This window comes from Triticum aestivum, chromosome 7A (assembly GCF_018294505.1).
Source record: "Triticum aestivum cultivar Chinese Spring chromosome 7A, IWGSC CS RefSeq v2.1, whole genome shotgun sequence".
NCBI classification, from domain to species: Eukaryota; Viridiplantae; Streptophyta; class Magnoliopsida; order Poales; family Poaceae; genus Triticum; species Triticum aestivum.
This window is the reverse complement of record NC_057812.1, coordinates 40252160-40324248: the sequence shown is the minus strand read 5'-3', so window position 1 is coordinate 40324248 and position 72089 is coordinate 40252160. Positions and strand designations below refer to the sequence as shown.

Genomic DNA, 72089 nt, shown 5'->3' with positions numbered 1-72089 from the left:
TTCGTTTGCTGCTTCCGAAGCAGCTATGTACTCCGCTTCACATGTAGGTCCCGCCACGACGCTTTGTTTAGAACTGCACCAACTGACAGCTCCACCGTTTAATGTAAACATGTATCCGGTTTGCGATTTAGAATCGTCCGGATCAGTGTCAAAGCTTGCATCCATGTAACCGTTTACGATGAGCTCTTTATCACCTCCATATACGAGAAACATATCCTTAGTCCTTTTAAGGTACTTCAGGATGTTCTTGACCGCTGTCCAGTGATCCACTCCTGGATTACTTTGGTACCTCCCTGCTAGACTTATAGTAAGGCACACATCAGGTCTGGTACATAGCATTGCATACATGATAGAGCCTATGGCTGAAGCATAGGGAACATCTTTCATTTTCTCTCTATCTTCTGTAGTGGTCGGTCATTGAGTCGGACTCAACTTCACACCTTGTAACACAGGCAAGAACCCTTTCTTTGCTTGATCCATTTTGAACTTCTTCAAAACTTTGTCAAGGTATGTGCTTTGTGAAAGTCCAATTAAGCGTCTTGATCTATCTCTATAGATCTTAATGCCTAATATGTAAGCAGCTTCACCGAGGTCTTTCATTGAAAAACTCTTATTCAAGTATCCCTTTATGCTATCCAGAAATTCTATATCATTTCCAATCAGTAATATGTCATCCGCATATAATATCAGAAATGCTACAGAGCTCCCACTCACTTTCTTGTAAATACAGGCTTCTCCGAAAGTCTGTATAAAACCAAATGCTTTGATCACACTATCAAAGTGTTTATTCCAACTCCGAGAGGCTTGCACCAGTCCATAAATGGATCGCTGGAGCTTGCACACTTTGTTAGCTCCCTTTGGATCGACAAAACCCTCTGGTTGCATCATATACAACTCTTCTTCCAGAAATCCATTCAGGAATGCAGTTTTGACATCCATCTGCCAAATTTCATAATCATAAAATGCGGCAATTGCTAACATGATTCGGACAGACTTAAGCATCGCTACGGGTGAGAAGGTCTGATCGTAGTCAATCCCTTGAACTTGCCGAAACCCTTTTGCGACAAGTCGAGCTTTGTAGACAGTAATATTACCGTCGGTGTCAGTCTTCTTCTTGAAGATCCATTTATTCTCAATTGCTTGCCGATCATTGGGCAAGTCAACCAAAGTCCACACTTTGTTCTCATACATGGATCCCATCTCAGATTTCATGGCTTCAAGCCATTTTGCGGAATCTGGGCTCACCATCGCTTCTTCATAGTTCATAGGTTCATCATGATCTAGTAGCATGACTTCCAGAACAGGATTACCATACCACTCTGGCGTGGATCTCACTCTGGTTGATCTACGAGGTTCAGTAGTGTCTTGTTCTGAAGTTTCATGATCATTATCATTAGCTTCCTCACTAATTGGTGTAGGTGTCACAGAAACAGTTTTCTGTGATGCACTACTTTCCAATAAGGGAGCAGGTACAATTACCTCGTCAAGTTCTACTTTCCTCCCACTCACTTCTTTCGAGAGAAACTCCTTCTCCAGAAAGTTTCCGAACTTAGCAACAAAAGTCTTGCCTTCGGATCTGTGATAGAAGGTGTATCCAATAGTCTCCTTTGGATATCCTATGAAGACACATTTCTCCGATTTGGGTTCGAGCTTATCAGGTTGAAGCTTTTTCACATAAGCATCGCAGCCCCAAACTTTCAGAAACGACAACTTTGGTTTCTTGCCAAACCATAGTTCATAAGGCGTCGTCTCAACGGATTTTGATGGTGCCCTATTTAACGTGAATGCGGCCGTCTCCAAAGCATAACCCCAAAACAATAACAGTAAATCAGTAAGAGACATCATAGATCGCACCATATCTAGTAAAGTACGATTACGACGTTCGGACACACCATTACGCTGTGGTGTTCCGGGTGGCGTGAGTTGCGAAACTATTCCGCATTGTTTCAAATGTACACCAAACTCGTAACTCAAATATTCTCCTCCACGATCAGATCGTAGAAACTTTATTTTCTTGTTACGATGATTTTCAACTTCACTCTGAAATTCTTTGAACTTTTCAAACGTTTCAGACTTATGTTTCATTAAGTAGATATACCCATATCTGCTTAAGTCATCTGTGAAGGTGAGAAAATAACGATATCCGCCACGAGCCTCAATATTCATCGGACCACATACATCTGTATGTATGATTTCCAACAAATCTGTTGCTCTCTCCATAGTACCGGAGAACGGCGTTTTAGTCATCTTGCCCATGAGGCACGGTTCGCAAGTACCAAGTGATTCATAATCAAGTGGTTCCAAAAGTCCATCAGTATGGAGTTTCTTCATGCGCTTTACACCGATATGACCTAAACGGCAGTGCCACAAATAAGTTGCACTATCATTATCAACTCTGCATCTTTTGGCTTCAACATTATGAATATGTGTGTCACTACTATCGAGATTCAATAAGAATAGACCATTCTTCAAGGGTGCATGACCATAAAAGATATTACTTATATAAATAGAACAACCATTATTCTCTGATTTAAATGAATAACCATCTCGCATCAGACAAGATCCAGATATAATGTTCATGCTTAACGCTGGCACCAAATAACAATTATTTAGGTCTAATATTAATTCCGAAGATAAATGTAGAGGTAGCGCGCCGACTGCGATCACATCGACTTTGGAACCGTTTCCCACGCGCATCGTCACCTCGTCCATAGCCAATCTTCGCTTAATTCGTAGTCCCTGTTTCGAGTTGCAAATATTAGCAACAGAACCAGTATCAAATACCCAGGTGCTACTGCGAGCATTAGTAAGGTACACATCAATAACATGTATATCACATATACCTTTGTTCACCTTGCCATCCTTCTTATCCGCCAAATACTTGGGGCAGTTCCGCTTCCAGTGACCAGTCTGCTTGCAGTAGAAGCACTCAGTTTCAGGCTTAGGTCCAGACTTGGGTTTCTTCTTTTGAGCAGCAACTTGCTTGCTATTCTTCTTGAAGTTCCCCTTCTTCTTCCCTTTGCCCTTTTTCTTGAAACTAGTGGTCTTGTTGACCATCAACACTTGATGCTCCTTCTTGATTTCTACCTCCGCAGCTTTCAGCATTGTGAAGAGCTCGGGAATAGTCTTATTCATCCCTTGCATATTATAGTTCATCACGAAGCTCTTGTAGCTTGGTGGAAGTGATTGGAGAATTCTGTCAATGACGCTATCATCCGGAAGATTAACTCCCAGTTGAATCAAGTGATTACAATACCCAGACATCTTGAGTATATGCTCACTGACAGAACTGTTCTCCTCCATCTTGCAGCTATAGAACTTATTGGAGACTTCATATCTCTCAATCCAGGCATTTGCTTGAAATATTAACTTCAACTCCTGGAACATCTCATATGCCCCATGACGTTCAAAACGTCGTTGAAGTCCCGGTTCTAAGCCGTCAAGCATGGCACATTGAACTATCGAGTAGTCATCAGCTTTGCTCTGTCAGACGTTCATAACATCTGGTGTTGCTCCAGCAGCAGGCCTGGCACCCAGCGGTGCTTCCAGGACGTAATTCTTCTGTGCAGCAATGAGGATAATCCTCAAGTTACGGACCCAGTCCGTGTAATTGCTACCATCATCTTTCAACTTTGCTTTCTCAAGGAACGCATTAAAATTCAACGGAACAACAGCACGGGCCATCTATCTACAATCAAACATACATAAGAAAGATACTATCAGGTACTAAGTTCATGATAAATTTAGGTTCAATTAATCATATTACTTAAAGAACTCCCACTTAGATAGACATCCCTCTAATCCTCTAAGTGATTACGTGATCCAAGTCAACTAAACCATATCCGATCATCACGTGAGATGGAGTAGTTTCATTGGTGAACATCACTATGTTGATCATATCTACTATATGATTCACGCTCGACCTTTCGATCTCCGTGTTTCGAGGCCATATCTGTATATGCTTGGCTCGTCAAGTATAACCTGAGTATTCTGCGTGTGCAACTGTTTTGCACCCGTTGTATTTGAACGTAGAGCCTATCACACCCGATCATCACGTGGTGTCTCAGCACGAAGAACTTTCGCAACGGTGCATACTCAGGGAGAACACTTCTTGATAATTAGTGAGAGATCATCTTATAATGCTACCGCCAATCAAAGCAAGATAAGATGCATAAAAGATAAACATCACATGCAATCAATATAAGTGATATGATATGGCCATCATCATCTTGTGCTTGTGATCTCCATCCTCGAAGCACCGTCGTGATCACCATCGTCACCGGCGCGACACCTTGATCTCCATCGTAGCATCGTTGTCGTCTCGCCAATCTCATGCTTCCACGACTATCGCTACCGCTTAGTGATAAAGTAAAGCATTACAGCGCGATTGCATTGCATACAATAAAGCGACAACCATATGGCTCCTGCCAGTTGCCGATAACTCGGTTACAAAACATGATCATCTCATACAATAAAATTTAGCATCATGTCTTGACCATATCACATCACAACATGCCCTGCAAAAACAAGTTAGACGTCCTCTACTTTGTTGTTGCAAGTTTTACGTGGCTGCTACGGGCTTAAGCAAGAACCAATCTTACCTACGCATCAAAACCACAACGATAGTTTGTCAAGTTGGTGCTGTTTTAACCTTCGCAAGGACCGGGCGTAGCCACACTCGGTTCAACTAAAGTTGGAGAAACTGTCACCCGCTAGCCACCTTTGTGCAAAGCACGTCGGGAGAACCGGTCTCGCGTAAGCGTACGCGTAATGTCGGTCCGGGCCGCTTCGTCCAACAATACCGCCGAACCAAAGTATGACATGCTGGTAAGCAGTATGACTTATATCGCCCACAACTCACTTGTGTTCTACTCGTGCATATAACATCAACACATAAAACCTAGGCTCGGATGCCACTGTTGGGTTTCGTAGTAATTTCAAAAAATTTCCTACGCACACGCAAGATCATGGTGATGCATAGCAACGAGAGGGGGAGAGTGTGATCTACGTACCCTTGTAGATCGACAACGGAAGCGTTAACTTGGTTGATGTAGTCGTACGTCTCCACGGCCCGACCGATCAAGCACCGAAACTACGGCACCTCCGAGTTCTAGCACACGTTCAGCTCGATGACGATCCCCGGACTCCGATCCAGCAAAGTGTCGGGGAAGAGTTCCGTCAGCACGACGGCGTGGTGATGATCTTGATGTACTACCGTCGCAGGGCTTCGCCTAAGCACCGCTACAATATTATCGAGGACTATGGTGGAAGGGGGCACCACACACGGCTAAGAATATGATCACGTGGATCAACTTGTGTCTCTAGGGGTGCCCCATGCCTCCGTATATAAAGGCTCAAAGGGGGGGGGCTGGCCGGCCAAGAGGTGGCGCGCCAGGAGGAGTTCTACTCCTTCCGGGAGTAGGACTCCCCCCTTTCCTAGTTGGAATAGGATTCGCGGAGGGGGGAAAAGAGGAGAGAGAGGAGGAAGGGGGGCCGGCCCCCTCTCCTTGTCCTATTCAGACCAAAGGGGGGAGGGGCGCGCGGCCCATCTCTGGCCACCTCTCCTCTCTTCCACTAAGACCCACTAAGGCCCATATACCTCCCGGGGGGTTCTGGTAACCTCCCGGTAATCCGGTAAAATCCCGATTTCACCCGGAATGCTTCCGATATCCAAATATAAGCTTCCAATATATCAGTCTTTATGTCTCGACTATTTCGAGACTCCTCGTCATGTCCGTGATCACATCCGGGACTCCGAACAAACTTCGGTACATCAAAATGCATAAACTCATAATATAATTGTCATCGTAACCTTAAGCGTGCGGACCCTACGGGTTCGAGAACAATGTAGACATGACCGAGACACGTCTCCGGTCAATAACCAATAGCGGAACCTAGATGCTCATATTGGCTCCTACATATTCTACGAAGATCTTTTATCGGTCAGACCGCATAACAACATACGTTGTTCCCTTTGTCATCGGTATGTTACTTGCCCGAGATTCAATCGTCGGTATCCAATACCTAGTTCAATCTCGTTACCGGCAAGTCTCTTTACTCGTTCCGTAATACATCATCCCGCAACTAACTCATTAGTTGCAATGCTTGCAAGGCTTCAGTGATGTGCATTACCGAGAGGGCCCAGAGATACCTCTCCGACAATCGGAGTGACAAATCCTAATCTCGAAATACGCCAACCCAACATGTACCTTTGGAGACACCTGTAGAGCTCCTTTATAATCACCCAGTTACGTTGTGACGTTTGGTAGCACACAAAGTGTTCCTCCGGCAAACGGGAGTTGCATAATCTCATAGTCATAGGAACATGTATAAGTCATGAAGAAAGCAATAGCAACATACTAAACGATCGGGTGCTAAGCTAATGGAATGGGTCATGTCAATCAGATCATTCAACTAATGATGTGATCCCGTTAATCAAATGACAACTCTTTGTCCATGGTTAGGAAACATAACCATCTTTGATTAACGAGCTAGTCAAGTAGAGGCATACTAGTGACACTCTGTTTGTCTATGTATTCACACATGTATTATGTTTCCGGTTAATACAATTCTAGCATGAATAATAAACTTTTATCATGATATAAGGAAATAAATAATAACTTTATTATTGCCTCTAGGGCATATTTCCTTCAAAAGTAACATAGTACTAGTGTCATATGTGGCCTCATTTAATAGCGTGTAGACTCATGTTGTCTTGGAAAGCGCTATGTTACAGTAACATATTATGTTACTACTTCTCATTAACTACTTGCCACATAAGTAAAAAATTCTCGAGGTGCGCTATGTTACTACCTAAGTTACTCCCACTATGACTAGCCTAAAAGAAATTTTATCTCCCACAAACCCACTACCGCAACGCTGCCGGCTCTCTCGCTGCAACCGCCCCCTATACTAGCGTTGCCGCTCTCATCTGACCCGCCGCTGCTCGTGCCTTCACGGCTCGCCTCCCCGCCGAATCTAGCCTCTCCTGTGTTTTTCCTCTCCATCCGGTTAACCCCTCCCCGTCGTTCTCTCGCCGCTCGTTTACCTTGCGCCACCGAGACAAAGAGGAGCACCGTGGGGAAGTCTTGGTCGCCACCCATACCCTCACTGCCTCCATCGTTCTAATCCACCCCCTCCTTTCTCCTGGATCATGCGGCAACGGCAAGGTCCACGGTGCTGGGCCACCTCCGATGTTGGACGGCGTAAGTTCGGGCTCCATCCGCATCACCTCTTAATGGTCTCCGGCCAGCAGCTCTCCTCGTGGCGCACGTCCATTCGCCTCAGGTATCTCCACCTCGCCAATGCCTCCTTGTAGTCGCTTCGCCTATTTCCCGCCGCGGCAGCACCGCCGGCATGGTACGTGCACCTTCAAGGCCGCTGTATGGCTCAACCCACGGTAGTCCAGATGCTTACTCCCCCCGTCGCCCGCTTGTTTGATTGTTTGCTAACAACTTAAACTAATTCACCAATGGATTTTCAACTCACCTTTGTTAACTTTTTTTAGGCTAACTCACCTTTGCTAGCTGCTCCACACTGATATGCATTTTTCCTCTCGTCCATACCTAATCCTCATACTTTTGATAACTTCATGGATCTGCTTAAGTGCCAACTCAATTACTACTAATAGGCATCCCCTGCGGCAGTACGGTCCTCTACTCAAGTTGCAAACTTGCAGTTCACTAACCATTTTATGTGATCTAATCTGCTCTATTCTCCTTCGCAAGGTAAATGAGGTGTGAGATCCATAATGCTAGCTTCATCAAAGGTCATCCAAATTTGGCCAGAGGAACCGCTCAGGATATTTTACAGATTACTATTGCAGTTCCACTCCGGTGAGATGGCTGAATTCTTGTACTCTCAGGATACTCACCAGGTACTAATAAGTAGTAGTACTTCTCCACAAGTATATGTTGTAGTCTATAGCTAGTCTGTCTGATTGATTTCTGCGCGTCAAATCCTATCTAGGGATAAGGTGCATGCATATCTGATTAATTTCGCAATGGCAAATGCAAGTGTCGAAATATATATTATTCTCCCAACTATGCTACCCAACCCACAAGGGAATCCCCAACTAATCTGGTTGATTTCTAAATGTATACATGTCCACTTTAGCATATTTTCAAGTAGTAGCTTTGGATCACCATTCAGATCTAACAGGTTACGAACTGATTTTTTTGCAGGAAGGTTACGAACTGATTAGTTACTATAGTAGCAACACTGCATTATACATGACAAAGGCGCCATTGATACAATTGCAGATTATGGAGCATGAGTTGTTATCTCCAGAGACAGCAAAAAAAAACCTTGTGACAAGATCACGTAATAAATCACACAATATTGAGTGTGCAAGGACAAGGGAAGAGTCAATTACAGCGAAAACTACGACGATGGCAGAATTCATTGTAGAACTCAATCAACAATTATCACCTCATTTGTAACAATAATGAATTTGTTGTCTTCACTATATATGTGTGTATTAGAGTTCGGACAAAACATAGACTGCCTTTTTGTCACGATGACCATATTCTGAACATATACAAGTTCATAAATCTTTTGGTTGGTCTTTGGGGGGGGGGGGGGGGGGGGGGCAAGCTATGGTTATCGAGGCAGAGTGATGCTTGCTTTTGAACAAATGGGTGTTAAAAAATTGGTGACAAGCAGATCCCTGATGGTAATGATCTTGGTGGTTTGTCTTAGGAAGATCATGACTTCTTTTGTTCTGATTAGCTGATAAAGTGATATCTCAAGCCACTAGTTTATTTATCATTTTCATTTGGAAATGGTTCCCTTATCAGCATATGTAAAATGTCATCATGAATATTATGAAAAGTAGTGTTTTGTTAGGTAATATTTATATAAGCTACAGTAAGGAAAACATGGTTAATTCTAAACTCAGAATTTTGTTGCAATGGTAGATATATTTTTGTAACTCATGGTTACTGATATGTTAAAATCTTTTTTGCAGATTCTAGCCATATTCTTTTGATGGGATGATATGCAGCTCATCTTTCAAGAAGTTGCGATGGACAAATAAAGACCAAAGCAACCCTAGCCGCCTTCAAGATGCCATGAGAAAGGCCTCCTGCAAATGTAACTTTGAAGAGGAGAGCTATACAATTGTGTTTGAGAGTCAAGAGAACACTCATTTGTTAATATATTTCTTAATGTCTGTTGATGCTACATGTTGTATCAGGTTGATATATAGCTTGTGTTATTTTGGCTTATGGGGAATGTGAACTATGAAACATGATGTGGAATTGGCATTGATATTTATACAGTAATTATTTGTCATGTGATGTGAAAATACCCTTTGTTGGGTAATTGACTTGGTCAATGGAAAAAGTAGCCTCTATGAAATTGAGCCAGCTAATAATTGTAGAGATTTTTTCAACAGAAAATAGCAGAGATGGTAATGGCCTAATAGAAATGTTGACTAATCAACCCATATTGGGCTGGATGGAAATATCATATATATGCCCATTAGAAAAGCCCAACCCATATTGGGCTGGATTGGGTTGGATATCCATTTGAAAAGCCTTTTGTGCACGGTGACCAGCAACGCATATGTAATGTTGTTAGACTCTAACCCTATACGTTGCTAGATAGCAACATTTCTAGACGTCGTTTACCAATGGATGCATATACGTTGTTGTAGACCCTTGCAACGCCACCAACGGCAACACATATTAATCCGTTGGTGTAGACCAGTGCAACACTTATACGGATATACAACAACGCATATATGCGTTGCTGTAGGGGGGTTCCTGTTGTAGTGACTGCAGTGCTTCATGGAAGCGACATGTGTCCTCCAGGAGAGAAATCACCACTTTTAGGAGCTTCCCTGTGGCTCCGCCTTGAGCTCTACTACCCCGTGCGAGAAATTGGTCAGATTCACCCCGAAGTCGTCGCCATCTTCCTCGCTCCTTCCCCAACTTCGACCGCTATCGTTCATCATTGCTACTTCCCGGACCTCCGAACCCCTCCACCGCATTTGTCGTGAGCCACAAGCCACAACCCATTTGCCCTTTGTTGACCCCTCGGATTAGGGCCTGGATCCGTCTCTCGCCAACGCCCTAGACACCACCTAGCCAATTTGCTTAGTCTAGACGGAGCTAAAGGAGTCAAGGAGGGCTGATCCGGTCCACAAAATACTGACCGTGAGACTGGTCGGTCCGGTCCGGCTTGCCGGTGGCTGTCCAAAGGCCGGAGCGGACCGGTCCGTGTCCATCCTTAAAACTAGGTGTTTAACTTTGAGACGGTGTCGTATTTGTAGATTCCCATGTAATGTACTACATGGCCCATTCTCCCCATAGCCACTGCTTACGCAATAAGGTGGTCGCGTACGTCGCCTGTCATTTCCATCGAGACAGAAGGCTCAAACGGGCCTCAAACGCCCGAGCAGGCCGACACCCCTAATATCCAGCCCAAATGTAGGATGGTTACAGGGAGGAACGGACACGACCGGATGGGTCCGCCGGCGGACCCGGCACCCCGACCGCAGCGCAAATTGCACCAAATCCTGTCCTAGATCTACCGATTTTATTTGCTCTCTCCACTCTTCTCCCTCTGCGCCAGACATCTCGTACCTCTGTCGTCTCCCTTGCCTTGTCGCCGTTCCAAGCCACAACGCTGCCAGCACCGACACTGCAGTCCCCCCATCCATGCTTGCCGCCGTGGACATCGTCACCGCTATGGAGGATGAAGGCTACTTGGCATGTGTCAATATGACCAAGTCAAGAGCAAGGATCATGCTACTTGGAGAAAATTTCTTGATATATGTCAATATGACCAAATCAAGAACCATCGCATGGGGAAAAAAAGCTACTTGGCTCATTTCAATGACCAAGCCAAGAACAAAAATTGGGCAACATGGAAAAGAATCATGATCTATGTCAATGTGACCAAATCAAGAATCATCATATGGGGAGAAGCGGATCATGTCAATGTGACCACCAAGAGCAAAGATGGAACAAACATAGAGAAGATCACCAATGAGAGGAGCAAAGGGATTAGGAGAGAACCATGAATCTCACCTTCTTGCTGAACACCTCCAAGTCTCCTTCTCTTCACATGTGTGTATGGAATATTTGCAGCAGTATTTATGTGCAGCCGTGTTTGCGTACAGCAATCTTCCTATGCAGCAGCAGTGGAATGGGCAGTTAAGGCCAACTAACGAGCGGCGGTGATCCAATCCTCCTCCTGTATACTGCAGGGCAGTATTTAAAGGGGTGGACAGCGCCCACCTTGCCAGATCGTGGGAAGTGCTCGTGGGGATTTTGCGAGCGGCTGGCTCCTTTTTTTATTTAGTTTATTTCTTAATCACAAGTTGCCCCATCTTTGAACCGGCCACTTATCTCTAATTAGCGGATAGGGCTTGGCCTATTTTTTAATGAGGAAAGTATCGTTTCCCCCCCGAAATCCTCTCTGATGGATCAATTTCCCCCCAAAGTCTAAAACCGGATCAACCAGCCCCTAAACTCTCCAAAACCGGATCAATTCTCCCCCCATGGTGGTTTTGCACCAGATTTAGGTGGTTTTGACTAGTCTCCTTGCTGACTGGACATTGCTGACTTGGCAGATGCAACTTTCCTCAATTTATAATTGCAAGCCGCTCCCTCGCCGCGAAGCACTCTGTCGCCCCCTCGCCGCCCCATCGTCGTCCCCTCGCCGCCCCATCGCCGTCCCCTCGCCGCCCCATCGCCGCCCCCTCGCCGCCCCCTCGCCGTCCCCTCGCCGCCCCATCGCCGCCCCCTCGCCGCCCCCTCGCCGTCCCCTCGCCGCCCCATCGCCGTCCCCTCGCCGTCCCCTCGCCGCCCCCTCGCCGCCCCATCGCCATCCCCTCGCTCGCCGCAGTCCATGGCGTCTGCTAGCTCGTCAAGCAGTCATCGGTCGCCGCGGTCCATGGCCTTCTCAGGGCAGTCGCCGGTGCCATATCGGTTGCCACCGATGGCGTACTCGCCTGAGAAGGTGTGCCACTGCAAAGTCAAGGCTCCGAGGTGGATTTTGTGGAGCATTGCCAATCCCGGTCGTCGATACTACAACTGCAGCCAGTCTCTGGTAAGCAAAACTGCAGCCACTGCAAAGTCAAGGATCTGTGCCCGCCGTTTCTGTTTGTTGTTTCGTTGAGCAGCAAGTCTTTGCGTGATTCTTTTGACAAAATTGCACAATTTTTTGAATAGGGATATGACTGTGGCTACTTCAAGTGGCATGATGATCCCCTGGATAAGTTTGTCAGTACGCTACTAGGTGACCTGCGAGATGTTGTGAATCGGCTGAAGACAGAGGTTAGGAAGCTCAAGACCGAGAAATCACAGCTGGAGCATGCTCTCATGGATGCCAAGTGCAGCATTGGTGATGCTGATGTTTATGTGCTGGATTTGAAAGCGCAGCATGCTCAACAAATGGATGTTCTTGCCAAGGAATTTCAGAGAAGCAAAAAGATGTACAAATTTGCCATCTTTTTCTGCATTGTGTCTGCTGTTATCATGGCTTTGAAGATGTGATGTAGTATCTTAGTGAACCACCTATGTAAGCTCGAGTGAACAAATGTACTTGAGTTTAAAATTTCAAAAGTCTGAACTTGTGTCTGAAGATAACTGAACTTTTGGTTGTCTGAATTTTTCTGAAGCGTTGTCTGAAGTTAACTGAACCCACCGCTTTGGCAGCCACCCATTTAAGGCCACGCTCGCCCAGACAGCACTAGCCCACCCACTCTCATCCACTCGCCGTTCCCCATTCTCATCCACTCCCTTCGCCTCTCGCCCCCACCCACTCCCATCGCTTCTCGACGCCGGCGATGGCGCCCAAGAAGAAGACTGCAAGAGATGTTCGCCGTGCTCAAGATCGGTGGGAGGAAACTGTGAGCAGGTTCTGCAAGGGGGATTCAGAGAAAAGGGCCGATGTGGAGGAGATCTGCAACAGATTTCCGAGCTTGCAGATGTGCGTGGACCACGCTAGGGGCCTCATCGTTGTGGCAACTGATGATGAGAAGAAGACAATGTTCCCCGACGGCCGTCCCATTCCAGCTATCTCTGTTTTCCTTTGGGCTATGAATGAGGCGGAGAAGTCACCAGATCCGCGTCAGCGTGCCAGGTGGTACGAGTACCGCTCCCGCCGTCGCCCCCCTCCACCTCCAGTTGAAGGTCTCGTCGGCGTCGTGGTCGCTGTACCAGCTGCAGTGAAGCAGGTTATTGTGCACTCTGACAGCGACGGAGAGTGCAGTGAAGATGTGTTGGAGGACAGCGAGCAGGAGCAGGATGTGGAGGACAGCGAGAAGGAGCAGGTGGTGGTGGATGTGGAGGACGACAGCGAGGGGGAGGTGGCGCCTGCCGACGACGACGTGTACGTGGTGGCGCCGGTGATCCCGCAGCTCGGCGACAGGAGCATGCCAATCGAGGCGGAGACTTACATCCGCGTCGGCATTCGCCACTCCGACCGCATCAAGAAGATGAAGGACATGCAGAAGTGAAGATAGAGAAGTTAAGTTTCTAGTTCAGTGTCTAGTTCATTATGCACTGAGAAATGCAGTTAAGTTTCTATGTTAAGTTTGTATGTTAGGTACTGGACAAATGCAGTTATGTATGCACTGTCAGAGTTTCTAGTTAAGTACTGAACAAATGCAGTGATCAAATGTACTGAAGATGTTCAAGCATAAATGTTTTCAACTCTGTTGTCCTCTTTGTTTTAATCCAAAAAATTATAGTAGCAGAAATTGTGCCTCAAATTAACAGAAGCAGAAATTTAGTACAAGTGTGGCACAAATTTAGCACAGTATCACAAATTTTGTAATCAAATGGATGGCCCTTTCTTAGCATTTAGTGCCTCCTTGTATGCAGCAAGGTTGAACACACAATGTTGTGGAACTCTAGGTTGAGAGCTTGGTTGTGAGCTCTGTTGAGAGCTTGGCTGTGAGCTTTGTTGAGATGTAGGTTCATTGATCCTTAGGGTTCCTGGTTTTCTTCTAACTTCCAACTTCTTTGGCCTAGGTTGCACAGCCATTGCCTTGCCTTTTATATCAGCAGCCTGCAAACAAGTTTTTTATTAGTATAAACAAAAAAGCAACCAAGTTTCATTAGTAGAAACAAAAAGCAACCAATTTTTCATTAGTACTAACAAGTGTCATCTTAACCTGCTTTTCAAGCACAGCTTTCTGTGTCTGAAGAGCATCAAAAGCCTCTTTGTCTTGCTTCTTTTGTTTTGCAGCTTCTCTGACCAAATGAGCATTTCCATGATGTTTAGCTCCATCATTGTTCTTACAGCTTGATCTATTATGTCCTTGCCTTTTGCAAGAACTACAAGTGATCTTGCCACCTACTTTGCTCATCTTAGTACCCTTAGGTTTTTCTCCTTCCTCTCTCCTTCTTTCTGTTTTAGGCCTTCCAGGCAAGCTAATGTGACCAGGTGGTTGTGGCTTTGGATTTGTTGAAATAGGCCAACTCTCCTCTCCCTCCAAAGGTTGTAAGCAATGATCATATATCTTGTTGTACACTTCTATGGAGTAGCAAGGAGCAATATAATCATCAATTTTCTGTCCTGTTTTATAGATAGCACTAATGGCATGGCAGCAGGGTAAACCTGACAGCTGCCAATATCTACACGAGCAAGTCCAGAGCTGCAAGTTAACAGTAAATTTGAATTTCTCATGCTCTTGCACTTCAAATCCATCTTTCCCATTCCACAGCACATGGCAGAAACCTGATCTCCTTATGTTTTGCTTCAGTTTTTTGAAAATGTTGGGACATATAGTTCCTTTCCAGTTAACTGACTTCCCTCTATTTTCTTGTACCCTCACCATAATTTTGCACCTGATCCACTCAAGCATTGAGACAATAGCAAGGTACCTAGCTAACAGGATGTAGTTGTTGAAAGATTCACACATGTTGTTATCAACTGAATCACAATTAGACCCCAGCTTCATGTAGGCCCTACTCCAATGTACTGGATCAGTGTTCATCATATCTTTTGCACCCTCAACAGTAAATTGTGCTAGCCTGGCCCTGTTGTAGTTGAAAATCACTTTGTTTGGTGATTTTGCACATCTCCAAAACCTTTTCTGAAGATCATGGTCTGGGTGTTTTTTCTTCCAATTAGCATATATGTGTCTTGCACACATTCTATGCTCAGCTTTAGGAAAAATGTCCTCCATTGCCCCTATAAGTCCCTTTTGTTGATCTGACATAAATACATATCCATCTCCTTGATTGCTTATTTTCAAGTCCTGGTTTATCTTGGCAAGAAACCAGAACCATGACTCATAATTTTCTTTCTCCACAACAGCCCAAGCAATAGGATACATCTGGTTATTTGCATCTCTTCCTATAGCACACAACATCTGTCCATAGCAAGCACCTTTGAAAAAACAACCATCAAGGCCAATAACTTTTCTACAACCTGCCAAGAAACCTTTCTTCAAGGCATCAAAACACATGTAAAACCTTTGAAATACATATGACCCATCCTTTTCATTATGGTCCAACTTCACTGCAACTGTGCTTCCAGGATTAGTTCTCAGCAGCTCTAACTGATAATTAAATAATTTTGAGTACTCTCCTTCAGTGGAATGCAATAGTTTCTGCATGACCATTCTCTTTGCCTTCTTGCACTGTGCAACTGTCACATCAGCAAATAAGTCCTCAAGTACAGTTTTCCTCAAATCTTCTAACTTCCAATTTGGATTTGCTCTTATAAGCCTGCCATATTTTGTAGCAATAACAGTTGATGTGACCAGTTTGTTATCTCTTCTTGGAATGCAATGGTGCTCATCTACAAAGGTAGACACCTGTAGCCACTTATTTCTAGTAGTTTTAGAAGCATAGATCATCCAGTTGCAGCCAGGCCAAGTACACTTTGCACCTACTTTATGATTTTCATCCTTTGTGAAAGCAATATGCACATGTTTCTTAATGCCATATTTTATTAGAGCTTTCTTCATCTGATGTCTTCCTCTAAAAACCATTCCTATCTCAAATGTAGGAATTTCTGATTTGCTGTCATATTTTCTCCATTCACTTTTCCTTCTCACTAGCTGTGTGGCCCCCTCACCATCACTTTCCTCATCAAAAGAGCAGTCATCATCTGATGACACAACATCATCTTCTATGCCATCCAGCTTCTCATCACCAGACAAACCTTCAATCACATTATTATCTTTGATGACAGGCCCCACAGCATCCCCTAATTTCTTTGCTCTCTTCTGCCTCCTAATTTCCCTTGCTAATTTCCTTAATTTCTCTGCCTCTGATTCTTCAGCAGAACTGTGCTCTGACAAAGGCTGGTAGTCAATGTCACTTTCATCATCACCTTCTTCTCCTTCTTTTACATTTTCATGTAATACTTCATTAGCACTTGTTCCATTTTCAACATGATCTGTAGATGTATACTCAAATTCAGAAGTAGCTGCTGGGTTCTGTCCTTGAGTAAATTGTGGCATTATTCCTCTCTGTGGTGTACCTGCTACTGCTTTGGTCTTTGCAGATTTTGCTTTATTTCCTACTGGAGCTGAAGAAGATGCACCTGGACATGAATAAGATGCACCTTGGGCTGCACCTGGAGTTGGAGGAGGAGCACATGCACCTTGAGCTGCACCTGAAGATGTAGTTGCTGAAACTGGAGCTGCAAGAGGTACTTTTCTTCTTTTAACTGCAACTCTACTTGCTCTACTTTTCTTAATCTTCACTGGACTCTCAAATGTAGTAAGAAAGTCATTAGCCTCACTTATTATCCTCAAATTTTCTTCCTCAGCAGCTGTCCTTTTCACACCTACAACAACTTCTGGCTCTGCTCTGTGTTCTGCTGAAGCTGCTACATTTGATAAAAACATCTCATCGACCATGTTTGTCTCCACAGCATCCACATTTACCAATGCAAATCTGCTACCTTTATGCTTGGAATATGTTTCTGAAACTACCACAGGCACATCATCTACCACAGGCACATCATCTACTCTGTTTTGCAACTGCTTTACTGCTTCTTCACACAACTGCACTTCCTCCACATAGATCTCTGCACATGACCCAATAGGTGTTGCATTCCCCATCTTCTCCACACTTGAATCATCAAAAATAAATTGCAAACCCTCACTCAGTTTTTTCCCTGGAACAAGCCAGTGCATCTTGTAACTATAATCCCCCCTACAATGTCCTCTTTCTACATGATACATGTCCTCAGCATAAGACAACAAAAGCTCAAACTTTAGGCTTTTCCTATTGAACGGAAAAGTAATCATCAGACCTCCGTTGTATACAAGCAATCCATCCACTGTCTCAAATTTGCCAAAATAATGTAGTGACACAAAACTTATTTCTTCTTCATCTGCTGCCTCATCGACAAGACCTGCCCAAAAAAACAATCTTTACCTCATTACGTAGCTCAGGACCTACCCATAAAAACAATCTTCCTATGATCTACCCTACACCTCCACCATCTGCCTGCCATGGCAGCAAAATTGGGTGCAGTAGATGACTTCTAAGCGCAGCTCTGATTTCTCCTAAACTAAGATCATGCAGTAGATGACTTCGACGGGAAAGAAAGGGGGCGGTTGACTCACCATCGGGCGGCGTGGAGGCCGGCTGCAGGGTGGACGCCATGGCGGTGTCGGCGGACGCCGCCGGCGTGCTTGACGCCGTCGCCGCAAGGTTGGGCGTGCTTGACGCCGTCGCGACACAGGGAGGTTGGACCGAAATCACCTGAATTGGGGGCTGATTGGTCGACCGGCTCCCCCAATCGATGAAAACACCTGAAATCTGCCAAGTCGGCAATGTCCAGTCAGCAAGGAGACTAGTCAAAACCACCTAAATCTGGTGCAAAACCACCATGGGGGAGAATTGATCCGGTTTTGGAGAGTTTAGGGGCTGATTGATCCGGTTTTAGACTTTGGGGGGAAATCGGTCCATCAGACAGGATTTGAGGGGGAAAACGATACTTTCCTCATTTTTAATCACCATGTGGGCCTTGGATGCTAACCCAGTAGTTTGCATAGGGTGATTAACTCATGGATTAGGCCATGCATGCAACTACTCCAAGCATGCATGCACCGTACGTAGACGTCTTGTACTCCCTCCATTCCTAAATATAAGTTTTTTTAGAGATTTCAAATGGACTATCACATACGGATATGTATAGACATATTTTAAAGTGTACATTCACTCATTTTGCTTCGTATATAGTCACTTGTTGAAATCCCTAGAAAGACCTATATTTAGAAACGTAGAAAGTATAAACTAACTACGCATGACTAATTGAAATAATTCATTAATTCTAATTTCTTTGTAGTGCCATGAAAAGAGACATAGGCAAAAATTATTTCATGGACAATTGTATGATGGCCTAACATACTATTTTTATATATATACCGCCGCGTGGCCTATTTTTTATCAACCACATTGATTTTCACATGATCAATAAAATAAGGCTCGCATTTACACGGTCTAATATTCTAGTGATATTAGTGCCACTTACGACAATTTTATGTTGGCGCTAGAAACTTGTTGTTGTTGGCGGCGTGTATGCATGCAGACTATGTGTCCCGCTAATTGTATTTTTATTGGGATAAATATTTTACAGATATTTTCATTCATTTTACAAATTATGCAAATATTGCCTCTTATTTATTTATTTATTTACTTTTGCGCCTGATATTCTATATTGAGCGGCGAAAATTCATCATGGTCATTTCCACTCAATGGTGTATTTTATCATTTTCACCATTTGAAGTAATTTATTTGTTTTAACCGCACTACATTTCCTTCGGCCAAAATCAGTGTCAACAGACAGACAATATAAAAAAATTCAGGTTCCTGATGAATAACGAAAAAGGCAAAACTATCATATACATAAGAAAAAATCTAGTTAAACTTGAAAACATTAATCAATAGAGATACTAAGCTCCCATGATTTGAAGCGTTCAGCTGCTTCGGGGGCTGTGGGGTCATTGTGGGCCCCGCATGTAAGCGTGTGTGCTGTTAATTTTATTTCTTCTTTTTTTCTCTACATATTTTAATTCATGAGTGCTTATTGAAATTTGTCGAAATTAAAAAGCAAAAATATCGCATTTTTCACAATAATAAATATTTATTTCATCCATGGATATTTTTAAAGTTCATGGTCATTTTTAAGTTTGTGGAAAATTTAATTTTGGAAAAACATTTGATTTGTGACTATTTTTTGAAATCCATAAGCGTATTTAAATTCATGAACATTTTCTAAAACTCATGGTTTCGAAATGCACAATATTTTTTAAATCCTTGAACATCTTTTAATTAAACTAGTATTTTCAAAAAAAAAAGGATAGGCGATTTTTGTAAGCTACCAGTGGGGTGAGCGAAAAAAAGAGCTAAGCGAGCAAGAGGAGCAGGGAGCCATGCTGAGCGAGCAGGAGTTTTGTGTGCCGACCCATATGAGCGTTACAACAGCAATTCCATGGTTTCAGTGTAGAATAGGTCCCAAGAGGCTCGAACGACTGCCACCGGCTGACATCAGGTTCGTATCATGGAAAGAGAACACAACCACGCACCAACCAACTTCATTCTCCACTTGGAAGAAATAATGTCTTCGATAACAAGCCGACACAGCACACAAGGAAACAAATACCGCCATAACATAACTAAAACACAAACCAACACAGATAAAATCCAAAATTAATAATAATATATCATAATAATCTACTAAATACAAAGGAATTAATCGCATGAGTGAAAAAAGGCGCTGCGAAGCACGCTTAGCCTCTAGTGTCTTCCATACACTGGCTATGTGTAAGTTGACTGGTTTTTGTTTTTGGGCAAGTTGCCTGTACAAATTTTAGTGTATGTCACTTTGTTGTTGTTTTTTAGCGGTGTCAGTCACTTTGTTACCACCGCGCTCACGTACACAAGCGGCATGTGTGCATGCCCACGTACACAAGCCCAACACCAGGACCTAGGCTGCATGCATGCTGCACGCCCATGAATGCAAGTTTTGCATGCTGGGTGATTCATCATTATACTGTTTAAGCTTGGTTAGAAATGATTTTGGTTTCAAATACATAATTAAATAGTGTCACATGATCGTACCAAAGGTAAAAAAATTAAAGGATTACAACTATTTTGATAGCACTTGATTTTTTCTAAAAAGTAATGGATTAGGGAGATCGGTATTATCCTTACAAAAGAAAAGAAAATGAAAACTAAAACACAAAAAACAAAATAAAAACTATAAACATATAAAAATGAAGTTTTTTATGGAAGAATGAATTCGAGGCATTGGTATTACCCTTTCAGAAGAAAGAAAATAAAAATAAAACAAAATGAAATAATGGAGTTTTCTAAGAAAGAATGAAACCCTTTATGCAGAAAGAAAGTAAGAAAACATTTCAAAACTTGCACACAACTTGCACTAAAATTGCACTTTTCCATATATTGAAAGAATAAGCATATAATAGTGCAGTATTTACATTCTACTATAATTTACACACATATTATTTAGTACTTGCATTTATACTTACACAAAAAATCTAAAACAAACAATAAAAACGAAAATAGAGTGTTTTCTAAAAAGTAATGGATTAGTGAGATTGGCATTATCTTTACAAAAGAAAAGAAAAATGAAAATTAAAACAAAATAAAACCTAAAAAAATGATGTTTTCTATGGAAGAATGAATTTGTGGAATTGGTATTACCATTTCAGGAAAAGAAATCAAAATAGTTAGTTTTTCTAAGAAAGAATGAAACCCTTTAAGAAGAAAGAAAATGAAAATGAAAAACCTTTCCCAAGTTGCACACAACTTGCTCTGAAATTGCACCTTTTCAAATATGCAAAGAATAAGCATATAGTAGTGCAATTTTCGCATTCGACTATAATTTACACATATATTTTCTACTTGCATTTATAATTACACACAAACATAAATCTAAAACAAACAATAACAAAATTTGCACAAAATATAACACACAAATTGCACTTTTGTCAAATATACAAGAATAAGCATACAGTAGTGAAACTTTCTAAAAAAAAGTTCCATAAGAAGAATGAAGTAGTGACATTTTTATTAACTTAAAGAAGAGTAAGACAATAACTAAAAAATTCAAAATAATGAAGTTCTATAGGGAAGATGGATTAGTGACATTGCTACTACCCTTTAAAAATAAAGAAAAATGAAAAAAAAAACTTGCACAACATTTTGCACTGATATTGCATATTTTGCAGTATGCAAAGAATAATTAGTCATTTTTTTACGGTAGCACATTATCATATAATTGTATAATTCCACACACATTGCATAATATTTATGTGTATACATTTACACTCATCTGACATCCCAAAAATAACCACAAAAGAAAAATAAAACCGAACGAACAAAGAAAAAAAATAGCAAAAACACATAAAAACAGAAATAACATCAAACAAACAAAGGAACAGATGAGGGCCAGATCGCATAGTTGATAGGCTTTGGCCTAGTAGAAAATCGACATACCCAAATATAGGGTCAGTCAAAAAAAAAAAACAAGCCCAGCACAACAAACAACAGAGGACAGAAAAAAAATGCAGCACGAATCTTAGAGTAGAAATCAATGGTCAGAAAATCAACTGTTCCAGATTTAAAATTCAGGAACCTTGCAAGTAGCTAAAGTGGAAAATAAAATAAAAACTAAAACTAAAACTAAATATGATTGCTGAAGTTTTCACACTTTATTGTAATTTACACTCATTTTTATAGTACTTGAGTCTATACATTTACAGTCACCCAACATCCCAAAAATACCCATATAAAATCAAACCGACAAAAAAAAACAAATTCAGAAACACATACAAATGTCAAAGCTTAATGTGAACTATATCTCATATCAGTGGTTCCTCCGTGTCTCACACGGTCACACATTCACGCACAGATTCACGCGCACAAACAACACAGACACACACGTAGGCATAAAAGAAACTAACACGCACAAAAAGGAAAAAGAAAGTGCAGCGTACAGGCATGGATGCATGGCACCGCATGCAGCCATGCATACAGCTACTTCAAGGCAATTCGTGCATGCATGGACTAAAGGAAAATCGACTGAACCAAACCTAGAAAGCACATACCGATGTGCATATAAAGAAAGGTATATAGGTAGGCCTATGCACAAGGACGTACTCCCTCTTCAACATCCTCGCCGACCGGCGTGGCAACGGACGATGTTGACGGTGGGCGGGTTACACCAGTGTGCGTGGCCAAGGCCCAGAGCAAGGTGATGAGCTCGCCACCTAGCACTAGCGCCTCCTCGTGCCGTTTCACGTGCTCGTCACCGCTTGATGGGGCAACACACACAATCAGCTCAACCCAAAGGTCGGCAAGCAGATTCCAAACGGCCCCATAGTCTCCATTGGCCTCTCCCTGTAACACGTTTCCAAGCACTATCCCCTTCTGGACCATAGTCATGGTGTTGTCCCAGCAGTCGGAGCCCAGCTTATCCTGGTTCGTCGCCATCATCTTCATGTACCGCGCGTCCTCTGACCCTAGGTAGTAGTTCCAACGACTCCCGAGCGCCTCCTTGAGACCGGTCTTCATGTCCTCGTACACGCGCTCTGTGCATTCCCGGTCATCCGGTAGCAGCTCCGGGTGGAAGACCACAAGGTAAGAACAATACTTGGACAATTTTGTCTCCACTGTCCTATGGTGGTCCGTCGGCGAGGTCCCTCCTCTGGGAAGTCCTGGATACGTCGCCTCCAAGAGGCTGGTGGCAATGTGCCAGGTGATGATGACCTCTGCGACACTTTTAGTGTCGCAGAACCATGACAAGTGTGAGTACCGTTGCATGGAGCATAGTACGTATTTTCCGTTGCTAAGGGGGGCCGGGAAACCATCGCGGCCGTATGCCGCCGACCGGAAGCGTTCCATTATCGACCTCTTTGCTTGCCTTGGTAGAGACGTGGTGGGCAGAGTCATGGAGAGCCAGCTAACCCTCAGCACGGAGAACTGCTTGAGGGTGACACGGCTAGGGTGGCTCAGCTTGCTACTGATCCAGGCGATGTGGCGGAGAGTGCCACGGTAGGTCTTACTCTCCTGCCAGCGTCGCCTTGCGGTGTAGGTGCAGAGCAGCGACACCATGAACCAGTTGGAGAACACAAACACCATGTACTCCCACACCTCCTCGTAGACGAAAGTGATGAACAGGAGGTAGGTGATGGAGATGTCGATGATGGCGAAGAAGGCCGCCGTTTGTGGAGAAAGTTCTTCCACAGGCACTTGGTCAGCGTGAATATGCCCGACGATATGGCGTAGTTGTCGTCCCCTACGCTGCGCAAGGCCAAGAGCATGTCGCCGTTGCCGGCGAGGGCGATGGTCATGAAGCAGAGGACCAGCACCACCACGGGGAAGGTGATGTAGTTGATCACGAAGAAGTAGGGGCTCGCCAGCACCACCGGGTGGACCGAGTGGTAGTACTCACTCAGGAAGCTGATCTCGTCCTTGAGCACCTGGAACAGTGCCACCCCTGGGTCCACGTCGCCGTCGACTCTGCACAGGCCTTGGAAGATGAGGTCCCGGCAGTGGTCGGTTTCTTGCTTGGTCATGGCCGGCAGGAGCTCGAACCTAGGCCGCAGCAGCTTGAAAAGCGCGAAGGAGAGGCTTAGCCTCTGGAGCCTTTTGAGCCTCGGCTTCTTCTCCTGCTCAACGAGTTCCCATATTTTCCCGACGGTGACGATGTGGTCACCGTCGTCGTAGGTGGTGTTGAGCCTGTCGAGGTCGAGCTCGTAGCCATGCGGCCCGGGCTTCAGCATAAGGTTCTCTTCTCCCATGACGACGTACTTGCACATCTTCATCCTCTGCGACGGAGAGAGGTCCTGGTCTTGGACGGCGGTGCCGCCATGCCGCGGGTCCTTGACCATTTCAGACATGTACGAGGAGAGGAGGCGAGCGTTCTTGCCGTAGGCCAAGGAACGCTTCCCTATCTCGGTGAAGGCCATCCTCCACACGAACTTGGCGGCGCAGAGCAGCCAGAGCGTGCCGAAGACGGCCACCCGGCCGGCGCCGGCCACCTTGAGGTTGAAGAAGACGAGGTAGCCGAGCCAGGCGACGGCGTTGGCGTGGGTGATGATGTTAGAGTAGCCCTGATGCATGCCGGCGGTGACCAGGATGGCCTCCACCTTCTTACGGAGGAGCTCCACGAGAAACATCCACGTGAGGATGAGGCGAGCCCGCACCGGGAGATCGGCGCCGCCGTCGGGGCTGTTTTTGGCCTCGGAGAAGAGGTAGGACATGACGGGGAGGAAGAGGTTGAGGGCGGAGTTGAGGACGGCGCGGGCGGTCTGGTTGAGGACGGCGCTGGTGTTGGAGACGCGGCTGAAGAGGTTGAGGTTGAAGAAGACGGCGGCGAGGACGAGCATGAAGACGGAGGTGGCCACCACGGAGGACTCGTTGCTCTTGTCAGAGTAGGAGGAGGTCAGGTTCTGGACGTAGTGGTCGATGCTGCTGGGGCACGTCGTCAACAGTAAACCATGAGTGACGTTCATGTACCCCATGGTCGGTGGCTTAGCTTATATATGACTAAGCTAGCTACTTGAGGTACATCTGCATGAATGGTTTAGGGTGGTCCATCTGGCTCAGATATATACCTGTTGGAAGGGTATAACAGGTGGTCAAGCTCGACCGAAGAAGAAGAAGAAGAAGAAGAAGAAGAAGAAGAAGAAGAAGAAGAAGAAGAAGAAGAAGAAGAAGAAGAAAAGCATCAGCATGGCGTACGATGGAGGGTTTAATTTTGCACTCATCATCTTCACCTGAATATCATTCGTACATGTTGCTTTACTTATACCATAAACAAGAGCACAAATTGATGTGCTTAGCTGATCTTCTTCCGCATCAATTACTAGGTAATATGCTTTGGATACAGGTGGGGTCACTTGAACGCATTCATGTGCCTCGTGCTTGGATTAAGGATGGCCGCATTGAAAGTATCATAGCTAGTACTCCCTCTGTTCCTTTATATAGGGCGTATTTGGTTTTTCCCAAAATTAGTACGTGCCCTATCAACATCCATTATTCGAGTGTTCTACTGGCTACGAGGTACATCCTACTATTTATATACACGCACAGAGCCTTTTTTAGAAGTTAGAGTAAGGAATTTCACTTCATCAGACTAGAACACTCGAATACATGACCCTATGTGTTTCTGTCTTTTATTTGTATGCAAATTAAGATTGATGGTGCTATTTTTGTGCCCTGAAAGAAAATAGTGCTCTAAAAATCAATTGTTTGAATCTCCAAAATTGTATTATTCTGATTATAAGCGAGATTGATTGGTTCTTTAATATCATGAAAATGTACATTTACACAACGGGCAGCTACAAGTACATGCTTGATTCTTTACGCATGTTCCAAACATTCAAATCCTATATAGATAAATAGTCGGTCGCTTAGTTATAATTCTTCTAACATGCAACTATGCAAACTAAACATGCCCCATGGATAGAAAAAAAACATACATTAAGGGCACCGCTAGGCATCACACTACTGATCCCGGAAATTCGTTGGTGCTCTCGGGAGCGCGACCTCTTGCGCGTGAAAATATTTTTTGAAATGCCAAAAAAGTTTCAACACAAATTCTATGTGTTCTTTGTCACATCCAAATGCTACATACAAATTTGTAGGCAAAAGGATTAAACATTTTAGCCTGTGAAAAAAAATAAAGCCAAATATTACCCCAAATTTGTTTTTTTCACCGGCGAAACACCGCTACTCCGTTGCGCATGAAAACTTTCAAGGATGCTTGCGATACTAACACGAACATCTACAAAAAAACAATCAGAATGTTTCTAAAACATTTACTATATATTTTTATTTACTATTCACATGGGAGTGCGCGCTCCTGGGAGCCAAAACACCATTCTCCTACTGATCCCGACTTCCTATCAGACCAGTCAGATGCCACAGGATCAGAAGCGAGCTGGCTTTTGGATCAGAAGGGAAGGCCCCGCTGGCTGATTTTTTCCCCCTTCGTCAACAAACATTATTTGTCGCAATTAAACCAGCAGTTTGTTACGTCTCCAATTTGTGATGGAAGCATAATTTTTGTACTATGAAAATATTCTTCTTGATGCTAGGAAGAATCATTTTCTAGTGTTAAGGAGCCAATTGTTCGCATGATAGTAATTTGGCATGGAGGTTGTATGTGTTAAGAAATTACAATAGTATTGTGTTAGGTTGCTATAGTAGTATGCTAGGATTTTATGATCCATTTTGTAGGAACACCTACACGAAGTTTGGATCAAGTTTTATTTAAAATGTAATACAATGCAATTAACTCTGCTATAGTAGTGATGCATGTTATATCTCGTTGGCTATTAACTTAGCAATGCATATATATGTATGATATTAAATACAGAAAATAATATGTACTTTATTTATATGAACACAGGAAGCTGTTGTGACCTTTTAGGGTACTGCACAAACCACTCTTTTTTAAGAGAGCTTTGTAGAGTGCATCTAAATGACGATCGACAACATTGTTCCATTACTGGTGCACTACACAAAAGAAGACAGTATTGTGTGAATTCAAGAACAGAAAATGGGAGAAGTTAAGGGTGCTTTTCAGTGAGTTGAGGAATCATCGAAATTTTTGAACTCTAGAACGGAGATGGGAGAAGTTAAGGTTGTTTTCCAGTGAGTAAAAGGTTCTCTCTCGACACCATTGTTGATTCTTCAACGCCAAGACTCTTCTTCCTATAGGATGGACATATGAATAAATTATCTCAGAACTTAGTTGAATATGTTGCCCCCTGGAATTTATGGACATATGACAATGTATGGACAATGAAATGTAATGCAATTTTTCTGGATGTGTATAACTTTGTATTGTAGTGCATCTCAGGGATGCACTGCTAGCTATCCAATTTGCCTAACCAAAAATTGTCATCACTGACCGGCCGTAGACCTAGGTCTCTCAGTTAACTAATACAAAAAAAGGAGTATTGATTCATTGCTTCCCCATCTTGCAATGCTTTCCTTTTGAAGAATTTAAAACATCAAAAGACAAGGAGTTGATTGTGAGTTCTCATGACTTTGTTGAATTTTCTTTGTTCTCTCATGGCTTTCCTTTTCTACTGGTTAGGAGGTACATGCCACTACATGCCTTCACGCAGAGAACCTTTTCTTTTCTCCACAAAGAAGAGCAAAGAATGTCACTTCACCGTGAAGAATATATCAAATGGCATGATGAGTTGTTCCATGGCTTTGCTCTCGTACTGTCTCTAGTTTTCTATACTAGGATGTAGTACATCCATGTATTTCCTACACACATTCCTTCTCCTCTTCCTAAGAAAAGGACTACGAATCCATGTCCTTGGAGTTTATATCTATGGCAAAGCTGCTTCCTTTGGCAACAGAAAAGGGACAAAAAATTACTAAAGTGCAATGGCATGCATGTACTTGATTGCTGGTGAGGATTTGCTAGAATTGCTTTGTGCCAAATGCACGGCAACCAACAACTTTCGTGGTGATCAATGGGAGTGTTATGTTTGTGCCTGAGCCAACCCCAACAAAATTTGAGTACTCCGTCCAGATGCGATTATATTTCGGGCGTGGGTTTTGACGGCCTTAATTGACTAGTGAAACATGTATTATATGCCACAAAAGATATATTTTTGGATCCATCGTCGAATGAAGTTTCCAAACATATAAATTTTTGTGGCCTATTACACATGTTGCTAGTCAATATTTTTTTTTGTAGCATATTACGTATGTTTCGGTAGTCAGACTGAAGACCTAAAAACACATGTGAGACTAATATTCCCTCCGGAGGGTGTAGCCAATATATTGTTGGGATTATTGAGAAAAAGAATGGACCTGAGCTGGCTAGAGCACATGGGTATCCCAAAAAATTGGGAACCATCCAAACAAGAATAGATTTTTTGGCGATCGTTAAAAGTGGTATGGTTAGTTTTATTCACCATCCCAACATACCACAGTTTGTTAGCTGCACGTAATACTGACGAAACCATGGTTGTATTTGGAACTAACTTAACCTTATATATAAGCCATCTGTTTTCGTAAACCCATCATAAACTGCGGTGAGAATATAATTTGTTACGGTACGTTTTGAAATTTACATATAGATGTGAGCTTGGTTTTGGTGGTGAATGGTATGTAATATCTATAAGGGCATCTCCAGCAGTTGGCCCTCCAGGACGCATAAAAACGCCCCCTGGGGGCGAGCCGGCGATACAATCGGCGCTGGGGGCGGTTTTGCGCCCAGTCGTCGCCCCCAGGCGCCGAAATTGGCCCACTTTGCAGCCCAATTTCGGTGAATAAAGGGCCCATATGGGCGAGAATAGGCCCATATTCGGCGTGGTTTCGCCGTGTCTCGGCGTTCAATTATCAACACAATTATTTCTTATCACATATTTCATTATAGAAAAATCAAATACTTCAACAAAATAGTACAACAACAAATAGTTCAATACAAATTATATAGTTCAACAAATAAAAACTTGTATTTCATCACACGGCGTCCCCCTTGAGCCTCCATAGGTGCTCAATCAGATCTTTCTGCAGTTGATGATGCACCTGTGGGTCTCGGATCTCCTGACGCATACTGAGATAGGCAGTCCAAGTTGCCGGTAGATGGTGATCAACTTCGCCTAGAGGACACTGCCTGTAGTATGGTTCAGTGTCAAACACTGGGTCTTCTTGCTCGCTCTCGATGATCATGTTGTGCAAGATGACACAGCAAGTCATAATCTCCCACATTTGATCTTTGGACCAGGTCTGAGCGGGGTACCGAACAACAGCGAATCGAGATTGGAGCACACCAAATGCCCGCTCGACATCCTTCCTGCAAGCCTCCTGAACTTCCGCAAACCAGGCGTTTTTGCCTCCTGCCGCAGGGTTTGAGATCGTCTTCACAAATGTTGACCATCTCTGATAGATGCCATCTCCTAGGTAGTACCCCTTGTTGTATTGGTGCCCATTGATCTCGAAGTTCACCGGAGGAGAATGGCCCTCAACGAGCTTGGCAAAAACAGGAGAGCACTGCAGCACATTGATGTCATTGTGAGTTCCTGGCATACCAAAGAAGGAGTGCCAAATCCAGAGGTCCTGTGTGGCTACCGCCTCAAGCACCACACTGCAACCGCCTTTGGCGCCTTTGTACATCCCCTGCCAACCAAATGGGCAATTCTTCCATTTCCAATGCATGCAGTCGATGCTTCCAAGCATCCCAGGAAATCCTCTTGCTGCATTCTGGGCTAGGATCCGAGCAGTGTCTTCCGCATTGGGTGTTCTCAAGTATTGTGGCCCAAACACTGCCACCACTGCCCGACAGAACTTGTAGAAACACTCTATGTTGGTGGACTCGGCCATGCGCCCATAGTCGTCGAGTGAATCACTGGGAGCTCCATATGCAAGCATCCTCATCGCTGTCGTGCACTTCTGGATGAAGGTGAATCCAAGAGCGCCAGTGCAATCCATCTTGCACTTGAAGTAGTTGTCGAACTCCCGGATGGAATTCACAATCCCGAGGAAGAGCTTTCGGCTCATCCGATAACGACGCCGAAATGTTTTCTCGCCGTGAAGTGGAGCATCGGCGAAGTAGTCAGAGTAGAGCATGCAGTAGCCTTCAAGACGAAGCCGGTTCTTTGCTTTCAACCGCCCCGGCGCCGAGCCACCTCGCCGTGGCTTTTCATGGCTCGCCAGCAGCTGGGCGAGGGCGGCGAGCACCATGAGATGCTCTTCTTCCTGGACGTCGGCCACGGCTTCCTCCTCCAGCAGCGCGGCGAGCTCTTCCTCGTCATTCGAGTCCATCGCCGAGACAGGCAAAACGCCGAACACCCTGCGCTCGGTGGGCGTGTACCCGCCGCTAAACCGCGCCTCCGCGCCCGGAAACGCCCAGCTGCTGTGGGAGGGGCTGCCACGGCGAAGCGCTGCTATTTTCCGGCGGGGAATGGCTATCTAGTGGAGTAGGGCGGCGGCCGTCGCCGGGATATAGCTAGTGGTGGCCGAGGGCGCGGGGGGTGCGAGGCGAGTCGGGGGAAGAAAACCTTGACTTTTCCCCTGTCGGTGTGGGCCAGGCGTGCTTTTCCCTAGCGCTGGAGCCCCCAACCGCTCCCCAGTGCGCCGGGTTCGGCCTGTGACCGCCGGGCGGAAAAAAGGTCCAACCGGCGATTTTCGGCGTCCTGGGGGCGGGACTGGGCCATTTTTTCGGCGCCGGCGCCGGAAAGGTGGCCTGGGGGGGCCTGTTAGGGGCGCGGCTGGAGATGCTCTAATACCCTGGAGTGATTTCGTTGTTATTTACTGGATGCAATGGTTGATTGGAATTGTTATTTGCATAGATCTTGATTTGACTATCATCACGGATTAACTTTTGCAAAAAAAAAAACTTGGACTAAGGAATAGCTATTTCTAAATGGACAAAATTAGTCTGGCCAAACTTGATTTATTCATGTAGGAGCAAGGTTCTTAATCCTTTTGGATGAAAATTCCAATAATTAACCGGTGATCAGTTTTTCTGCTCTGTCGCGGTAATGGGCATACAGTCCGTAATTTCTGTTAGTATTTGGATTTGAAAGCTTCAATAGGGACTAATAAGGTAGCCCACGACCATGTTGAAGGAAAAGAAGAGCACTGACCAGTAACCACTATGCCATTGCCCTCCTTGCATCAGAATCATGTAGTCCCCCCGTCCCATATTAAATGTCGCTCAAATGAATGTATCTAAGTGTCGCTCAACCGGATGTATCTAGCACTGAAATATGTCTAGATACATCTGTTTGAAAAACACTTAATATGAGATGGGGCAGTAGAATTTCTATTAATATTTATAATAAAACATGAAATCAAAATGCATTCAAATAGTTTTGGGTGAAAGAAATATTTCCGATATTTTCCAGAAACTAGTTCTTCCAGGCCCCTCCTAAAAAACCGGTATCCAGAAAAGAAACTGTGTAGATGTACAGAAATAATGCAGTCCGGTATATGCATATACATACACGGCAGTAGTAAAAGCTAAGCAGACGTATCATGATTTATTTATTTTATATGTAGCTACGTATCATGAATTCAAGATACGTGAGTGTCACGTCAAGCAGCACATCTTACAGGAAAGCTAAGATTCTTGGCGCCAAAGTAGTCGACGGGGTCGCACAGCACCCTGACGTCGTACGGCCTCGTGTAAGCCGGCCCGACAGTGAACCTCACCACGGCCAGCACCAGCACGCTGATCTCCGGCGTGCCACCACCTTCCCCGGCTGTCGGCAAGTTATTCAAGGCAAAGCTGGCCGACACGCTCATGTTCGCCGTGGTTCCCGGCCGCTGGGGTGTCGGCGGCGCCACATCCGCCGGCACCTTGTAGACCGTCCCCTTGGCCGTGTACACCAGGTAGACGATGAAGCTGTGGTAATCGACCCAGGCGCGGTGGCTCGTGTCGTTTGCGGAGAGGATGAGCTGCAGCTCCCACTCGGACCTGGTGGCGTTGGTGACCGTGAAGACGACCTCTGCCGGGGTGAGGACCGCCGAGACCGCGATGACGACGACGCCGGTGACAAGGGCCCCGGGGAGAGCCGCCAGGATGTTGCGCTTGGTGCTCCATCCCCTCGGACGAGGCGCTTTCGCCATTGCTAGCTAACTACCTCGGCCTTCCTCTACTTGCAATGGCTATATATTACGTGTGAGCCTATGACCTGACCTGACTGGCCACTCCCGAGTCCCGATAGCATATATGGACCGATACGTCAGATTAACCGGAGCCGGCAGAAGTGGAGGGAAGGTGGCTGCCCACAAGATCAACTCGGTCACGCGGCAAGCCTGCGGTATCAAAAGGAAGGCAAAGTTTCAAGAGGGTGGTGGACTGTGTGCAGGGGCAGGGACAAGATTCATGGTCCAGGCGGCGGCAGGGACGCGGGGCACGTCGTCCATGCACACGCCGCCCTATTTCTACACTGCCAAGCATTCGGTTTCCGCGCCCGGTACGTGTGCCATATTGCGTCGATGTGAATCCAGTGTCGTTTCATTTTGCTGACTTGGCATCGCCACAGCTTGTCCGATCGTGAACGCCGGGCGTGGATGAACTTCGTGCCTGCTCTCTGTTCGTCGGTATGTCTCAACCGAGCAAGACGGTGTATGCTGACGCGGATAGGAAGATGATTCATGATCCATGTCTATGTGAAGAGGGTGGTGGAGGTGGCTTCAAGGATGGACAGGTGGATGACTCAAAGCCAGAGGTGTATGCTCAGTGGCCGGGCACTTACATGCAACAGCCGAGCACATACACCTAGCAGCCGAGCACATACACCCAATAGCTGGAATCGTACAACGGATAGCCGAAGACGGACATGTACGACGAGACAGGCCTTGATCCAGAGGATTGGCCAGTCGATCCAAAGAAGAGGGGTAGAGGAGAAGGTTTCAACACAAGGGAGGGCGAATTGTTGTGTGATGCGTGGTTGGCAACTAGCATCGATTCGATCCATGGAACAAAGCAAAGGAGTGTAAGTCTTTGGTCCAACATAGATTCTTGGCTCCGTGAGCACAAGAATTTGAGCCCTACCTCAACGAAGTCATCTACGGTGATGTGACAAAGTAGCTTAGTCATCGATTTTACACCATCCAAGAGTTCATGAGTAAGTATTGCCATTTAAAACAACTAATCGATCGGTGGCCATATGGTGTGCAAATCACCGAGTAAGTAAGTTGTTCTATGTGTCGGCCATTAGGCCGGATGTGCTGTCATTTGACCGGATATGCAACTTGTTGGCCGGATATGCATCTTGTTGACAATGTTTGTTTATAGCCCTCCCGTGCGTGCACCTTGTATTTGAAGGTGGAGAAGATGAGCTTCGTCCTCATGCATTGTTGGTTGAAGTTGAATGTGCAACCCAAGTAACAATGTCATTGCCAATTCCATCAAGACTGCTAGCATCAATAATGAGGAAGAAGCCGGCGATCCAGGCGACCCAACAAAGTGCCGCCCAAGAAGGTTAGAAGGGGGTTCCAGAGAAAGAAATGGGAGGAGGAGAAGTTGAAGTGAGAAAGGGCGACATCGAAGATGACAGAGAGGTTTGAGGACATCTTGGCGAAGAAGGGGGAGACATGTGTCAAGCGCTCTGACATGAAGGAGGAAATGAAGCCAGAGAGGCTTAACATCTTAATGGCGATGACCGAGAAGAAGATTAACTTTGAAGAGATGAAGGCTAAGCTCAAGAGAGGAGGGTTGAGCTCGCCGCCACTTCCGAATATAGCAAAATGTTGACAATGAGGATGGATAAGTTGGATTCCAATGCTTCGATGATCATGCGCGCCGTCCGTCTTAAGATGATGAAGCGCTTAGCGGTCGAGATGGAGGTGACTGAGAAGGAGGCGGCTGGTAAGGAGTCAGCTGGTGAGGAGGAGCCAGAGATAGAGTGAGCGAGGAGGCTCGGACAGTTGGCCGGTAGGGCAAAAATGCCTTTTTGTATGGACATCTTGGCGAAAAAGGAGAAGGCAAGTAAAAACTATGAAAATTCGTCTTTTTATGGTGAGATCGAGTGTTATTAACACCGGACTTTAATTTTCTCACATTGCTATTCATTGGAAATAAAATTAGGCTGACATGGGCGGATGTTTAAGAGATGTGATTGAATGACCAGTTTCCATATCAGTATCCATGAACTGGTTCCGACCAATCCGCGGATAAATAGTGGAGGGGACGCGTTGTTGATGCCTTAAAGTGACCGGGCGTACACCAGCTATGTGGTTAAATGAGCAGACATATATAAATTTTTAGAGAAAAAGTAAGCCTGTCCAAATAGTTTAGTGCGATCGATCAATGTTACTTGAGTGCGCCTTGACACTACTCATCTTTTTCTCTTTTGTGGACATAGCTTACTTGTTTAAAATAGGATAGCTTCCACCGGAGTGCCAAGAACAATTTTCACTTTAACCTGTGCATATGCAGGCACGAGGTATCGTGTTAATAGATATGCATATAAGGCCAACTCCACCACGTGACCCCAAACAGACGTCTATTTTGTCCGGATTCTATCCGTTTGGATAGGGCAATGGGGTCGTGTCCGGGCCGTTTTTGGGATGCGGTGGCCGTGTATCCAAGCGCGGACGCATCCCGGCCGCTTCCTGTCCGCATACTTTTTTCTTTGCAAGCCCTTAACTATTTTTCATCATTCGTTTTTGATACATAGGAATACATCGCCAAATTTTGACTATAAAAGTAAGACCAAAGAAAACAAGAATCAAAAGAATACATTTTAGAAGATATCCAACTTCCATAACTGCTCCTGTAAGTTGGATTCGTGCCTTCTCGATGCATTCATTGTTTATCTGCGGAGGAGGCTCGATCTTGCGTGCTTCTTTCTTCTTCGAGTCTAAAGAAGTAGAAGTTGCTTCCTCGCATCTAGTCTCGTGTCTAGCCTCTAATCTAGCAGCAAGTGCACTAGTCTCATATATAGCCTCTATGCTAACTAAAAGTGCACAAACATCTACTAAATTGCGTTCTATCAATATATCGATGTACTCTTCTTCCCAATACCAAAACTTGCATCCATGCTACACAATAAAATTTGAAGTTAGCACAACTAGTCAAATCTAGAGCACAAACCGAAGCTAAAAAGAGCACATACCCCATCGTTTAAGCACTTGATGAACACCCATCCGGGATGTTTCGGCGTTGTAGACACGCGGCACACGACCTTCTTTGGGCAGTCGTTGCACTTAATGAGTGGCAACGGTGCGTCGACGAGCTTTTGGGCTAGCACCGAGCCCGGCCAACTGCCATTCGTGTATCTGCCGATGGACCACCGACGGTGTATATCCGAGCGGCTAGAGGAGGAGCCACTGCCTACATGTGGTCTTGCGGCCCTGCCAGGGCCTTCCGACCCGGTGTCCGGCCAGTCCATGGCACGGCGCGGCCTCCCACAGCCGGGCAAGCTCAAGACAGACCGGATCCGCTCAAAATCCGGCCAGCGGGTGCGCAAATCAGGTGGCCGTGCTTGGGTAGCTCGGCGGCGCCGAGGGGAAGGGGCTAGGTGAACGCGCGTCCGAGTTGCACAGCTGCAATGGCAGCGGCGGCGGCGAGGGGAAGAGTGGGGAAGAGTAGAGGGGGTGCGGCCGTAGGGAGGGAGGAGGGCAGATAGAAAAGGCGTCCCTGTGCCACCGACTGGCGGGCCAGGGAAGGACACGCGCAGACGGCCCGCACGTCCACGTGCTGTCCGTTTCACCCCAAAAGCGATGCAAACTTGGGTCGGGGATGGGTCGAAAGCGGACAGAAAACAGACAAAAGTCCGTTTGCGCCCGCGCGCTGGACCGTCTGGTTCGTCCGTTTTACCCCAACGAACGCGGGCGGACAGAATGAGGTCGCGAGATGGAGTTGGCCTAACTATCCATGGAACAGCCAGCTCGCTAGACCGACCGATATCTACACTGCAGCAGTACTGGAGTAATAGGTAGGCACGTAGGAGTGTGGCGTTGCAAAGAACGGGCTCCATGGAGCTCGTTTTGCAAAAAAAAATTCAAAATATATTTAAAAGTTTCAAAAAATGCCATTTTTTACAAATATATATATGCATATTCTTTAAGTATGCTACATAAAAAAGATATATATGCATATTCTTTAAGTATGTATAAATTTGCAGTAACTAATTTGATCGTTTGCATGCTACATAAAATAGATAAATATCTGACACAAATACAACAAAGAAAAAGCCTATTTTAATCTGTGTATTTGTTTTTTTTGTATACATCACATATGAATACATATATTTATGAAAATTTATACACGCATACTTCAAGTATATGTCTACATGAAAACAGTTTTTTTCAGATTTTTTCGAGTTATGAAAAAGATATTTTGGCTGAGAAATGTATATAGAGCTCAATGGATCTCGGCCTCTGCAGTCACTTTTCGATGGTTGATGGCACGAAACACAGAAGACATCAAGATTGTTATCTAGCCAGCTCTATGGGCAAGGACGACGACGACGACGAGCCCACAAGAGTTCGATGGTTGATGGATGCGGCGCGGTACGCCGTGGCGGCCCTGGTGACGGCAGTACCGTGGCGGTCATCGCAAGGGCCGTCGTCGTGTCGCTGCGTTCCGAGAAGCTCGAGATCACGGTCGTCAATGGCACCGTGACTGCGTCCGTGAACACGGCGGGCGGCGGCGAATCCTACCCAGGTAAGGCTATTGATGATCATGCACTACTACAACCCCAGCGGCCGCGTCGGCATCCAGTACGTGGGCGTCAACATCACCCTCCTCTACCAAAACGACACGCCGATCGCTTGGATTGGCATCGAGGACGACCTTGTCAGCGGCATCCATGTGGAGCCACAGTTCATACGGGAGTCCGTCGTGGACACGAGCCTCGACGTGCCGCACGACGTGCCGGCGGCGTTTGCCGGGGTCATGACGGCGCCCAACGGAACCCACATGTTTGAGAACGCGAAGGTGCACCTGAAAGGCACGCTCCAGACGCAGATCTCTGGGCTCAACTACACGCACGGCGGGCAGCCCACCGAGTACATCTGCTCTCCGGTGGCCATCGGCGTCATGTCAAAGAAGCTGCTCGAGCATGCCGTCGACGTATCTTGCGAGGAGGTTTAGTATGTCTTTGTTTTTTTCCGATCGACTTGGAGAGCTTGATTAACTGGCTGATGTATTGATAATTTGATGTTTCTTGGCTAACCTGCATCAGTATTGTTAATTTCGTGTGGGATTAGAACTTGTGTATGTATCAAACAATAATTTTGCCGGCAGGAACCACCTAGAAAGCAGTAATTAGATTTGTTTTTCATCAAAAGAGAGTTTGAACTCCGTACCTTTGCATCGACTGGCACGCCCAATAGTACTCCTCCGTCTAGATACATTTATTTGACCGACAAGTAATTCTAGACTTCAAGGTGCATTAAATCATTGCATTGCAAGTATTAAAAGAAAACTGATCAATGCATGCATTTTATGCATGCATATATTGCAACTAATGCATTCGTAAACATAATTTTTTGAGGAAAGCAAGAGCATTAATTTGGTGCTTTTGTAAACTACAAAAACTATTCCACCACTCATCATCTACCTTGGTTGGTGAGATTTTTGAATTGAGCCTTATAAACCGGAAAGGAGGGAGTAGTATATACAAAAAGCACAAGTCTGAAGTCACATAGGCCAAAGCCTGGAATATTAACCGACAATCATATTAACTCACTAGAATATTTCTCTCTTTCCCTGAAAAAGAATATTTATCTCCTACTCCCTCCGTCCCATAATATAAGAACGTTTTTGACAATAGTGCAGTGTTAAAAACGTTTTTATATTTTGGGACCGAGGGAGATTAAGTTTACTTTTGGCATACAATCATTAACTCACTAGAATATTTATGCTCCATTGCAATCACCACCAGGGGGCGACGCGAGCGCTGCAGTCATCCGATTACCAATATTCTAGTGAGTTGCTGGTAGTTCGGAGTCGACGCGAGATGGCATGTAGGTGGAACGGTGTGGCATTAACAGTATCATCGACGGTGGGTCTCGGCGGCATGGCGCAGTGGAGACTCGGCGTCTGATGCGCGGAGATGGACTCGCGCAGGAGAAGGAAGCTGTCTGGCGTCGTGGTGGCGTCGACGGCAGCTAGACCGTGCAAGATAGATGCAACAGTACAGCTCTGAAGATGAATTGGTGGCAGGTGACTGCGGCGGCCTCATACCCGGCAGGCGTCCTGGTTGAGGAGTGCGCCGGACCGGTGAGTGCCCCATACCCGGCAGGCGTCCTGGATGGGACCTCTGGTCTTGGAACAGGTTTGGCTGCGAGGTCTGTTTGGTATTAGGCCCAGACTATCAGCATCCCTTCATCATTTGGATAGGAATAGCGACAAATGTTGCCTAGACGTTGGCTTTAGTCTTGCTGTTGTATTACTCCCTCCTTTCCAGTTTATAAGGCTGAATTTAAAAATCTCACCAACCAAGGTAGATGATGAGTGGTGGAATATTTTTTGTAGTTTGCAAAAGCACCCGATTAATGCTCTTGTTTTCCTCAAAAAATTGTGTTTACGAATGCATTGCAATGCATGCATGCATAAAGTGCATGCATTGGTCAGTTTTCTCTTAATACTTGCATGCAATGATTTAATGCACAACATGTGATGGGGAACAACCAAATTGAGTCTTATAAAATGAAAAAACTAAAATTTTGAGATAAGCCCTATAAACTGGAAAGGAGGGAGTATTTTGTAATGTTTTGTGTGAACAATTAATAAATTGGCTGCATGCTTCGTCCAGATGCAGAGGCCGGGGGTCCTTCTCCATTTCTAAAAATAAAGCTATTAATCTGATAGTTTGACCTTTCTCACACCGCCCCTGTGCTACAACTATAAATCTACACCTATTACGTATGGGTACTACTCCCATGATGCACTTCCTCAGTGTTCTCTATGTAAGATTTGTACAAACCATTTGGTCGGGGTAATTAGTTTTACATGGTCTTGATTTTGTGCCCCTTTTATATGTATATTCCAGTTGAGCTCTGATTGTAAGCATCAGATCGGGTTGGGGCCTTACACTCCTTTGGTGTCCCTGCCAATGATGCGAGTGGCAGCCATCATTGTCCAGCATGCATGTCTCCGGCACTCTCTAGGTATCCTCACCTTCCAGTTATAATTATCACTAGTCAGTGGTTTTCCTGCTTTCTAGTAGTGATCTTTAGGAGGTCAAACGGTCAAACCCAATAATTAATCGATCGTTCTACATAGAATAATGACATACTGGATTTGGGATTATCATGAGATACCGATTTGAGATTCTTAATGATGGAGTACAAGCACGGTGGACACCTTTTCCACTGCTTAATTAAAACAAGGAAAAGTAGTTCTGGTGGATGGTCTAAAAAAAAGAGAAATCTCAAACTTTTTGCCCAATGATTTAGTGTCCTAATGATAGTAAGACAGTTCGTTCGCTATTTACGTAGTAAATTTCCAATTATATGATTTGCTTTGGACAAATAATATGTTTGGCTAGAAAATAAATCAAATTTGAAACAATAAACATAGAACTGTAGGAAGTGGAACAGAAGATACATCCAGGTTTCAGCATAACTACTGGTACCTTTAGCTAAGTCTTTATATCAAATTCAAATAGATAAATGTACGGAGGAACACTTAATACATATTCAGTACAATATGTATGAATCACCTTTTTAAAATTATGATCTAGAGAAAAATAATCTGCATAAAACAATGGCTAGCGGGGTACCGTTACTTTCTAAGTCATACATGTACGTCCGATGCATGCTGGTGCCCCTTTCAGTGTTATATCTTCACACAATCTGATCAAAAGAAATAATCATCTCATAACTGTTTTCTGTAGATATTATATGAAACACATGTTGTTTTTTAAGATCAAACACATGGTGAGCAGCTCAAAGAAGGTTGTTGCAATACAAATTAATCGATTCAATCAGCGGAAATATTAAAATGTAAGTATTCAGATCAAACTTTCAACATGAGTACCTGCTAGGCCACGTTCGATTGGTCTGGATCACCGCAAGTGAGCGAATATGATGCAAGTGTGTTGCCATTGAAGCAACCAGCGCCAAACAAGCTGCAGTGGCGCGCTACGACATTATGCAAGTGCCCATCCATGTTAAATCAACGGTCTGTGTAGCGTGTATACAACTACACGTTCCGTTGGAGCAATTGAAGTTTCAAAATTAATTATAGCTCAATATATATGTGGATTCAACCAAGGATATCTTCGTTGCGTGCTCAAGAAGCTATCTTCGTTGCCCTTCTGTATACGAATGTTCTTTTCTTCAGGGCCAACCGATTGCTCAGTGGCGGAGCTAGCGAATTGCTAAAGCCCGGGCACATTGTAAGCTAAAGTATATTTTGGCCTTCCAAAAATCCCAAGTATCACATATCTATCTATCACAATATGCTCAATTCTGAAATTTGAACAAACATAATTTGAATCGACACAACCAATGTTAAATTGCATAACTTTTCATTAAATTGCAGAGAATGACTCACCTAATTATCGTGTGCCGTGGTAGCCTCTTTTACAGTTTGGTGCTAGTGGCCTCTTGGTCGTGGCTTTGTGTGGCAGTGTTGCTGGCTCGGCTGAAGAGCCACCGCCTGCCGGAGCCGGAATGAAATTTTCACAGGAGGAGACGCGGCCTGGGCGCTTGCACTTTCGATCCTACGTGACCCTTGCCCGCCTTCCCCGGCGGAGTAGTGGCCCCGCCATGCGCCAACACTCTTGCGGCTCACCGTTCATCGATGCCTTCCGGCAGTCCGTCCTCCACCAGTGGTCAAATCGTCTTCGAGAACGGAGTACCAAGCTAGGGTTTGGGCGTGCCGCGCGAGCGCCCGCCCCCATCTCCCCCGAGTTCCTCGTCTCTGCTCGACAGGCAACAAACTCGATCGATCAGTCTCCTGATTTTCTCGAGTTGGTTGTAGGCTGTAGCCCACGTTACAAAAGGGTGCTAAGAAAGGCCCAATAAACAAGAAAATGACCACGCTGGCCTAGTTATAGAGCAGTTTTCTTGTTTGCAGAGTATTTTCAGGAGTTTTCAGCGTATACGAGCAACTTTTTCGAAGCTTGCGGCTTCAAAAGCTCCCGGATGTTTTGGAAAGTGGCGGCATCAAGCCCGGGCACGTGCCCAGGGTGCCCGGACGGTAAAATCGCCCCTGCGATTGCTAGTAGTATCTCTTTGGAGGGGATAAGTCTCTTTGGAGGGGGCATGTAATTAATTATTGTTATTTTCTAAACGAATCTAATGAACCTAGCTAGCACGCTACTCTCCGGAGTTGCTACTTTAGGCTTTCTTTGATTATCTTAGTCGTTGCATGGAACTTACGTGTCAATTCTATATACAGGTATTGAGAACAAACACTAATGCTCCATTCTTTTGATGTCCTCACGGATAGTATATGTGCAACAAAATATTTATATAATATTGCCCAGTGTTGCGGTATCTAAACCAATGGGCCAAGAAATCATTTACGAGAATCTCTCATCATTCTCAAGTTGTGAACTGGCTTACCAAAAAAACTCTGTCAAGTAAATATTGTTGGAACCGCAGGCCCCTATCTACCTCTCCTCTCACTCGAACAAAGATGGAAGAAAAAGAACAGTGGACATAAGATTTTCTGCCCGGCGATGAACGCCGCCACGGACGCTCAAACGTCCTAATTTCTTCTTCTTTAGGATGACTACATGGCTTACACAGATACATCGATCAGCAGTACACGGCGGGATTCATACCCGGGCTAGCACAGCACATGTGCACACACACACGACGCTGCCCACCTCGGCCACTATCCCAGGCACGCATGCAGAATATCACGTTAACTAGCATATGTGCAGTTCAAAAAAAACTAGCTAGCATTCGGGTGAGCCATTATTTTCCTGGTGACGCGCCTGCGTGGAATAAAACGTACACGTACTTATGCGTCCGTTGATGTTTTTTTTTTATAAAAGGAGGATATAACCCCGGCCGACAATGCACGCATTTATTTTATTAATTATTCACAAAAACCTTACAAAATAATACTTCCTCCATTACAACATAGATAACCTAATTTTGTACTAACTTTGTACTAAAATTAGTACAAATTTGAGTCATCTATTTTGGAACGGAGGGAGTACATCAGTAAGTCTTAAGCTACCGTCTTGGCAACACTTGTCGCTACTCCTATCCCCGTGATGAAGGGGTGCCGAATGTCCGAGCCGAATACCAAAACAGACATTGCACCAAATCCTAACATCTAAAGCCGGATGCCCCAGCCAAGCCACATTGCCGGGACTAGGTCACACACCGGTCTGGCACACCCTTAGAGGCCGTCGCCGCCGTCTTCCACCGATCCATCTCCAGCGCATGTACTGATGCACAGACCTTGCCAGGCCTGTCGTCGACGCCACCACGGCGCCAGACAACGCCACCATCCTGCACGTATCCATCCATACACGCCCGTCGCCGAAACTCCGCAGCGCCATGCCGCCGAGATCCACCATCGGCCTTGCGGTAGATGTAACACCGCTCCTCCTTGTGTCCCCTATAGCCAGCACTTGCTCTAAAACGATGCCTCCAGGAGGGACAACGGCACCGAAGGCGCCGTCATCGTCCGATCCAGTAAACCCAGATCTAGGGTTTCCCCCGGAACATCCCGATCGAGTTGACATGACCTGCAACGATCATGCCTCGAGAAGGAAACAACGTCAGAGATGCCGCCATCATCCGCCAAGACCACAGCCAGGCATGATTTTCACCGGAAGCCGCGTCGTCCTAATCTTGTGGCTAGTTAGAACCGTGCAGAGTCTCGCCATGAAGACGTATGCCACCGCTGGTACTCCGCCAGAGATCCTCCATACTCTCGCCGGTCCCTCCACGTGTCGCCGGCCGGCCAAGACCACTCTGCGGCGGATCTGGACGGGAGGCCAAATCTGTGGCCGCTGCGACCCATCTTCAGGCAGAGGCGTCCGCCGCGTCAGCCATGGACTGTTGCCACCACCCATGCATGCAGGGAAACCCATCGTCGTCCTGGACCGTTGGACACCGCCACACAGGCTAGGGGCGATGCCATGCCTACTGCCCACAGACGCACCACAAGAGATGCCCCTGCCGCCTTAAGGGGATCTCGCTGCAGATCCGCCCATCCTAGCATCTTGGCACCTGATACGTCTCCGTCGTATCTACTTTTCCGAACACTTTTGCCCTTGTTTTGGACTCTAACTTGCATGATTTGAATGGAACTAACCCGGACTGACGCTGTTTTCAGCAGAATTACCATGGTGTTATTTATGTGCAGAAACAAACATTCTCGGAATGACATGAAACTTCACGGAGCAACTTTTCAGAAAATATGAAAAATACCTGCAAAAGATGAAGGCCAGGGGGCCCACCACCTGTCCACGAGGGTGGGGGGCGCGCCCCCCTACCTCGTGGACCCCATGTTACCTCTCCGACTCCAACTCCATATATTGTGTTTCGGGGAGAAAAAAATCAGAGAGAAGAAATCATCACGTTTTACGATACGGAGCCGCCGCCAAGCCCTAAAACCTCTCGGGAGGGCTGATCTGGAGTCCATTCAGGGCTCCGGAGACGGGAATCCGTCGCCATCGCCATCGTCATCATCAACCATCCTCCATCACCAATTTCATGATGCTCACCACCGTGCATGAGTAATTCCATCATAGGCTTGCTGGACAGTGATGGGTTGGATGAGATCTATCATGTAATCGAGTTAGTTTTGTTAGGGTTTGATCCCTAGTATCCACTATGTTCTGAGATTGATGTTGCTATGACTTTGATATGCTTAATGCTTGTCACTAGGGTCCGAGTGCCATGATTTCAGATCTGAACCTATTATGTTTTCATCAATATATGAGTGTTCTTGATCCTATCTTGCAAGTCTATAGTCACCTATTATGTGTTATGATCCGTTAACCCCGAAGTGACAATAATCGGGATACTTACCGGTGATGACCGTAGTTTGAGGAGTTCATGTATTCACTATGTATAATGCTTTGTTCCGGTACTCTATTAAAAGGAGGCCTTAATATCCCTTAGTTTCCGTAAGGACCCCGCTGCCACGGGAGGGTAGGATAAAAGATGTCATGCAAGTTCTTTTCCATAAGCACGTATGACTATATTCGGATTACATGCCTACATTATATCAATGAACTGGAGCTAGTTCTGCATCACCCTAGGTTATGACTATTACATGATGAATCGCATCCGGCATAATTCTCCATCACCGATCCATTGCCTACGAGCTTTCCATATATTTTTCTTCTCGTATTTACTTTTCTGTTGCTATTGCTATCATCACTACAAAATACCAAAGACATTACTTTTACTACTGCTACCTTTTGCTACCGTTATCACTACTATCATATTACCTTGCTACTAAACACTTTGCTGCAGATATTAAGTTTCCAGGTGTGGTTGAATTGACAACTCAGCTGCTAATACTTGAGAATATTCTTTGGCTCCCCTTGTGTCGAATCAGTAAATTTGGGTTGAATACTCTACCCTCGAAAACTGTTGTGATCCCCTATACTTGTGGTTATCAAGACTATTTTCTGGCGCCGTTGCCGGGGAGCATAGCTCTATTCTTTGAGTCACTTGGGATATATATCTGCTTATCATTATGAAGAACTTGAGAGATCCAAAAATCAAGATCTATCCCTCAACTACGAGGGGAGGTAAGGAACTGTCATCTAGCTCTGCACTTGATTCACCTTTTGTTTTGAGTAAGCTTGCGACACCTACACCTGCTTCTGCTATTCGTTCTAATATGTCGCATGTTATTGATGATGCCACTTCTGCTATGCATGATACTTATGATGAAACTACTTCTATGCTTGATACTATTGTGCCACTTGGTAAATTTCTTGATGAACAACTTGCTAGAGCTAGAGAAATTGAAAATATTGAATCTGATGATACTGATGAAAGTGATGATGAAGAATCACTTGTTATTCCTAAGAGTTATGTTTTTGATCAAGAAGCTTCTTTAGCTATTTTAGCTTGCAAAAATAGAAATGAACTCAAAAGGTTATTAGCTAAATGGAGTAAGCAATCTCTAAATGTTAGAATGAAACCTGACCCTGCTTTTGCTACTTCACCTATCTTTGTTACTGATAAGGATTATGAATTCTCTGTTGATCCTGATATAATTACTTTTGTTGAATCTGATCCTTTTCATGGTTATGAATCTGAAACTGGTGTGGCACATCTTACTAAATTGAATGATATAGCCACCCTGTTCACTGAAGATGAGAGAACTCGTTACTTTTACATCCTTAAAATATTTCCGTTCTCATTAAAGGGTGATGCTAAGATATGGTTTAATTCTCTTGATCTTGGTTGTGTGCGTAGTCCCCAGGATATGATTTATTACGTCTCTGCTAAATATTTCCCTGCTCATAAGAAACGAGCTGCTTTAAGGGATATATATATAATTTTGTGCAAATTGAAGAAGAGAGTCTCCCACAAGCTTGGGGGAGGCTTCTCCAATTACTTAATGCTTTGCCTGATCATCCTCTTAAGAAAAATGAAATACTTGATATCTTTTATAATGGACTAACCGATGCCTCCAGAGATTACCTGGATAGTTGTGTTGGTTCTGTTTTTAGGGAAAGAACACCGAATGAAGCTGAAATTCTATTGAATAATATGTTGACAAATGAAAGTAATTGGACACCTCTGGAGCCAATTCCCGAGCCTATTCCTATAACAACTCCGAAGAAGAGGGGTATTCTATTTCTCAGTCCTGAAGATATGCAAGAGGCAAAGAAATCTATGAAAGAAAAAGGTATTAAAGCTGAAGATGTTAAGAATTTACCTCCAATTGAAGAAATACATGGTCTTAATTTACCGCCTGTTGAAGAAACATATGATCTTAATCCTTTACCTATTGAAGAAACTCATGGTCTTGATAACCCGACACAAGTAGTAAAGGTAAATTCTCTATATAGATATGATAAAGCTGAAATCCCATTTACTAAATTTGCTAGCCCATGCTTAGATGAGTTTGATAAATTTATGGCTAAGCAAGAAGACTTTAATGCTTATTTTGGTAGACAATTTAAATACAATTCAAATATGCTTGAACACTTGGGTGATTATATGGCTAATGTCAAAGGTGAACTTAAACTTATTAGTAAACATGCTTCTATGGTTACCACTCAAGTAGAACAAGTACTTAAAGCTCAAAATGATTTTCTCAATGAATTGAATAGTAAGGATAATGATAATGATGTAAGAGTTATGACTAGAGGTGGTAAAATGACTCAGGAACCTTTGTATCTTGAAGGCCATCCTAAGAGAATTGAGCAAGATTCTCAGAGAAATAATATAGATGTACCTAGTTCTTCTAAAAAGAAGAAAAAGAAAAATGATAGGACTTTGCATGCTTCTAGTGAACCTATTACTGAAACACCTGAGAATCCAAATGATATTTCTATTTCTGATGCTGAAACACAATCTGCTAATGAACCTGAAACTAGTGATAATGTTAATAATGATGTTCATGATGATGCTCAACCTAGTAATGATAATGACATAGAAATTGAACCTGCTGTTGATCTTGATAACCCACAATCAAAGAATCAACGTTATGATAAAAAAGACTTTGTTGCTAGGAAACATGGTAAAGAAAGAGAGCCTTGGGTTCAGAAACCCATGCATTTTCCTCCCAAACCATCTAAGAAAAAGGATGATGAGGATTTTGAGCGCTTTGCTAAAATGATTAGACCTATCTTTTTGCGTATGCGATTAACTAATATGCTCAAAACCAATCCTTATGCTAAGTACATCGAAGATATTATTACAAATAAAAGAAAGATATCGAAAGCTGAAATTTCCACCATGATTTCTAATTATACTTTTAAGGGTGGAATACCAAAGAAACTTGGAGATCCCGGTGTACCAACTATACCATGCTCCATTAAAAGAAATTATGTTAAAACTGTTTTATGTGATCTTGGAGCTGGTGTTAGTGTTATGCCTCTCTCTTTATATCGTAGACTTGATTTAAATAAGTTGACACCTACTGAAATATCTTTGCAAATGGCTGATAAATCAACTGCCATATATGTCAGTATTTGCGAGGATGTGCCTGTTGTAGTTGCAAACGTTACTATTTTAACGGACTGTTATTCTTGATATTCCCGAGGATGATAGTATGTCTATTATTCTTGGAAGACCCTTTTTGAATACTGCAGGGGCTGTTATTGATTGCACTAAAGGTAATGTCACTTTTCATGTTAATGGTAATGAGCATATGGTACACTTCCCGAGGAAACAACCTCAAGTTCATAGTATCAACTCTATTGGAAAAATGACATCGATTATATTTGGAGGTTTTGAATTTCCTCTTCCTACTGTCAAGAAGAAATATGATATTCTTATTATTGGGGATGTGCATATCCCCGTTGAGGTAACATAGTGTTATTCGAAATTTCTCCGGTTCCATATTATTCGGAATGAGTTCGCTAACAAGACTTGATCAACCTTGTTAGTGGATTCCTTTTAATGACCATGAGAAGATGAAACTAGAAGGCACAACCTTCTGTAGCCCACTTTTACTTTCTGTTATTTATATTAAATAAAATAAAACAAATATTTTCTGTCTGTTATCTGATTATCCATGCAATATAAAAATACCTCGAAAATAAAAGTTCCCCAAATGCCCTGAAATTTAAATATGATTTTTTCTAGAATATTTGAGAATATTTGGCACTGAGAACACAGCAGGGGGGTCAACCACCTGCCCACGAGGGTGGAGGGCGCGCCCCCCTGCCTCGTGGGCCCACGGTGGCCCTCCTCCACTTATCCTTTCACCCATACACTCCTTCTTCCTCCCCCAAACATGAATATCCAGCTCAAGCACGAGTTCTAGCTCACTTTGCTGCCATTTTCGATCTCCTTGCTCAAAGCACCTCTCACAAAACTTCTTGGGGAGATTGTTCCTTGGTATGTGACTCCTCCATTGGTCCAATTAGTTTTTGTTCTAGTGCTTTATTCATTGCAAATTTTTGCTGCTTAGGTGACCCTGTTCTTGAGCTTGGATGTCAAATTTATATGGTCAAAAGTAGTTTTGATGCATAATATAGGCTCTAGGCACTTGTAGGAGTAGTTGCTATCAATATTATTGAGTTTGGTTTACTTTTATTTTGAAGTTACTAAAACTTTCAGAATTTTTCAGAAAATGATGAGGAGACTTTTGAGGGGCTCATCGAGCCAAAGCTCGAAGGAAAAGGCACCGAAGCCTAAGTATAATCTGCCTCGCACCGCGAAGGTTCGGGCGTGTGAATGGCCTTCCGAAGATTTATTGAGAGCAGCCGGGATTTATGAAGATTTTCATGAATTGGCTAAGAATGCAGGCCTCACCGCTTTCCTCCACGACCAATGCGATCAGTATCTCTTACTCACAAATATCTTTGTGCAAAACTTTCATTTCCATTCTAGGAGCTCACCACCTATGGTGGAGTTTTATTTATATGATGAGCATAAGGAGATGACACTTTATGATTTTTGTCGGGTTTGTTTAGTCCCTTTTGAGGGCAAGACAGAAGAACCACACCGCGATGATGTGGAGGAGTTTATTGATACTATCACTGTAGGGGAAACAAGGAAGGTTTCCGATGCACGAATCACTAGCATACATTTTCCTGTTTTATGTTATTTTGCATTATTTGCTAGTCGTTGTTTAATTGGTCGCGGAAACTGTGGAAACCTTAGTATCCCTGATATTATTATTTTGCTCCACGGTTTATACGGTGATAACTCTGTTAGTATGGGCGGCATTATTGCCAAACGGTTAAGTCTGAACCGTACAAAGGGCCCCATCTTTGGAGGCATCTATGCTTCACGCCTAGCTGCACATTTTAACATACCTATTAGGCATTATGAGAAGGAAGAAAAAGTGTTGCCTCGTGTTTATCTAGATTATAAAAGTATGGTGGCACATGATTTTATTATTAAGAATAGGGAAGGAGAACTTAAATATCAATTGTTCTTTAATAAACATCATCCTGAGACTATTACCCTGCCTGCTCCTTCTTTGTTTGATTTATCTGTAGGCCAGTACCTTGTTCCGTTGAAGGCTATTCACGCCTACCGGAATGTAATGCCCTTGATGCGGCTATATCTCCCACGTGTCGAAGCACGACTTAGAGGCATAACCGCATTGAAAGCAATGTCGCAAGTGAGGTAATCTTCACACAACCCATGTAATACATACGGGAAAGAGATACATAGTTGGCTTACAATCGCCACTTCACACAAAACATGAATAAAGCATTACATCATCTAGATACAATCAAGGTCCGACTACGGAACCAAAGTAAAATAAGACTACCCCAAATGCTACACAGATCCCCGATCGTCCGAACTGGGCTCCACTACTGATCAACTGGAAACGGAACAACACAAAGGACAAGATCTTCATAGAGCTCCTCCTTGAGCCTGGTTGCGTCACCTGCACGATATCATCGGCACCTGCAAGCTGGTTTTTGGAAGTATTTGTGATTCACGGGGACTCAGCAATCTCACACCCTCTCGATCAAGACTATTTAAGCTTATAGGTAAGGTAAATGGTATCAGGTGGAGCTGCAACAAGCGACTAGCATATTTGGTGGCTAACAACGCAAATGAGAGTGAGAAGAGAAGGCAAAAGCACGATCGAACAACTATGATCAAGAAGTGATCCTAGAACAACCTACGTCAAACATAACTCCAACACCGTGTTCACTTCCCGGACCCCGCCGAGAAGAGACCATCACGGTTACACACGCGGTTGATGTACTTTAATTAAGATCAACTTCAGGTTTTCTACAACCGGACATTAACAAATCCCATCTGCCCATAACCGCGGGTACGACTTTCAAAAGTTCAAATCCCTGCAGGGGTGTCCCAACTTAGCCCATCACAAGCTCTCACGGTCAACGAAGGATATTCCTTCTCCCAAGACAATCCGATCAGACTCGGCATCCCGGTTACAAGACATCCTCGACAATGGTAAAACAAGTCCAGCAAGACCACCCGCTGTGCCGACAAATCCCGATAGGAGCTGCACATATCTCGTTCTCAGGGCACACCGGATAAGCTAAGCGTACGGGAGCCAATGTAACCCAAGTTGCCAAGGGACGGCCCCGCACGGTGCTCTGGGTTGGACCAACACTTAGACAAGCACTGGCTCGGGGGTTTAAAATAAAGATGACCCTCGGGATGCGCGACTCCCAACGGAAAAAGGCTAGGTGGCGAATGGTAAAACCAAGGTTGGGCCTTGCTGGAGGAGTTTTATTCAAAGCAAACTGTCAAGGGGTTCCCATTATAACCCAACCGTGTAAGGAATGCAAAATCCGAGAATATAACACCGATATGACGGAAACTAGGGCAACAAGAGTGGAACAAATCACCAGGCATAAGGCCGAGCCTTCCACCCTTTACCAAGTATATAGATGCATTAATTAAATAAGAGATATTGTGATATCCCAACAAAATATGCATGTTCCAACAAGGAACAAACTCCAATCTTCACCTGCAACTAGCAACGCTATAAGAGGGGCTGAGCAAAGCGGTAACATAGCCAAACAACGGTTTGCTAGGACAAGGTGGGTTAGAGGCTTGGTTTAACAATATGGGAGGCATGATAAGCAAGTGGTAGGTATCGCAGCATAGGCATAGCAAAAGAGCGAGCAACTAGCAAGCGAAGATAGAAGTGATTTCGAGGGTATGGTCATCTTGCCTGATATCCCGCAAGGAAGAAGAACGGGTCCATGAAAAAGACAAACGGACGTAGTCGGACGGGTCCTCACAAACGCGACGTTATCGGAACCAACCCTAAGAAGCAACACCGGAAAGAAGCACACAACATAGTAAACAACCAACACATGAACATGGCATGATATGCGGGATGCGGTATGTAGTGCATATGCATGATTTGGAAAGGAAATGATTGAACCTGGCCTCAACTTGGAAAACCAAGAGTTCCACTGTAAAGGTGAGGTGATTTCGGTTGAAATCGATATAAAGATCACCGGAATCGGATGAACGGTTTGGAAATGGCAAGCAAAACAAATATGGCAGCGGTCTGCGATAAACAGCAAGTAGCCATCTAAATGCATCAAGATAAATATGCTACATCACTCAAACATGACAACAAAATACATGGCAGGGATCCACTCATGATGCTTGACAAAAGATGAACACTGAGCTACGGCTAATTCACTCATTAACAGGTTCAAACAAGCATGGCAAAAGTGCAAAAGATAACAGGTTTCAGACTTAGTGAAATAACAACAAGTTAGGAATTTATCATTTGGAGCAATGTTTTGATCATGAAAACTACATGCTACAGGAACATATCATGGTAAAGCAAGGCATGTCATGAAGCTACTCAAATCATATAACAAAAGTCCCTTAGTGACCATGAGCCAAAAGGGATCAGAAAATACAATTCCAAGCATGTGAACATAGCAATTAACAAAAACAGATTCAGACTTGGTGAAAAACTGGAGCATGCAAAACAGTTAACAAGTAGGCATGTTTACGAGCTCGATACACTTACTACAAAGCATGGCATGACAAACTAAGCATACACCCATCAAGAAGACATGGCATAGAAGCTAGACATGGCAAGAACAACAACATAGCATGCATGGTTCAACAACAACAAGCTCGGTAAAATCGCTAAACATGTTAACAATCTGCCAGGAGCATTTTATAGCAAAATTAGAGCTCGATTGACTCAAGCTAGGGTCTCCATAAATGCAAACAAAGACATGGATGGATAGAGCACCACAATATCTACAAAACATCCTTACTGATCATCCTCAAAAGAGGCACGGATCACTAGGAAACAACATGAACATATGGCATAAGAACAATAACAGCACAAGGACTTGGTGAAATTCTAAGTCCCTGAAATCAGCATCATTGAGTAAGCTACTTGCATGCTTGTGCTAGTCACCACAAACATCACAAAAATACATGGCATATACCCCTGTAAAGATGGCATGGCATTCTACAAAACACATGTAGAGCTCAGGATCATAGCATGCACACAATAATCATGGCAAAAATGACAAAAGGCCATTTGCTGAAACAGATCTGAAACAATCATCACATAGCCCTCTTCCAATAGCATTTCGGGAATCAAGATGAGCTCAAATGAAAATGATGCAATGAGATGAAATGATGTACTCGTCGACACGAACATTTTGATATGCTACACGCACAAATCGGAGCTACGATGAGGAAGTTATGGCATGTCAAAGTATTCACAAAGTTACTGGGACTTAATGAGAATTTTACCCTGCGAAAAAGTCAACACGGCGCGGGGATCGAGGATGGCGGCGGATCTGGCCGGAGCTTCGCCGGAGTTGGTCAGAGAGGGTCGGGGAGGTCGGATCTGGGGCTCCCTCCACCGTATCTCGCCGGATCTGGGCTGGAGCTCGCCTGGGCGGCGACGGGCGGCGAGGTAAGGCCGCGGGGCGGCGCGGTGGGCCGACGAGCGAGCGGGGCGGCGCGGCCGGAGCGGCGCGGGCACGCGGCGGCGGAGTAGCGCAGGCGGTGAGCGGGCGAAGGGCGGCGGGCAGCGCTCGAGCGGCGTCGGGCGGCCGGCTCGGGCGAGCGAGCCGGGAGGGCCCGACCCGGGCCACGGCGGGCCTAGCGGCGTGGGAGGAGAGAGAGGGAGGTGGCGCGCTGAGGTGGCGGCGCCTGGTTGGTTGGCGGCAGCGGTGGGGTGATGTGGCGCGACGCCACTAGCCAGAGCGAGGTGGAGAGCGTACAAGTCCGTTGGTGGAAGAAATGTCCGAGCGCGAGGTGGAAGAGGACTAGGGTTTGATCTGCGCGAATTTCGGGAGGGGAGCACATATTTATAGGTAGAGGGAGCTAGGAAGCTTCAAATGAGGTGCGGTTTTCGGCCACACGATTGTGATCGAACGACCGAGAGGATGGAGGGGGTTTATGTGGGTTTTGGGCCACTTTGGAGGGGTGTTGGGCTGCAACACACACGAGACCTTTTCAGTCCCTCGGTTAACCGTTGGAGTATCAAACGAAGTCCAAATGGTACGAAACTTGACAGGCGGTCTACCGGTAGTAACCCAAGGTCGCATGACAAGTCTCGGTCCAATCCTAAAACGTTTAACGCCCGCACACGAAAAGAGGTAGAAAGGGACACCGGATGACATAGGAGCGCCGGATTGCAAAACGGACAACAGGGAAAATGCTCGGATGCATGAGACGAACATGTATGCAAATGCAATGCACATGATGACATGATATGAGATGCATGACATGCAAGCAACAAGGCAACCACAGCGAATAACTGGAGGACACCTGGCACATCGGTCTCGGGGCATTACACGGAACCCTGCACCAGCCGTGGAGCCAGAGCCGGAACCACAAGTTTATCCTTCATGACAGTCTAATTACCAGTGGGATCCGGAGATGATTGTCAGCCAGTGGCAATCGGAGTCTTCCTCTTCTTCTTCTCAGTACGACCCCAACTACTATTATGGATATCTGCCAGGCCAGCCGTGGCCATAGACCAACTTAGGCCAAAATCCTAAGCTTGGGGGAGTATGTATTTCCCACTGACATTACATTTATGTTCACACGCTCATTGCTAGATGTCGGTGCTTATACTTTTTTATTGTATCATCCATGCTAGTTTATTTCCCTTTTTATGCTTTCTTCTTGTGTGTTTAATTAACCTTAAGAAAAAACCAAAAAAAATTAGTTGTAGCTTTTAGTTAGTTTAATTTCCATGCTTGCAGTAGTAATTAAAAAGAAAACCCAAAAAGATTTCCTGTTCTTCTTCTGATTGTTGGGAGCTTTCCCGTGTAAATAGTTTTATTCCCTTTCTTTCCTTTGGGGGTCGATAGGAGAAGACCATAATTAAATTGTTGAAGTGGCTCTTATATGCATTATTGTTGATCTGACAAAAGAGCCCATATTGCCTTGTCTTCTCCTGTTTATTAAATGCCTGTAGATTCCAGCTTAGTCCAATGCACTATTATTATTATCCACATCATTCGATTGTGCAAGTGAAAGGCAATTATGATGTTATATGATGGACTGGCTGAGATGAGAAAAGCTGGTATGAACTTGACCACTTTTGTTTTTGTAAATATGATTAGTCCATCGTTCCTGATTCAGCCTATTATGAATAAATATGTTTGCAATGACAACTAGAGATCAGAGTTTCTTATGCCATGCTTGATTAGCTATGAGTTATAATGGTTTACCTTGCGTGCCAACATGCTATTGAAATGGTTATGATGTGGTATGATAGGGTGGTATCCTTCTCTGAATGAGTTAAGTGACTTTACTTGGCGCATGTTCACGCATGTAGTTGAAACAAAATCAACATAGCCTTCATGAGATTTATGTTCATGGTGGATTATATCATAGTCATGCTTGCATTCCGTGTTGATTAATTTTAATGCATGTTCATGACTGTTGTCGCTCTCTAGCTGGTCGCTTCCCAGTCTTTTGCTAGCCTTCAGCTGTACTAAGCGGGAATATTGCTTGTGCATCCAACTCCATAAACCCCAAAGTTATTCCACATGAGTCCACTATACCTACCTATATACGGTATCTACCTGCCGTTCCAAGTAAATTTGTATGTGCCAAACTCTAAACCTTCAAATAAATATCATGTTTTTTATGCTCGAATAGCTCATGTATCAACTAGGGTTGTCTGTATCTTTCATGTTAGGCGGGTTATTCTCAAGAGGAGAGGACTCCGCTCCTCACTCATGAGATAAATGGCTGGTCACCGGGATGCCCAGTCCCATGATTTATGCAAACTAAATCAAAATAATTGCAAACAAAACTCTCCCTGTGACTCTTATTAGTTGGAGGCACTCGTTGTTTCGAGCAAGCCATGGATTGATGCTTGTTGGTGGAAGGGGGAGTATAAACTTTACCATTCTGTTTGGGAACCGCCTATAATGTGTGTAGCATGGAAGATATTGCCATCTCTTGGTTGTTATGTTGACAATGAAAGTATACCGCTCAAAATATTATTCACCTCTGTTTCAAAACCGAGCTCTGGCACCTCTACAAATCCCTACTTCCCTCTGCGAAGGGCCTATCTATTTACTTTTATGTCGAGTCATCCTCCTCTAATTAAAAACCACCAGTTGGAGAACACCGATGTCATTTGCATTCATTATTGTTAGTTTACATTGGGTATGACTTGACTGGATCTCTTTATCATGAATTACAATGTCTAGTTAGTCCTTGATCTTTAAAGGTGCTCTGCATTTATGTTTTGCGGTCTCAGAAAGGGCTAGCGAGATACCATCTTGTTGTATCATATTATGATTGTTTTGAGAAAGTGTTGTCATCCGAGATTTATTATTATGCCTTGCTAGTTGATTATGCTATTGATATGAGTAAACTTGAGACCTGTGCATTATTGCGAATGTGGTTAGTTATAATCTTTGTTGAAAACTTGAATGTTGGCTTTACATATTTACAACAACAAGAGCAAACAGAGTTTGTAAAAGTTCTTCTTTATCACTTTCAGTTTGTCAACTGAATTGCTTGAGGACAAGCAAAGGATTAAGCTTGGGGGAGTTGATATGTCTCCGTCGTATCTACTTTTCCAAACACTTTTCCCTTGTTTTGGACTCTAACTTGCATGATTTGAATGGAACTAACCCGGACTGACGCTATTTTCAGCAGAATTACATGGTGTTATTTATGTGCAGAAACAAACGTTTTCGGAATGACCTGAAACTTCACGGAGCAACTTTTCAGAAAATATGAAAAATACCTGCAAAAGATGAAGGCCAGGGGGCCCACCACCTGTCCACGAGGGTGGGGGCGCGCCCGCCCCCCTAGGGCGCGCCCCCTACCTCGTGGGCCCCCTGTTGCCTCTCCGACTCCAACTCCAACTCCATATATTGTGTTTCGGGGAGAAAACAATAAGAGAGAAGAAATCATCGCGTTTTACGATACGGAGCCGCCGCCAAGCCCTAAAACCTCTCGGGAGGGCTGCTCTGGAGTCCGTTCGGGGCTCCGGAGAGGGGAAACCGTCGCCATCGTCATCATCAACCATCCTTCATCACCAATTTCATGATGCTCACCGCCGTGCGTGAGTAATTCCATCGTAGGCTTGCTGGACGGTGATGGGTTGGATGAGATCTATCATGTAATCGAGTTAGTTTTGTTAGGGTTTGATCCCTAGTATCCACTATGTTCTGAGATTGATGTTGATATGACTTTGATATGCTTAATGCTTGTCACTAGGGTCCGAGTGCCATGATTTCAGATCTGAACCTATTATGTTTTCATCAATATGTGAGTGTTCTTGATCCTATCTTGCAAGTCTATAGTCACCTATTATGTGTTATGATCCGTTAACCCCGAAGTGACAATAATCGGGATACTTACCGGTGATGACCGTAGTTTGAGGAGTTCATGTATTCACTATGTGTAATGCTTTGTTCCGGTACTCTATTAAAAGGAGGCCTTAATATCCCTTAGTTTCCGTAAGGACCCCGCTGCCACGGGAGGGTAGGACAAAAGATGTCATGCAAGTTCTTTTCCATAAGCATGTATGACTATATTCAGAATACATGCCTACATTATATCAATGAACTGGAGCTAGTTCTGTGTCACCCTAGGTTATGACTGTTACATGATGAACCGCATCCAGCATAATTCTCCATCACCGATCCATTGCCTACGAGCTTTCCATATATTGTTCTTCGCTTATTTACTTTTCCATTGCTATTGCTATCATCACTACAAAATACCAAAAACATTACTTTTACTACTGTTACCTTTTGCTACTGTTATCACGACTATCATATTACCTTGCTACTAAACACTATGATGCAGATATTAAGTTTCCAGGTATGGTTGAATTGACAACTCAGCTGCTAATACTTGAGAATATTTTTTGGCTCCCCTTGTGTCGAATCAATAAATTTGGATTGAATACTCTACCCTCGAAAACAGTTGCGATCCCCTATACTTGTGGGTTATCAGCACCGGGCCCGCCCCCACCGCGGACCTTGCCGGCGGCAGCGGCGGCAGGAGAATGGCCCAGGGAGGCTGGTGGCGCTGTTTTTTTGGCTTCCTGGCGTCACCGAGGGGAGGCGACACAAGGGGGTACGAGCATTGATGTTGCATTCATATGCGACTAGCATTTACATTGTCTTGCCTCGCGAGGGGTAAGATTCGTTCCAAGCTCAACTTGACGTCGGTGTCTGGATGAACGTGAATTGCGGTTCATCGATCTGACCTAACACCATGACAGAGGAATCAACGGCGAGCCTCAGTCCATCGAGTTTGATATCTAGGCGGGGAGTTGGAACTTTGATACGACCGGACTGATTGGCTGATTTCAGTGGCAGATCCAGGATTTGAAGTTACCAGAGGCGGACTTTTAAAGAAAACAAAGAATCGAAGCCACAATACAATCAAGTAAGACAATCCAGAAAAATAATTTGCCAAGAGTATGCATGCACGCAAGATGGTCAACACAATAAATTTATCAAAGTAGTTTATGTCTCAAGAACTAGGGAAAATGTAATGCAAAAAGCACATAAAGTCTAACTTGGACTCCCGCTGGCTAAATCCTCCATGGTTTATCCCAAATATTTAATCTTCTAGTCCATCAGGTACCTGAAACATATTAAAAAACCAGATTAATCTAAATTTCACCATAGTATACCATTTGTTCAAACAAAAGATAAGACAAATGTTTACCATTAAGTTGTAGTTATATACGTCGAGGATTTGGAAGATGGCCTCGACGATTCCTTAGGCCATGAAAATGTTTGATAATCTTCTTGTCTTCAATCCCAGCAAATATATCTCACTCCACATAGCAAACCATCATATCATTCAACCATTCATCACCTATCTTGTTTCTCAAATCTGTCTTTATTATATTCATGGCTGAGAAAGCTCTTTCGAATGATGTTGTCGCTACCGGCAATATCAATGCGAGTTTGATGAGTCAATAAACCAATGGGAAACGCAAATTCCTAAGTTTGAACTAACTGGATAGACAGACTTGATAGACTATCACAACCACAAAAAATAGGTGATCTTTTCATCACATCAATGTACACGTCAAGCCGACCACTCAAAAATTGTTGTTCTTCTGCATCAAAGTATGCTGAGTAAATGCTTGCAAGCTTAATTATCTTGTCATGGTTAAAGCTACTGAATGAGAATCTAGGATCTAGACATGAAAGGAAAATCAATAATCGGGTTGTTGTTTCACTAAATCAACTGTTCATCTCGGCTATGTTTCTATCAATCACCTCATTGAATATTTCTACCTTGTAGTGATGGAAGCAAGTAACTGACTTATGTGAACTCCTTGGATAACCCCTTGCTGAAATATTATCATTCATATTTGGCACCGGTATATCTCTCTGAACACAAAATACAGTTACGGCCTCCAAAAGTGGCTCCCACCCTTCATCCCTCAAATGCTACAATAACCTTTTCACGGACACAATCATGTTCATTGCACTGACTATGTTTTGGTATTTTCGTTGCAATGCTTGTGACAAATCATTAGTTAGACCAAGAACTTTAATCATCAAGTGCAATATGAGTACAAATTCAAAGACTTCCATTTGTTTCATCAAACCTGACGATTTGCCTTTGTCGTCATCATTTTCTCCATCTAAACAAATAGCATGTAGCACCTGGATCACCGAGTCGCACATCTAATAGATACGAACTAGAGTTCTCTGGTGTGATCCCCAACGTGTATCACCAGGTCGTGCTATATAGTTGTCTCTTGATGTTTGCCCCTTCCCTTCATAATGTCCCCATCCTCCAATTGGAGTACAATCTTGTCATGATGTTTCTGCAGCAATGCATCTTTTCTTCTACAAGATGCACTTACCGTGGTCACAATGATATTTGTATATCCAAAGAAATCACTAACAGCAAGAACTCCTTTCACAACAACCACAACTACTAGTTGAAGCTGATGGGCGAAACAATGCACATAAAATGCATGAGGATTATCATCTAGCACTAGTTTCTTTAAGCCATTAAGTTGCCCACACATATTTGAGGCTCCATCATATCCTTGCCCTCTCAGCCTAGACATGCTCAAATTATGGGTAGCAAACACTTTATCTACAGATCGTTTGAGAGAAGCAGATGTGGTGTCAACAACATGCTCAACACAAAGCAGCCTTTTTAAAGTCTCCCCTTGCTTATTTAAAAACCTCAAAATCACAGCCATTTGCTCCTTGATTGACACATTACGGGATTCATCAACAAGTGAGAATTGACCATCCCCAAGCTCATTCATCATGACTTCAATAGTTTTTTCAACTCAACCTTGCACCAATTGCTTCTGAATTTCATGGCAAGTCATCTGATGATTTCCAGGAGCATTATCAAAGAGAACATCAGCTGCATCCTTACATCTCTGAGCATACCACTCTAACATCTCAAGAAAATTACCCTTGTTTCTTGAATTCTTAGACTCATCATGACCATGAAAAGCAAGACCTTGCCTAAGAAGAAACCTTACAACACCAAGAATAGCCAACAATCGGTCTCATATTCAATATGTGCCTTCTCAGTTTGAGTAGTCATTGCATATGCCACACTTTGCTTCTGATATTTAAAATATTCAATATATATAAGGGTGGCGGAAATTCTCTACTACTTAAAAGAACCGTAAGGTTCCCTCTCCCGACTTACGTCAAAATTTTCAACTCTTAGAAAAAGAATGCATTTCTTGATGTCAATATATTCATTTATGTATCGCATTAGATGTTTGAGCAGTATGTATATGTCCTATTGTAATAGTCTGAATGTGTGTGGATATAAAGCATGAACGCAAGATGATCTCCTTCCAAATCTTATACTAGCACATGAGTGATTAATAATGTTTAAATTTTTGCTAAAGCACATTTAGATGTGCCCTAAGTAGCGCACATCTAAGTCCTATGTCCTGGAGATTCGTGCTGGTATTTTCTTTCTTTTTCCTTTCCTTTTTCTTTTACTTTTTCTTTTCCTTTTTTATGTTTGATTGAGTCACTTAGATGTGCAATAATTAGGGCACATCTAGATGTGCCCCAAGTATTGCATATCTAAGTCCTATGTCATTGATTTTACCCGGAGATTCGTGCAGGTGTTTTCTTTTTTTTATGCTTGATTGAGTCACTTTGATGTGCAATAAGAGCAACTCTAACATACCCCGCATCCCACTGGCCCGCAAAACGTGTTTGCAGTTCGCAGAAAACGGCCTTTGCGGGTCGGCAAGGATGGCCGCAGATGCAGACCCCCCAAATGGACCTGTATAGAAGTATATTCACGGAATATGCTTTAATACGGGTCAGCTTTGCGGTGTCTGCTCTTGCACCGCTGCATCCTGCATCTCATCGGCCCGCAAATAACATATCCAACATAATACAACAAACGGAAGCAAACTAAATAATTATTCAAATCCAACATAATACAACAATCATCCACATTACAAATAATTATTCAAATGACCGAATCAAACTTAAATAATGCAATACAGAACTTGTGATGAATACAAATACAAATGAATACAAAAATGAGTCACTGTCCAGCCCTTTTGCCAATCGTGCTCAATGAGATCCTCCTGAAGTTGAAAGTGTGTGTTTGCATTTTCAATCTCCTTGTATGTCTGAAGAAAAACTCAGGACCAAAGACATGGATGATCACTTTTGCAAATCTACGCACCGACTCAATTATAGTATCTTCACCAATGCGAAGGTACTCATCGGCATAGTCAGCCGGAACACCATATCCAATCACCCGCATAGCTGCGGAGATTTTTTGATATGCACTATATCCCATTAAGCCCGCAAGCATGATCTCAACACCCGATTCGTCTGAGTCGGACGAATCGGAGAGCAAGAACTTCTCGCACGGGGTCAATTCCATCTACATGCATACCGACGCTGGTGCGTCAATCAACTATACCGCTCGCAAAATATCACAAAACAAACACTAACCGGGGGGTGGATGCGACGGGTGATCCCGAGCGGCGACGAGGTTGGGCTCGACGGTGGTCGATCCCCGGCAGCGGCAGGGACGAGGGGCGGATCTTCTTGCCGGATCCGGGCAGGTCGGTGCAGCGTATCGGCGCAGGCGGGTGGGGGATGGCCCTGCAGCGCGATTCCGCCCGCAGATTTGGCCGAAATCGCCAGCGATGGGCGGACGGAAGCAAGGGCGGTCGGCGGCAGAAGAAGGTGAGGAAAAGGCACGGGCTGAAATGTCCCTCCCGTCAACTACTTCTCTGTGATGCAGGGCACCGCGGCAGCGAGGGGGAAACCCATGAATACGCGGGTTGGGGCCGCGATTTTGCCGCGCCGCAAAAAAAAATTTGCGGGTCGAGGCGGGATTCGGGGTCTGATCGGGTAGGTTTTTCCGCCCGGACCGCATTTTGGCGGTTATTTTGCTGTGCGGGGCGGGATCCGGGGTATGCTATGTTGGGGAACGTAGCAGAATTTTAAAATTTTCTAGGCATCACCAAGATCAATCTATGGAGTCATCTAGCAACGAGGGAGAGGAGTGCATCTACATACCCTTGTAGATCGCGCGCGGAAGCGTTCAAGAGAACGGGGTTGATGGAGTCGTACTCGACGTGATCCAAATCACCGATGACCAAGTGCCGAACGGACGACACCTCCACATTCAACACACGTACGGTTGGGAAGACGTCTCTTCCAACTTGATCCAGCAAGGGGGAAGGAGAGGTTGATGAAGATCCAGCAGCACGACGGCGTGGTGGTGGAAGCAACGGTGATCTCGGGAGGGCTTCGCCAAGCGCAGGGAAACGGAGGAGTTTCACGGGAGGGAGAGGGAGAGGCCAGGGGCTTGGGTGCGGCTGCCCTCCCTCCCCCCCACTATATATAGGGTGCCTAAGGGGGGCGCCGGCCCTAGGAGATCCAATCTCCTAGGGGGGCGGCCGCCAAGGGGGTGCCTAGCCCCCCAAGGCAAGGGTGGCGCCCCCCACCCCTAGGGTTTCCAACCCTAGGCGCAGGGGGAGCCCCAAGGGGGGTGCACCAGCCCACTAGGGACTGGTTCCCCTCCCACTTCAGCCCATGGGGCCCTCCGGGATAGGTGTCCCCACCTGGTGGACCCCCCGGGACCCTTTCGGTAGTCCCGGTACAATACCGATTACCCCCAAAACTTTCCCGATGGCCGAAACTTGACTTCCTATACATAAATCTTCACCTCTGGACCATTCCGGAACTCCTCGTGACGTACGAGATCTCATCCAGGACTCCGAACAACTTTTGGGTTACCGTATGCTAATATCTCTACAACCCTAGCGTCACCGAACCTTAAGTGTGTAGACCCTACGGGTTCGGGAGACATGCAGACATGACCGAGACGACTCTCCGGTCAATAACCAACAGCGGGATCTGGATACCCATGTTGGCTCCCACATGCTCCACGATGATCTCATCGGATGAACCACAATGTCGAGGATTCAATCAATCCGTATACAATTCCCTTTGTCAATCGGTATGTTACTTGCCCGAGACTCGATCGTCGGTATCCCAATACCTAGTTCAATCTCGTTACCGGCAAGTCACTTTACTCGTGCCGTAATGCATGATCCCGTGATCAACCACTTGGTCACATTGAGCTCATTATGATGATGCATTACGGAGTGGGCCCAGAGATACCTCTCCGTCATACGGAGTGACAAATCCCAGTCTCGATTCGTGCCAACCCAACAGACACTTTCGGAGATACCTATAATGTACCTTTATAGTCATCCAGTTACGTTGTGACGTTTGGCACACCCAAGGCACTCCTACGGTATCCGGGAGTTGCACAATCTAATGGTCTAAGGAAATGATACTTGACATTCGGAAAAGCTACAGCAAACGAACTACACGATCTTTGAGCTATGCTTAGGATTGGGTCTTGTCCATCACATCATTCTCCTAATGATGTGATCCCGTTATCAATGACATCCAATCTCCATAGTCATGAAACCATGACTATCTTTTGATCAATGAGCTAGTCAACTAGAGGCTCACTAGGGACGTGTTGTGGTCTATGTATTCACACATGTATTACGATTTCTGGATAACACAATTATACAATGAATAATAGACAATTATCATGAACAAAGAAATATAATAATAACCATTTTATTATTGCCTCTAGGGCATATTTCCAACAGTCTCCCACTTGCACTAGAGTCAATAGTCTAGTTACATTGTGATGAATCGAACACCCATGCAGTTCTGGTGTTGATCATGTTTTGCTCTAGGGAGAGGTTTAGTCAACAGATCTGCCACATTCAGGTCCGTATGTACTTTACAAATCTCTATGTCTCCATTTTGAACACTTTCACGAATGGAGTTGAAGCGACGCTTGATATGCCTGGTCTTCCTGCGAAACTTGGGCTCCTTGGCAAGGGCAATAGCTCCAGTGTTGTCACAGAAGAGAGTCATCGGGCCTGACTGAGGGAAATATGCCCTAGAGGCAATAATAAAGTTATTATTTATTTCCTTATATCATGATAAATGTTTATTATTCATGCTAGAATTGTATTAATCGGAAACATAATACATGTGTGAATACATAGACAAACAGAGTGTCACTAGTATGCCTCTACTTGACTAGCTCGTTAATCAAAGATGGTTATGTTTCCTAACCATGGACAAAAGAGTTGTTATTTGATTAACGAGATCACATCATTAGTTGAATGATCTGATTGACATGACCCATTCCATTAGCTTAGCACCTGATCGTTTAGTATGTTGCTATTGCTTTCTTCATGACTTATACATGTTCCTATGACTATGAGATTATGCAACTCCCATTTGCCGGAGGAACACTTTGGGTGCTACCAAACGTCACAACGTTACTGGGTGATTATAAAGGAGCCTTACAGGTGTCTCCAAAGGTAGATGTTGGGTTGGCGTATTTCGAGATTAGGATTTGTCACTCCGATTGTCGGAGAGGTATCTCTGGGCCCTCTCGGTAATGCACATCACATAAGCCTTGCAAGCATTGTAACTAATATGTTAGTTGCGAGATGATGTATTACGGAACGAGTAAAGAGACTTGCGGGTAACGGGATTGAACTAGGTATTGGATACCGACGATCGAATCTCGGGCAAGTAACAGACCGATGACAAAGGGAACAATGTATGTTGTTATGCGGTCTGACCGATAAAGATCTTCGTAGAATATGTAGGAGCCAATATGGGCATCCAGGTCCCGCTATTGGTTATTGACCGGAGACGTGTCTCGGTCATGTCTACATTGTTCTCGAACCCATAGGGTCCGCACGCTTAAGGTTATGATGACAGTTATATTATGAGTTTACATGTTTTGATGTACCGAAGGAGTTCAGAGTCCCGGATGAGATCGGGGACATGACGAGGAGTCTCGAAATGGTCGAGACGTAAAGATTCATATATTGGATGATATGGTTAGGCCAAGGGGTCAAGCCCATGAGGCTTTAGGTCGGTGCAAAAGGAGTTTTGCGGAGGCCAGGGGGCCAAACGCCGGAGACGCTGGCGTCTGGCCCTGGGCCAGACGCCGAGGCCCATGGCGTCTGGGCCAGACGCCAAGGATTGTGGCATTTGGTCCTGGAGTCCGAGTGGTACTCTTGCCTTTCGGGCAAAACCGACTTTGAGGAGGCTTTTGCTCCAAGTTTCGCCCCCGGGGCTCAACATATAAATAGAGGGGCAGGGCTAGCACCAAAGACACAACAAGTTGATCCACGTGATCTATTCCTTAGCCGTGTGCGGTGCCCCAGCCACCATATTCCTCGATAATACTGTAGCAGAGTTTAGGCGAAGCCCTGCTGCTGTAGTACATCAAGATCGTCACCACGCCGTCGTGCTGACGGAACTCATGCCCGACACTTTGCTGGATCGGAGTCCGGGGATTGTCATCGAGCTGAACGTGTGCTCGAACTTGGAGGTGCCGTAGTTTCGGTGCTTGATCGGTCGGATCGGGAAGACGTACGACTACTTCCTCTATGTTGCGTCAACGCTTCCGCAGTCGGTCTGCGTGGGTACGTAGACAGCATTCTCTCCTCTCGTTGCTATGCATCACATGATCTTGCGTGTGCATAGGAATTTTTTTTAAATTACTACGAAACCCAACACTGATGCATTGGGTATGACTCCTAGGTCGGTAATGAACTCATTCACCCAGACTGTGTCTTGTGCTGCCTCCAAGGCTGCCATGTACTCCGCTTCACATGTAGATCCCGACACAACGCTTTGCTTGCAACTGCACCAGCTTACTGCCCCACCATTCAAAATATACACGTATTCGGTTTGTGACTTAGAGTCATCCAGATCTGTGTCGAAGCTAGCATCGACGTAACCCTTTACAACGAGCTCTTCGTCACCTCCATACACGAGAAACATGTCCTTAGTCCTTTTCAGGTACTTCAGGATATTCTTGACCGCTGTCCAGTGTTCCATGCCGGGATTACTTTGGTACCTTCCTATCAAACTTACGGCAAGGTTTACATCAGGTCTGGTACACAGCATAGCATACATGATAGACCCTATGGCCGAGGCATAGGGGACGACACTCATCTTTTCTCTATCTCCTGCCGTGGTCGGGCATTGAGCCGTGCTCAATCTCGTACCTTGCAATACAGGCAAGAACCCCTTCTTTGACTAATCCATTTTGAACTTCTTCAATATCTTGTCAAGGTACGTACTCTGTGAAAGACCAATGAGGCATCTCGATCTATCTCTATAGATCTTGATGCCTAATATATAAGCAGCTTCTCCAAGGTCCTTCATTGAGAAACACCTGTTCAAGTAGGCCTTTATGCTTTCCAAGAATTCTATATCATTTCCCATCAACAGTATGTCATCCACATACAAATATGAGAAATGCTACAGAGCTCCCACTCACTTTCTTGTAAATGCAGGCTTCTCCATAAGTCTGCGTAAACCCAAACACTTTGATCATCTCATCAAAACGAATGTTCGAACTCCGAGATGCTTGCACCATCCCATAAATCGAGCGTTGGAGCTTGCACACCTTGTCAGCATCTTTAGGATCGACAAAACCTTCGGGCTGCATCATATACAATTCTTCCTCAAGGAAACCATTAAGGAATGCCGTTTTGACGTCCATTTGTCATATCTCATAATCATAGAATGTGGCAATTGCTAACATGATTCGTACGGACTTCAACTTCGCTACGGGTGAGAAAGTCTCATCGTAGTCAATCCCTTGAACTTGCCAATAACCCTTAGTGACAAGCCGAGCTTTATAGATGGTCACATTACCATCCGCGTCTGTCTTCTTCTTAAAGATCCATTTATTTTCTATGGCTCGCCGATCATCGGGAAAGTCAGTCAAAGTCCATACTTTGTTTTCATACATGGATCCTATCTCGGATTTCATGGCTTCCAGCCATTTGTCGGAATCCGGGCCCGCCATCGCTTCTTCATAGTTCGAAGGTTCACCGTTGTCTAACAACATGATTTCCAAGACAGGGTTGCTGTACCACTCTGGTGCGGAACATGTCCTCTTGGACCTACGAAGTTCAGTAGTAACTTGATCTGAAGTTTCATGATCATCATCATTAACTTCCTCTCTAGTCGGTGCAGGCACCTCAGGAACATTTTCTTGAGCTGCGCCACTTATCGGTTCAAGAGGTAATACTTCATCAAGTTCTATTTTCCTCCCACTTATTTCTTTCGAGAGAAACTCTTTCTCTAGAAAGGACCCATTCTTGGCAACAAAGATCTTGCCTTCGGATCTAAGGTAGAAGGTATACCTAATAGTTTCTTTAGGGTATCCTATGAAGACGCATTTTTCCGATTTGGGTTCGAGCTTTTCAGGTTGAAGTTTCTTGACATAAGCATCGCATCCCCAAACTTTTAGAAACAAAAGCTTAGGTTTCTTCCCAAACCATAATTCATACGGTGTCGTCTCAACGGATTTCGACGGAGCCCTATTTAAAGTGAATGCGGCAGTCTCTAAAGCATAGCCCCAAAATGACAGTGGTAAATCGGTAAGAGACAACATAGATCGCACCATATCCAATAAAGTGCGATTACAACGTTCGGACACACCGTTACGCTGAGGTGTTTCAGGCGGCGTGAGTTGTGAAACTATTCCACATTTTCTTAAGTGTGTGCCAAATTCGTGACTCAAGTATTCTCCCCCGCGATCTGATCGCAAGAACTTGATTTTCTTGTCACGTTGATTCTCAACCTCACTCTGAAATTGCCTGAACTTTTCAAAGGTCTCAGACTTGTGTTTCATTAAGTAGACATACCCATATCTACTCAAGTCATCAGTGAGGGTGAGAACATAACGATAGCCACCGTGAGCCTCAACACTCATTGGACCGCACACATCAGTATATATGATTTCCAATAAGTTGGTTGCTCGCTCCATTGTTCCTGAGAACGGAGTCTTGGTCATCTTACCCATGAGGCATGGTTCGCACGTGTCAAATGATTCGTAATCAAGAGACTCTAAAAGTCCATCTGCATGGAGCTTCTTCATGCGTTTGACACCTATGTGACCAAGGCGGCAGTGCCACAAGTATGTGGGACTATCATTATCAACTTTACATCTTTTGGTATTCACACTATGAATATGTGTAACATTACGCTCGAGATTCATTAAGAATAAACCATTCACCATTGGGGCATGACCATAAAACATATCTCTCATATAAATAGAACAACCATTATTCTCGGATTTAAATGAGTAGCCATCTCAAATTAAACGATATCCTGATACAATGTTCATGCTCAAAGCTGGCACTAAATAACAATTATTGAGGTTTAAAACTAATCCCTTAGGTAAATGTAGAGGCAGCGTGCCGACGGCGATCACATCGACCTTGGAACCATTCTCGACACGCATCGTCACCTCGTCCTTCGCCAGTCTCCGCTTATTCCGCAGCTCCTGCTTTGAGTTACAAATGTGAGCAACGGCACTGGTATCAAATACCCAGGAGCTACTACGAGTACTGGTAAGGTACACATCAATTACATGTATATCACATATACCTTTAGTATTGCCGGCCTTCTTGTCCGCTGAGTATTTGGGGCAGTTCCGCTTCCAGTCACCACTTCCCTTGCAATAAAAACACTCAGTCTCGGGCTCGGGTCCATTCTTTGGCTTCTTCCCGGCAGCTTGCTTACCGGGCGCGGCAACTCTCTTGCCGTCCTTCTTGAAGTTCTTCTTACCCTTGCCTTTCTTGAACTTAGTGGTTTTATTCACCATCAACACTTGATGTTCCTTTTTGATTTCCACCTCTGCTGATTTTAGCATTGAATACACCTCAGGAATGGTCTTTTCCATCCCCTGTATATTGAAGTTCATCACAAAGCTCTTGTAGCTCGGTGGAAGCGACTGAAGGATTCTGTCAATGACCGCGTCATCCGGGAGATTAACTCCCAGCTGAGTCAAGCGGTTATGCAACCCAGACATTCTGAGTATGTGCTCACTGACAGAACTATTTTCCTCCATCTTACAGCTGAAGAACTTGTCGGAGACTTCATATCTCTCGACCCGGGCATGAGCTTGAAAAACCATTTTCAGCTCTTTGAACATCTCATATGCTCCGTGTCTCTCAAAACGCTTTTGGAGCCCCGGTTCTAAGTTGTAAAGCATGCCGCACTGAACGAGGGAGTAATCATCAACACGTGACTACCAAGCGTTCATAACGTCTGGGTTCTCTGGGACAGGTGCGTCACCTAGCGGTGCTTCTAGGACATAATCTTTCTTGGCAGCTATGAGGATGATCCTCAGGTTCTGGACCCAGTCCGTATAGTTGCTGCCATCGTCTTTCAGCTTGGTTTTCTAGGAACGCGTTGAAGTTGAGGACAACGTGGGCCATTTGATCTACAAGACATATTGTAAAGATTTTAGACTAAGTTCATGATAATTAAGTTCATCTAATCAAATTATTCAATGAACTCCCACTCAGATAGACATCCCTCCAGTCATCTAAGTGAAACATGATCCGAGTTAACTAGGCCGTGTCCGATCATCACGTGAGACGGACTAGCCAACATTGGTGAACATCTTCATGTTGATCGTATCTTCTATATGACTCATGCTCGACCTTTCGGTCTTCCGTGTTCCGATGCCATGTCTGTACATGCTAGGCTCGTCAAGTCAACCTAAGTGTATTGCGTGTGTAAATCTGGCTTACACCCGTTGTATTTGAATGTTAGAATCAATCACACCCGATCATCATGTGGTGCTTCGAAACAACGAACCTTCGCAACAGTGCACAATTAGCGGGAACACTTCCTTGAAATTATTACGAGGGATCATCTTATTTAAGCTACCATCGTTCTAAGCAAATAAGATGTAAACATGATAAACATCACATGCAATCAAATAGTGACATGACATGGCCAATATCATTTGCTCCTTTTGATCTCCATCTTCGGGGCTCCATGATCATCGTTGTCACCGGCATGACACCATGATCTCCATCATCGTGTCATCTTGAAGTTGTCTCGTCATCTATTACTTCTACTACTATGGCTAACGCTTTAGCAATAAAGTAAAATAATTACATGACGTTTATGTTGACACACAGGTCATAAATAAATAAAGACAACTCCTATGGCTCCTGCCGGTTGTCTTACTCATCGACATGCAAGTCGTGATTCCTATTACAAGAACATGATCATCTCATACATCACATATATCATTCATCACATCCTTTGGCCATATCACATAACAAAACACTTGCTGCAAAAACAAGTTAGACGTCCTCTAATTGTTGTTGCAAGTTTTTATGTTGCTGCTATAGGTTTCTAGCAAGAACGATTCTTACCTACGCCAAAACCACAACGTGAATTGCCAATTTCTATTTACCCTTCATAAGGACCATGTTCATCGAATCCGATCCGACTAAAGTGGGAGAGATAGACACCCGCCAGCCACCTTATGCAACTAGTGCATGTCAGTCGGTGGAACCGGTCTCACGTAAGCGTACGTGTAAGGTTGGTCCGGGCTGCTTCATCCCACGATGCCGCCGAATCAAGATAAGCCTAGTAGCGGCAAGCAAAATTGACAATATCGACGCCCACAACTGCTTTGTGTTCTACTCGTGCATAGTAACTACGCATAGACCTAGCTCATGATGCCACTATTGGGGAACGTAGCAGAATTTTAAAATTTTCTACGCATAACCAAGATCAATCTATGGAGTCATCTAGCAACGGGGGAGAGGAGTGCATCTACATACCCTTGTAGATCGCGTGCGGAAGCGTGCAAGAGAACGGGGTTGATGGAGCCGTACTCGACATGATCCAAATCACCGATGACCAAGTGCCGAACGGACGACACCTCCGCGTTCAACACACGTACGGTTGGGAAGACGTCTCTTCCAACTTGATCCAGCAAGGGGGAAGGAGAGGTTTATGAAGATCCAGCAGCACGACGGCGTGGTGGTGGAAGCAACGGTGATCTCGGCAGGGCTTCGCCAAGCGCAGGGAGACGGAGGAGTGTCACAGGAGGGAGAGGGTGAGGCCAGGGGCTTGGGTGCGTCTGCCCTCCCTCCCCCCACTATATATAGGGTGCCTAAGGGGAGGCGCCGACCCTAGGAGATCCAATCTCCTAGGGGGGCGGCGGCCAAGGGGGTGCCTTGCCCCCCAAGGCAAGGGTGGCGCCCCCCACCCTTAGGGTTTCCAACCCTAGGCGCAGGGGGAGGCCCAAGGGGGGCGCACCAGCCCACTAGGGGCTGGTTCCCCTCCCACTTCAGCCCATGGGGCCCTCCGAGATAGGTGGCCCCACCCGGTGGACCCCTCGGGACCCTTTCGGTGGTCCCGGTACAATACCGATTACCCCCGAAACTTTCCCGATGGCCAAAACTTGACTTCCTATATATAAATCTTCACCTCCGGACCATTCCGGAACTCCTTGTGACATCCGGGATCTCATCTGGGACCCCCGATTCAGCATAGCCAAGGACGCTTTAGGACACAACGAGACCACTGTAAAACCAACCGTGGATAGGCGGACCACTAGACGTCGAACCCCAATTTCATATCATACATCTGCCGGAAAGATATCCTAAGAGCTACTTGAATTCCCACTTATAAACTCCCAAAACTTTCTGGTTATGCAATCAGGTGTTGGGGATACATGGGAAGCATAATATCTCACCCAAACTAGCAAATCCTACATCCAGCTGTATCCATCCTTCAACACATAACCAAGAAACCTTCGGAAATCATTTACCTCAACCTTCGAAAAGCATCCGTTATACGAGTTATGGCAATACTCCTGAACTCCCGCCCCAGTACTGGGTGGCGTCGAGGTTATCTCACCAATAACTGCATAAAAGAGATTTTCGATGTTGGCGAACCTCAGGTATTCCAGAACTGCAACGATAAAATTGTGACGACAACACCTCGGAGCTCAACTCCCCGGGACACTGCCACAACCCCTAAATGACAGGAGGCACCAAGAACAATGTTCTCGTCACAAAACCATCGGAATTATTCCAAGATACCCGCGTGATCCTAATTTTTTTGTGAAATTTGAGAAGAGAAGAATCAAAACTCTACGTCAGGATGCCTCACCAGAGCGACAAAGGGACTGAGGAGTAAAAAGAAGTCCTAACTCTCCGATATATATAATCCTAAATGACCCAAAACATTTTTCTAGACTCAACAACGCCAACGATTCGATCAAGCAGGGGGCTCCTAAGGTCGGGGAAGGCTCTGATTACCAACTTGTAACGCCCTCGATGCGGCTATATCTCCCACGTGTCGAAGCATGACTTAGAGGCATAACCGCATTGAAAGCAATGTCGCAAGTGAGGTAATCTTCACAACCCATGTAATACATACGGGAAAGAGATACATAGTTGGCTTACAATCGCCACTTCACACAAAACATGAATAAAGCATTACATCATCCAGATACAGTCAAGGTCCGACTACGGAACAAAAATAAAAGAAGACTACCCCAAATGCTACACAGATCCCCGATCGTCCCAACTGGGCTCCACTACTGATCAACTGGAAACGGAACAACACAAAGGACAAGATCTTCATAGAGATCCTCCTTGAGCTTGATTGCGTCACCTGCACGATATCATCGGCACCTGCAAGTTGGTTTTTGGAAGTATTTGTGAGTCACGGGGACTCAGCAATCTCACACCCTCTCGATCAAGACTATTTAAGCTTATAGGTAAGGTAAAAGGTATGAGGTGGAGCTGCAGCAAGCGACTAGCATATTTGGTGGCTAACAACGCAAATGAGAGCGAGAAGGGAAGGCAAAAGCACGGTCGAACAACTATGATCAAGAAGTGATCCTAGAACAACCTACGTCAAACATAACTCCAACACCGTGTTCACTTCCCGGACCCCGCCGAGAAGAGACCATCATGGTTACACAAGCAGCTGATGTATTTTAATTAAGATCAACTTCAGGTTTTCTACAACCGGACATTAACAAATTCCCATCTGCCCATAACCGCGGGCACGACTTTCGAAAGTTCAAATCCCTGCAGGGGTGTCCCAACTTAGCCCATCACAAGCTCTCACGGTCAACGAAGGATATTCCTTCTCCCAAGACAATCCGATCAGACTCGGCATCCCGGTTACAAGACATCCTCGACAATGGTAAAACAAGTCCAGCAAGACCACCCGCTGTGCCGACAAATCCCGATAG

The 72089-nt window shown here is 44.7% G+C and overlaps 1 pseudogene; it reads left to right on the top strand.

Moving 5' to 3' along the window:
• The first annotated feature begins 35895 nt into the window (after positions 1-35895).
• Positions 35896-36540, top strand: LOC123152930 (uncharacterized; annotated as a pseudogene).
• Positions 36541-72089: the final 35549 nt, after the last annotated feature.